This window comes from Catharus ustulatus, chromosome 29 (genome assembly GCF_009819885.2).
Source record: "Catharus ustulatus isolate bCatUst1 chromosome 29, bCatUst1.pri.v2, whole genome shotgun sequence".
Classification (NCBI taxonomy): Eukaryota; Metazoa; Chordata; class Aves; order Passeriformes; family Turdidae; genus Catharus; species Catharus ustulatus.
In genome coordinates, this window is record NC_046249.1 from 2,740,060 (window position 1) to 2,809,480 (window position 69,421).

The following is a 69,421-nucleotide window of genomic DNA, read 5'->3' on the forward strand; positions in this document are numbered from 1 at the left end:
TGACACCTGGGAGGGGACAGTGCCACCGTGGTGGTGGCCTGGAGGGGACAGTGACTTTGTGGTGATGCTGTGCAAGGGACAGTGACCTTGCAGTGACACCTTGGAGGGGACAGTTCCCCCCTGGTGACACCTTGGAGGGGACTGTGCTCCCCTGCTGACACCCTAGAGGGGACAGTGCTCCGCTTGGTCACACCCTGGAGGTGACAGCGACACCTCGGAGGGGACAGTGCTCCCCTAATGACACCCTGGAGGTGACAGTGCTCCCCTTGGTGACACCCTGGAGGTGACAGTACCCCCCTGGTGACACCCTAGAGGGGACAGTGACACCTTGGTGACACCTCGGAGGGGACAGTGCTCCCCTTGGTGACACCCTGGAGGTGACAGCGACACCTCGGAGGGGACAGTGCTCCCCTTGGTGACACCTCGGAGGGGACAGTGCTCCCCTTGGTGACACCCTGGAGGTGACAGCGACACCTCGGAGGGGACAGTGCTCCCCTTGGTGACACCTCAAAGGGGACAGTGCTCCCCTTGGTGACACCTCGGAGGGACAGTGCTCCCCTGGTGACACCCTGGAGGTGACAGCGACACCTCGGAGGCCACCCCGCAGCTCCGTCCCCACCTCAGGGCGTTCCCCCGTCCCAAGCCCGGCCCGACCTTCGCGGTTTGGGATCCGGAGCGCGGAATTCCCCGGAGCCGTGCGGAGCTCGGGCGGGACAAAGCGCGGTTTGTGCCCGGGAATGAGGAAACGGGGACAGCAGGGGACAGCCGGGACAGCCGGGGACAGCCCCGCAGCCGGTGCCACGTATCCCTGCGGGAGTCACCGCGCTGTGTGTCCCGCCAGGGCCGGGCAGCGCGGTGACACCGCGGGGATCGGGGGGTGACACTGCGGGGCTTGGGATGGTGGCACCGGGGGGGTCGGGGCAATGACACCGGGGGGATCGGAGTGGTGACACCTCGGGGCTCGGAGCAATGACATCGGGGGGCTCGGGGTGGTGACACCGCGGGGATCGGGGTGGTGACACCGGGGGGCTCGGGGTGGTGACATCTGGATGCTCGGGATGGTGACACCGCGGGGGTCGGAGTGGTGGCATCTTGGAGGTCGGGGCGGTGACACCGCGGGCCTCAGGGTGGTGACATGTCGGGGGTCGAGGTGGTGACATCTCAGGGCTTGGGGCGGTGACATCTTCGGGCTCGGGGCGGTGACACCGCGGGGGTCGGGGTGGTGACACTGCAGGGGCTCGGGGTGGTGGCATCTCGGGGCTCGGGGCGGTGACACCGGGGGGCTCGGGGTGGTGACATGTCGAGGGTCGGGGTGGTGACATCTTGGGGGTCGGGGTGGTGACATCTGGGTGCTCGGGGCGGTGACACTTCGGGGCTCAGGGTGGTGACATGTGGGTTCTCGGAGTGGTGACACCTCGGGGCTAGGGGTGGTGACACCTCGGGGGTCGGGGCAATGACACCGGGGGGTTCGGGGTGGTGACACCGCGGGGCTCGGGATGGTGACACCTCGGGGCTTGGGGTGGTGACATCGCGGGGGTCGGGGCGGTGACACCGCGGGGCTCGGAGTAGCGGCATCTCGAGGCTCGGGGTGGTGACACTGTGGGGATCGTGGCGGTGACATCGCGGGGGTCGGGGCAATGACACCGAGGGGATCGGAGTGGTGAAATGTGGGTGCTCGGGGCGGTGACATCTCGGGGATCGGGGTGGTGACGCCGCGGGGATCGGGGTGGTGACATCTCGAGGTTAGGGGTGGTGACATCTTGGGGTCGGGGTGGTGACATGTCAGGGCTCGGGGCGGTGACATCTTGGGGGTCGGGGCAATGACACCGCGGGGGTCGGGGCAATGACACCGGGGGGGTCGGGGGGGTGACATGTGGGTGCTCGGAGCGGTGACACCTCGGGGCTTGGGGTGGTGACACCTCGGGGGTCGGGACAGTGACACCGCGGGGGTCGGGGCGGTGACATCTGGGGGTTCAGAGTGGTGACACCGCGGGGGTCGGCGTGGTGACATCTCGGGGGTCGGGGTGGTGACATCTCGGGGGTCGGGCGGTGACATCTGGGTGCTCGGGGTGATGACATCTCGAGTCTCGGCGTGCTGACACCGAGTCGTGCAGCAGCGAACGGGTTACATCTCCATCCTCCCCTCCGAGGCTCCATCCCCGACCCCCCGAGCCCTCCCCCCCGGGCGGGGACCCCCGGGCTCAGCCCAGGCTCAGCCGGTCCGTCCCGCTCCGCCGGCCGCCAGCCTGCTCCTTCTGGGCTAAAGGTTCCTCCGCGCTTTGTTGATTTTCCCCTCTGCTGGAGATAAATTCGGCTCTGCCCGAGGCTCTGCCCCTCCTTGTTTGCGCTGCTTTGGGGAGGGGTCGCTCCCTCCCTCCTCCCCCCTCCCTCCCGGCCGTGTCCCGGAGCAGGGGGAGGGGTCGGGGTCAAACTCTGCCAAACTTGGGCCGCTCCTCGGCGGGTCGTGCCCTTTGGCACCCCTTGGCACAGCCCCTGCCCGGAAAGGGCACCGAGGGCGCAGGGTGGGGCACCAAACCCCGCTCCCCCCTCCTGCTCTCCACTCCCGAACTTTGTCCCTCCCCTCGAGTCGCTCCCCTCGGATGCGGAGAGCCCCGGCCTAACCCCAGCTAGGAAGGGACTAACCCCAGCTAGGCAAGGACTAACCCCAGCTAAGCAAGGACTAACCAGCTAGACAAGGACTAACCAGCTAAGCAAGGACTAACCAGCTAAACAAGGACTAACCTCAGCTAAGCAAGGACTAACCTCAGCTAAGCAAGGACTAACCAGCTAGACAAGGACTAACCAGCTAAACAAGGACTAACCCCAGCTAAACAAGGACTAACCAGCTAAACAAGGATTAACCCCAGCTAAGCAAGGACTAACCAGCTAAACAAGGATTAACTCCAGCTAAGCAAGGACTAACCAGCTAAGCAAGGACTAACCCAAGCTAAACAAGGATTAACCCCAGCTAAACACGGACTAACCCAAGCTAAACAAGGACTGACCCCATCTAAGCACGGACTAACCCCCTACCTGGCTCAGGTGCGCGATTTGGGACTGTCCCCTCCTCGAAGCCACCATGGCAGCCCCGCCGGGAGCTCGGGACGTGAGGGACCTCACCTTCAGCCTCTGGGATTACGGAGTGTTCGCTCTGATGCTGCTCATCTCCACGGCCATCGGGCTCTTCCACGGGCTGGCCAAAGGCGGCCAAAAAACCTCGGAGGATTTTTTCACGGGTGGCCGGCGCATGTCGGCGCTGCCGGTGGGGTTGTCGCTGTCGGCGAGTTTCATGTCGGCGATCCAGGTGCTGGGGGTGCCGGCCGAGGCGTTCCGCTACGGAGCCAAATTCCTCTGGATGTGCCTGGCTCAGATCATCAACAGCGCGCTCACGGCGTATTTCTTCCTGCCCGTCTTTTACCGCCTGGGGCTCACCAGCACCTACGAGGTGGGCACGGAGGGGACGCGGAGGGGACGCGGAGGGGACACGGGTGGTGGCGGGTCCCCTCGAGGTGCTGAGAGTGGCCGCCAGCAGCTTCAGGGTTAACTCGGAGGGGTGAGGCCGCTCCAGCCCTGCGGGGTGCGGAGCCGGCTTCTCCTTCCCCGGGGTGCTGGGGGTCGGTGATTCGTTGTCGCTTCTTTCCCCGGGGTTTTGGGGGTCACTGTGTCCCTCCCAATCTCGTGGGACCCCGATCCTCCTTCCCCGGGGTTCTTGGGGGTCACTGTGTCCCTCCCAATCTCGTGGGACCCCGATCGTCCCTTCCCGGGGTTCTGGGGGTCAGTAATTCCTCATCGCTCCTTCCCCCGGGATTTTGGGGGGTCACTGTGTCCCCCTCCAACCTCGTGAGACTCTGCTCCCCCTGCCCCGGGGTTTTGGGGGGTCACTGTGTCGCCACCAACCCCGCAGGACCCCGATCCTCCTTCCCCGGGGTTCTGGGGGTCACTGTGTCCCCTCCAACCCCGCAGGACCCTGATCCTCCCTTCCCGGGGTTCTGGGAGTTCACTGTGTCCCTCCCCCAACTTCTCAGGGGTTTTGGGGCTCAGTGTGTCCCCCCCAACCCAGCAGGACCTCGATCCTCCCTTCCCGGGGTTCTGGGGTCAGTGATTCCTCGTCGCTCCTTTTCCCGGGATTTTGGGGGTCACTGTGTCCCCTCCAACCCCGCAGGACCCCGATCCTCCCTCCCCGGGGGTTCTGGAGATCAGTAATTCCTCGTCGCTCCTTCCCCCGGGGTTTTGGGGGTCACTGTGTCCCCCCAACCCCGCAGGACCCCGATCCTCCCTTCCCCCGGTTCTGGGGTTTCACTGTGTCCCTCCCCCAACTTCTCAGGGGTTTTGGGGGTTCACTGTGTCCCCTCCAACCCCGCAGGACCCCGATCCTTCCTTCCCGGGGTTCTGGAGATCAGTAATTTCTCGTCGCTCCTTTCCCCGGGGTTTTGGAGGGCTCAGTGATTCCTCGTCACCCCACTCCCCCTTCCCCGGGGTTTTGGGAGGTCACTGTGTCCTCTCCAATCTCGTGGAACTCTGCTCCCCCTGCCCCGAGATTCTGGAGATCAGTAATTCCTCGTCGCTCCTTCCCCCGGGGTTTTGGGGGTCACTGTGCCCCCCCAACCCCGCAGGACTCCGATCCTCCCTTGCCGGGATTCTGGGGGTCAGTGATTCCTCGTCATTCCTTCGTCTTGGGGTTCTTGGGGTCACTGTGTCCCCCCAACATCCTGGGACCCCGATCCTCCTTCCCCGGGGTTCAGGGGGTCAGTAATTCCTCGTCATTCCTTCCCCGGGGTTCTGGGGGGTCACTGTGTCCCCTCTAACCTCGTGGGACTCTGCTGCCCCTGTCCCGGGTTTTGGGGTCACTCCCAGCCCCTCACCCCCGTTCAGGGGTCACTCCGGGGTGGCCCCGACGCGCTCCTTGTCCTTGTCCCTGTCCTTGTCGCAGTACCTGGAGCGGCGCTTCAGCCGGAGCGTGCGGCTCTGCGGGACCGTGCAGTACGTGGTGGCCACGGTGCGTGAGGGGGGGGACAGCGCGGGGACAGCGCGGGGACAGCGCGGGGACACTGTGGGGCTCGGGGTGGGGACACCGGGGTGGGGACACTGCGGGGCTCGGGATGGGGACACCGGGGTGGGGACACCGTGGGGCTCAGGGTGGTGACACTGGAGTGGGGACACTGGAGTGGGGACACTGGAATGGGGACACTGGAGTGGTGACACCATGGGGCTCGGGGTGGTGACACGGGAGTGGGGACACCGCAGGGGCTGGGGATGGGGACACTGGAGTGGAGACACTGCGGAGCTCGGGGTGGGGACACGGTGGAGCTAAGGATGGTGACACTGGAGTGGGGACACCATGGGGCTCGGAGTGGGGACACTGGGGTGGGGACACTGGGGAGCTCGGGGTGGTGGCACTGGGGGAGCTCGGAGTGGTGACACTGGAGTGTTGACGCTGGAGTGGGGACACCGTGGGGCCCGGGGCGGTGACACTGGGGGAGCTCGGAGTGGTGACACTGGAGTGTTGACGCCGGAGTGGGGACACCGTGGGGCCCGGGCCGGTGACACGGGAGTGGGGACACCGCGGGGCTCGGGGTGGTGACACCATGGGGCTCAAGGTGGTGACACTGGAGTGGGGACACCGTGGGGCCCGGGGCGGTGACACGGGAGTGGGGACACTGGAATGGGGACACCATGGGGCTCAGGGCTGGAGTGGGGACACCGTGGGACTCGGGGTGGTGACAATGGGGTGGGGACACTGGAGTGGTGACACCATGGGGCTCGGGGTGGTGACACGGGAGTGGGGACACCGCGGGGCTCGGGATGGGGACACCGGCGTGGGGACATTGGAGTGGTGACACCGCGAGGCTCGTGGTGATGACACTGAGGAGGCTCGGGGTGGGGACATTGGGGTGGGGACACCGCGGGGCTCGGGGTGGTGACACGGGTGGGGACACCATGGGGCTCAAGGTGGGGACACTGGAGTGGGGACACCGCGGTGTTCGGGGCAGTGACACTGGAATGGGGACACTGGGATGGTGACACCACGGGGCTCAGGGAGGTGACACTGGAGCGGGGACACCATGGGGGTCAGGGCGGTGACACTGGAGCGGTGACACTGGAGCGGTGACACCATGGGGGTCAGGGCGGTGACACTGGAGCGGTGACACTGGAGCGGTGACACCATGGGGCTCAGGGCGGTGACACTGGAGTGGTGACACCATGGGGGTCAGGGCGGTGACACTGGAGTGGTGACACCATGGGGCTCGGGGAGGTGACACTGGAGTGGTGACACCATGGGGGTCAGGGCGGTGACACTGGAGTGGTGACACCATGGGGCTCACGGCGGTGACACTGGAGTGGGGACACTGGGATGGTGACACCACGGGGCTCAGGGAGGTGACACTGGAGCGGGGACACCATGGGGCTCAGGGCGGTGACACCGAGCCCCGGGCAGCCGCTCCGTGCCGTGCCCGTGTTTTCCCTGGCTCGGAGCGAGCGGAGCGCGGCGGGAGCGCTGTTTGCTCTGAAAACCGCGCTGTTCTCTGCTCTGTCCCCGCGGTGTCACCTGAGCTGTCCCCGCGGTGCCACCTGAGCTGTCCCCGCGGTGTCACCTGCTCTGTCCCCGCGGTGTCACCTGCCGCGGTGACCCCGCTCTTTCCGCAGATGCTCTACACTGGAATCGTCATCTACGCACCCGCGCTGATCCTAAACCAAGGTGAGGTGGCCCCGAGGGGCTGTCCCGGTCCCTGTCCCCACCCAGGTGACAATCCCTCCCCTCTCAGCACCTTCGCTCTCCTCCAGTGACCGGGCTGGACATTTGGGCCTCGCTGCTGTCCACGGGGGTCATCTGCACCTTCTACACCACCATAGTGAGCGGGGGGCGGGGGGGCGGGGGGGGTGTCCCGGGAGTGTCCCTGAGGTGTCCTGGGGTGTTCCAGGGGTGTCCCGGGGGTGTCCCGGGGCTCTGGGGGTGTCCCGAGGGCTCTGGGGGTGTCTCGGGAGTGTCCAAGGGTGTCCTGGGGGTGTCCCGGGGGTGTCCCGGGGGCTCTGGAGGTGTCCGAGGGTGTTCCGGCGGTGTCTCAGAGGGTCCCAGGGTTGTCGCAGGGGTGTCCCGAGGTGTCCTGGGTGGTCCAGGGGTGTCCCGAGGTGTCCTGGGTGGTCCAGGGGTGTCCCGAGGCTGTCCTGGGGTGTCTTGGCGCTGTCCCGGAGTGTCCCAGTTCTGTCCCGGGCTGTCCCGGCTCCGACCCGGGCTGTCCCGGAGTGTCCCGGTTCTATCCCGGCTCTGTCCCGGCTGTCCCGGGCTGTCCCGGGTGTATCCCGGGTGTATCCCGGCTCTGTCTCGGCTATCCCGGCTCTGTCCCGGTTGTCCCGGCTCTGTCCCGTCTCTCTCCCGGTTGTCCCGGGTGTATCCCAGCTCTGTCCCGGCTCTGTCCCGACTGTCCCAGCTCTGTCCCGGTGCTATTCTGTCTCTGTCCCGGCTCTATCCCGTCTCTGTCCCGTCTCTCCGGGCTGTCCCGGCTCTGTCCCGGCTCTGTCCCGTCTCTCTCCCGTCTCTGTCCCGTCTCTCTCCCGTCTCTCCCGGGCTGTCCCGTCTCTGTCCCGGCTCTGTCCCGGCTCTGTCCCGGCTGTCCCGTCTCTATCCCGTCTCTGTCCCGGCTCTATCCCAGCTCTCTCCCGTCTCTGTCCCGTCTCTCCGGGCTGTCCCGGCTATCCCAGCTCTGGCCCAGCTCTGTCCCGGTGCTATCCTGTCTCTGTCCCGGCTCTATCCCGGCTGTCCCGGCTATCCCGTCTCTATCCCGTCTCTGTCCCGTCTCTGTCCCGTCTCTCCCGGGCTGTCCCGGCTCTGTCCCAGCTCTGTCCCGGGCTGTCCCGTCTCTGTCCCGTCTCTGTCCCGTCTCTCCGGGCTGTCCCGGCTCAGCCCGCTGGTTCCGCAGGGCGGGATGAAGGCTGTCATCTGGACCGACGTGTTCCAGGTGTTCGTGATGCTCGCGGGTTTTGTCGCTGTCGCGGTGCGCGGGGCGCTGCTGCTCGGGGGTCCCGCCAGGGTGCTGAGCATCGCGGCCAACGGCTCCAGGATCAACTTCGCCGAGTGAGACCCCCCCCAAAACCCCGCGGGACCCCTCTGGGCTGCCCCGGGGCGTGGGGGGTCACTGAGTCCCCCAAACCATGGGGTGTACCTCCTTGTCACCCCCTGGCCTGGGGGTTTTGGGGTCACTGCCATCCCCTCACCCCTGGATCTGTGGGGTCATTTCCATCCCCTGATGTGGGTTTTGGGGTCACTCCAAGCCTCTATCCTGAGTTTTGGGGTCACTCCCAGCCCTTCCCCCCAAGAGCTGTGGGGTCACTGCCATCCCCTCTCACGCCCTGTCTGGGTTTTGGGGTCACTCCCTGACCCCCTCCCCGGGTTTTGGGGTGACTCCCTGAACCCCTGTTGAGTTTTTGGATGTCCCTCAGTTTTGACCCCGGTACCAGTACACGCTGTGGGGTCACTCCCATCCCCTCTCACCCCCTCCCCGGGTTTTGGGGTGACTCCCATCCCCCCTCTTGTTTTTTGGGGTGACTCCCTGACCCTCTGTCTGGGTTTTGGGGTGACTCCCATTCCCTCTCACCCCCTCCCCCGGGATTTGGGGTCAGTCCCATCCCCCCTGCCCCCCTGTTTGGGTTTTGGGGTGACCCCTCCCCGTTTTTGGGTGTCCCCAGCTTTGACCCCGACCCCCGGCGCCGGTACACGCTCTGGACCTTCGTGCTGGGGGGGTCTCTGCTCTGGCTCTCCATGTACGGTGTGAACCAGGCGCAGGTGCAGCGCTACGTGGCCTGCAGGAGCGAGAGGGAGGCCAAGCTGTGAGCGGGGATCTGCTGGGAACGGGATCAGATGGGATCTGCTGGGGGTGGGATCTGCTGGGGATGGGATCTGCTGGGAATGGGATCTGCTGGGGCTGGGATCTGCTGGGGATGGGATCTGCTGGGGATGGGATCAGATGGGACCTGCTGGGAATGGGACCTGCTGGGATCTGCTGGGATCGGGATCTGCTGGGATCAACTGGGGTTGGGATCTGCTGGGATCTGGGATCTGCTGGGGCCGGGATATGCTGGGAATGGGATCTGCTGGGGATGGGATCAGATGGGATCTGCTTGGATCTGCTGGGACCTACTGGGGCTGGGATCTGCTGGGATCAGATGGGGCTGGGATCTGCTGGGAATGGGATCAGCTGGGACCAGGATCTGCTGGGATCCGCTGGGAACGGGATCTGCTGGGAATGGGATAGGTTGGGACTGGGATCCACTGGGGCCGGGATCAGATGGGTCTGGGGATCTGCTGGGACCGGGATCTGCTGGGGCTGGGATCTGCTGGGAGTGGGATCTGCTGGGAATGGGATCAACTGAGCCTGGGATCTGCTGGGGCTGGGATCTACTGGGAATGGGATCTGCTGGGAGCGGGATCTGCTGGGAATGGGATCAACTGAGCCTGGGATCTGCTGGGGCTGGGATCTGCTGGGGCTGGGGATAGGATGGGACTGGGATCTGCTGGGACTGGGATCTGCTGGGACCCTGGGGCTGGGAACAACTGGGCCCCGGGATCTGATGGGCCCGGGATCTGCTGGGATCTGCTGGGGCTGGGATCTGCTGGGGCCAGGATCAGATGTGACCCTGGGGCTGGGATCAGATGGGACCAGGATCAGATGAGGCTGGGATCTGCTGGGCCTGGGATCAGATGGGGCCGTGATCTGCTGGGAACAGGATCAGATGGGGTCGGGATCAGATGTGACCCTGGGACTGGGATCAGATGGGTCTGGGGGTCAGAGGGGTCTGGGGATTGACAGGATCTGGGGATTGACAGGATCTGGGGATCCACTGGGACTGGGTCAGATGGGCCCGGGGATCCACTGGGTCTGGGATCAGAGGGGTCGGGGATCAGAGGGGTCTGGATCTGGGGATTGGGTGGATCCAGGGGTTGGATGGATTCTGGGGATTTATTTGGTCTGGGAATCAGCTGGGTGTGGGGATCCACAGTGTCTGGGGATCGGGTGGACCCCGGGGATCTGCTGGATCCCGCTCTGGGGGCTCCCAGGGATCAGGGGAGTGCTGGGAGTGGCTGCAGTGTCCTGCCAGGACCCGGCACCCCGTTAGGGACCCTGAATTCCTCTGAATTCCCCTGAAAGGACCTTTCACCCTTCTAGTCACCCTGAATTCCCCTGCAAGGACCTGGCACCTCTTTAATGACCCTGAATTCCCCTGACATCTCTGCCAGGACCTTTCACCCTTTTAGGGACCCTGAATTCCCCTGCAAGGACCTGGCACCCCTTTAGTGACCCTGAATTCCCCTGACACCTCTGCCAGGACCTTTCACCCTTTTAGGGACTCTGAATTCCCCTGAATTCCCCTGCAAGGACCCAACACTCATCCCCTACACGGACTGAGCCCCCCCTTTAGAGACCCTGTCAGGACCTCTCACGCCCTACCAGGACCTGGTACCCTTTTAGCGACCCTGAATTCCCCTGCAAGGACCTGACACCCCTTTAGTGACCCTGAATTCCCCCGAATTCCCCTGACATCTCTACCAGGACCTTTCACCCCTTTATGGACCCTGATTGCCCCCGAATTCCCCTGCAAGGACCCAACACAGCCCCTACACAGACTGAACCGCCCTTTAGGGACCCTGCCAGGACCTGGCCGGTCTCCAGTGCCCTGGCAGGACCTGTGGCCCCCCGCAGGGCGCTGCTGGTCAATCAAGCGGGGCTCGTGTGCATCGTGGCCAGCGCTGTGGCCTGCGGGCTCGTCATGTTCGCGCTCTATCGCCACTGTGACCCGCTGCTGGCCGGGGCCATCGCCGCGCCCGACCAGGTCCGGCCCCGCGCTCCTGTGACCTTCCAGGACCTGTTGGGGTCACAGGGGGTTTGGGGTTCTGTGCCCTTCCAGGATCTTTCGGGGTCACAGCTGGGGTTTGGGGTTCTGTTCCCTTCCAGGATATCCCAAATTAGGGGGGTCACAGGGGTTTTGGGGTCCCCCGGGGTCCTGTTCCCTTCCAGGACCTGCTGGGTCACAGGGAGTTTTGGGGTCCTGTCCCCTTCCAGGATCTTTCGGGGTCACAGGGGGTTTAGGGTCCCTCGGGGTTCTGTTCCCTTCCAGGATCTTTCGGGGTCACATGGGTTTTGGGGTTCTGTGCCCTTCCAGGACCTCCCTGGCAGAGGGGTCACTGCTGGGGTTGGGGTCCCTCTGGGGTTCTGTTCCCTTCCAGGACCTGCCGGGGTGTCACAGGGAGTTTGGGGTTCTGTGCCCTTCCAGGACCTGTTGGAGTCACAGGGGATTTGGGGTTCTGTTCGCTTCCAGGACCTCCCTGGCAGAGGGGTCACAGGGGTTTTGGGGTCTCTCGGGGTCCTGTTCCCTTCCAGGACCTGCCGGGGGTCACAGGGGGTTTGGGGTTCTGTTCCCTTCCAGGACCTGTTGGAGTCACAGGGGGTTTAGGGGTTCTGTTCCCTTCCAGGACCTGCCGGGGGTCACAGGGGGTTTGGGGTTCTGTTCCCTTCCAGGACCTGTTGGAATCACAGGGGGTTTAGGGGTTCTGTTCCCTTCCAGGACCTGCCGGGGATCACAGGGAGTTTGGGGTTCTGTGTCCTTCCAGGACCTACCGAGGTCACAGGGGTTTGGGGGTTCTGTTCCCTTCCAGGACCTGCCGGGGTCACACGGGTTTTGGGGTCCTTTGGGGTTCTGTTCCCTTCCAGGATCTTTCAGGGTCTCAGGGGGTTTGGGGTTCTGTGCCCTTCTAGGACCTGTTGGAGTCACAGGGGTTTTGGGGTCTTGTTCCCTTCCAGGACCTGCCGGGGTCACAGGGGGTTTTGGGGTTCTGTGACCTTCCAGGACCTGCTGGGGTCACTGCTGGGGTTGGGGTCCCTCGGGTCCTGTTCCCTTCCAGGACCCCCTGAGGCAGCGCGATGAGAATTTCGGGGTTCCCAGGAGGTTTTTGGGGTCGCATAGAGTCCTGTTCCCTTCCAGGACCCCCTGAGGCAGTGGGACGGGAGTTTGGGGGTTCCCAGGTGGTTTTTGGGGTCCCCCCGGGGGTCGCACCCCCTTTACCCCCCTCCCCTCCCCTCCCCCCAGTACATGCCCTACCTGGTCCTGGACATCTTCGAGAGCGCCCCGGGCGTGCCGGGGCTGTTCCTGGCCTGCGCCTACAGCGGCACCCTCAGGTGAGGGGGGGTCTGGGGGGTCTGGGGGGTTTAGGGGGTCTGGGGGCTTTGGGGGATTTGGGTTAATTTGGGGGATTTGGGGTCAGGGTTAATTTGGGGGTTTGGGTTCCTGGCCTGCGCCTACAGCGGCACCCTCAGGTGAGGGGGGGTCTGAGGGGTCTGAGGGGTCTGGGGGGTTTGGGGGATTTGGGGCTTTGGGGATTTGGGGGGGATTTGGGGTCAGGGTTAATTTGGAGGTTTGGGTTCCTGGCCTGTGCCTACAGTGGCACCCTCAGGTGAGGAGGGGTCTGAACCCCGGGTTTGGGGGGTCTGGGGGGTTTGAGGGGTCTGGGGGCTTTGGGGGATTTGGGTTAATTTGGGGGATTTGGGGGATTTGGGGGGTTTGGGTGCCAGGGCTGTTCCTGGCCTGTGCCTACAGCAGCACCCTTGGGTGAGGGGGGGTCTGAGGGGTCTGAACCCTGCGATTTGGGGGATTTGGGGGTTCTAAGGGGTCTGAGGGGTTTGTGGGATTTGGGGGGTCAGGGTTAATTTGGAGGTTTGGGTTCCTGGCCTGCGGTTACAGCGGCACCCTCAGGTGAGGAGGGGTCTGAACCCCGGGATTTTGGGGGTTTGGGGGTCTGGGGGGTCTGGGGGGTCTGGGGGGTTTGGGGGATTAAAAAAAATTAAAAATCGGGGATTATGGGGACTTGGGAGGTTTGAGAGTTCGGGGGATTTGGGGGATTTGGGGGGTTTAGAAAATTTTAAAATCTGGGGAGTTTAGGAAGTTTGAGGGATTTGGGGAAGGGATTTGGGGAAGGGATTTGGGGAAGGGATTTGGGGAAGGGATTTGGGGAGGGGATTTGGAGGGGGGATTTGAGGAGGGGATTTGGGGGATTTGAGGAGGGAATTTGGGGAGGGGATTTGGAGGGGTTTGGGGGATTTGGGGAGGGGATTTAGGGGATTCGGAGAGGGGGTTTGGGGAGGGGATTTGGGGGATTTGAGGAAGGGATTTGAGGAGGGGATTTGGGGCATTTGGGGGATTTGGGGAGGGGATTTGGGGGTGATTTGGGAGTTTGGGAGGGATTTGGGGGGATTTGGGGGGGTTGGGGGTTTTGGGGGGGATTTGGGGAGGGGGATTTGTGAGATTTGGGAGGGGGTTTGGGGAGGAGATTTGGGAAAGGGATTTGGGGGATTTGAGGAGGGAATTTGGGGAGGGGATTTGGGGGATTTGGGGGGGGGGATTTGGGGAGGGGATTTGGGGCATTTGGGGGGGGATTTGGGGGGGATTTGGAGGGGGGGATTTGGGGAGGGGATTTGGGGGATTTGGGGAAGGGATTTGGGGGACTTGTGGGGGGATTTGGGGGATTTTGGGGATTTGGGGTGGTGCTGTTGTGCAGCACAGCTGGGAGCGGCACCCTGGGGGCGGATTTAGGGCCGGGGGATTTTGTCAGGAAGGTTTTGGGGTGGGGGTGGATTTTGGGGGGAGGGTTTTGGGGTGGGGATGGATTTTGGGGTCTGGGGGTGACGGGACCCCCCCCCCCGTGCCCAGCACGGCCTCGACCTCCATCAACGCCATGGCCGCGGTGACCGTGGAGGATCTGGTGAGGCCGCGGCTGCCCGCGCTCAGCCCGCGGAGGCTGGCGCTGATCGGCAAGGGGCTCTGTGAGTGTCACCCCTGGGGACACCTGGGGGACAACACAGGGGCTCTGTGAGTGTCACCGCGGGGATGTGTGAGTGTCACCCGGTGATGTGTGAGTGTCACCGCGGGGACACCCGGGGGACACACGGGGGCTCTGTGAGTGTCACCCCTGGGGACACCCCTGGGGACAACACAGGGGCTCTGTGAGTGTCACCCCTGGGGACACCCCTGGGGACAACACAGGGGCTCTGTGAGTGTCACAGCGGGGATGTGTGAGTGTCACCCCTGGGGACAACACAGGGGCTCTGTGAGTGTCACAGCGGGGACACCCAGGGGACACCCTGGGGACACCCGGGGGACACCCAGGGGACACCACAGAGACCCCCCAGGGACCCCCAGGGATGTGTGAGTGTCACCCCTGGGGCTCTGTGAGTGTCACCCGGGGATGTGTGAGTGTCACCCCTGGGGACAACACAGGGGCTCTGTGAGTGTCACAGCGGGGACACCCGGGGGACACACGGGGGACACCCAGGGGACACCACAGAGACACCCCAGGGGCTGAGTGTCACACCTGGGACAACACAGGGGACACCCAGGGGACACCAGGGGCTCTGTGAGTGTCACAGCGGGGATGTGTGAGTGTCACCCCCGGGGCTCTGTGAGTGTCACAGCGGGGATGTGTGAGTGTCACAGCGGGGACACCCGGAGGACACCATGGGGACACACAGGGGACACCCCAGAGACTCCCCAGGGACCCCCAGGGACCCCCAGGGATGTGTGACCCTACAGGGGCTGTGTGAGTGTCACAGCGGGGACACCCAGGAGACACCCCCGGGGCTGTGTGAGTGTCACCCGGGGATGTGTGAGTGTCACCCCAGGGACCCCCCGGGGCTGTGTGAGTGTCACCCCCGAGGACACCACAGGGACCTGGGACCCCACAGGGATGTCACCTCCTCCTGGGATGTGTGAGGCTGTGCCGTGCCATGCCATGCCATGCCATGCCATGCCATAAACCCCATAAATCCCATAAATCCCATTGATCCCACCCCAATCCCAATCCCAATCCCAAACCCAGTCCCATTTAATCCATTGATCCCATTGATCCAATTAATCCCAATCCCATCAATCCCATTCCATCCCATCCCGTCCTGTCCCATCCCATCTTAATCCAATTCCATCAATCCCATGCCATCAATCCCATCCCATAAATCTCACCAATCCCATCAATCCCATCCCATCCCATCCTAATCCAATTCCACTGATCTCATCAATCCCCTCCCATAAATCCCATCAATCCCATCCCACCAATCCCATTTCAATCCCATCAATCCCATCAATCCAAACCCAATCCCATCAATCCCATCAATCCCATCAATCCAATCCCACCAATCCCATAAATCCCATCCCAATCCCATCAATCCCATAAATCCCATATCAATCCCATCCCAATCCCGTATCAATCCCATATCAATCCCATATCAATCCCATATCAATCCCATCCCAATCCCGTATCAATCCCATATCAATCCCATCCCAATCCCATATCAATCCCTTATCAATCCCATATCAATCCCATATCAATCCCATATCAATCCCATATCAATCCCATATCAATCCCATATCAATCCCATATCAATCCCATACCAATCCCATATCAATCCCAATCCCATATCAATCCCATATCAATCCCATACCAATCCCATATCAATCCCAATCCCATATCAATCCCATATCAATCCCATATCAATCCCATATCAATCCCATATCAATCCCATATCAATCCCATCCCAATCCCATATCAATCCCATCCCAATCCCATCAATCCCATATCAATCCCACATCCCCAGCTCTCACCTACGGCACCTCGTGCATCACCGTGGCCGCTCTGTCCTCGCTGCTGGGAGGGGGCGTCCTGCAGGTGAGAGCCCCCCAAAAAAACCCCAAATCCCCTCCCTAACCTTCGATCCCCCGCAAAAAAAAACCCCAAATCCCCTCCTCAACCTTCTATCATCCCCAAAAAAACCCCAAATCCCCTCCCCAAGCTTCGATCCCCCCGCAAAAACACCCCAAATCCCCTCCCTAACCTTCTGCACCCCAAAAAACCCCAAATCCCCTACTCAACCTCCTACCATCCCAAAAAACCCCAAATCTCCTCCCCGCTGTCATTGCACACCTGAGTGGGGACACAATGGGGACACACTGGGGACACAGAGGGGACACGGCCACGCTCTGGTGGCACCCGGAGAGCTCTCGGGCAGGGGGGGTTGGGGCAGCGCCAGGCGCTCCCTGGAGCTCTCCCGGACCCCAAAATCCTCCCAAAATACCCAAAACCCCCAAACCCACCCACACTGTCAGTGCCCATCGGAGCGGGGACACACTGGGGACACAGAGGGGACAGGGCCATGCTCTGGTGGCACCTGGAGAGCCCTTGAGGTTGGGGCAGTGCCAGGCACACTCTGGAGCTCGGCCAGACCCCAAAAACCTCCCCCAAAAAAACCCAAAAATCCCAAACCCCCTAAACCCCCCTGCTGTTGCTGCTCACCCGAGTGAGGACACACTGGGGACACAGAGGGGACACGGCCACGCTCTGGTGGCACCTGGAGAGCTCTCGGGAGGGGGGGTTGGAGCAGTGCCAGGCACCCCCTGGAGCTCTCCCAGACCCCAAAAACCTCCTAAAAAAACCCCAAAAAATCCCCAAACCCCTCCCAATATCAGTGCCCATTGATTCAGGGTCACATTGGGGATACAGAGGGGACACAGAGGGGACACGGCCACTCTCTGGTGGCACCTGGAGAGCTCTCGGGGAGGGGGGGTTGGAGCAGAGCCAGGTGCCCCCTGGAGCTCTCACAGACCCCAAAACACACCCCCCAAAAAAACCAAAAAACCCCAAACCCCGCCCCACTGTCAGTGCCCATCGAAGCAGGGACACATTGGGGACACGTTGGGGACACAAAGGGGACACGGCCACGCTCTGGTGACACCCAGAGAGCCCTTGAGGAGCGGGGATTGGGGCAGTGCCAGGCGCGCCCTGGAGCTCCCCAAGACCCCAAAAACGTCCCAAAAAACCCCAAAGCCCCAAGCCCCCTAAACCCCTCCCCACTGTCATTGCCCACCTGAGTGGGGACACACTGGGGACACAAAGGGGACACGGCCATGCTCTGGTGACACCAGGAGAGCTCTTAAGGAAGGGTTGTTGGGGCAGTGCCAGGCACCCCCTGGAGCTCGGCCAGACCCTAAAACCACTCCATAAAAAACCCGAAAACCCCAAAACCCCCTAAACCCCTCCTGCTGTCGCTGCTCACCCAAGCAGGGACACATTGGGGACACACTGGGGACACGCTGGGGACACGGCCACGCTCTGGTGACACCAGGACAGCCCTTCAGGAGCGGGGGTTGGGGCAGTGCCAGGCACACCCTGGAGCTCCCCCAGACCCCAAAAACCTCCCCATAAAAACCCCAAAACCCCAAATCCCCTAAACCCCTCCCCAATATCAGTGCCCATTGAAGCGGGGACACATTGGGGACACAGAGGTGACAGGGCCACGCTCTGGTGGCACCTGGAGAGCCCTTGAGGTTGGGGCAGTGCCAGGCACCCCCTGGAGCTCGGCCAGACCCCAAAAACCTCCTTAAAAAACCCCAAAAAACCCCCAAACCCTTCCCAATATCAGTGCCCATTGATTCAGGGTCACATTGGGGACACAGAGGGGACGTAGAGGGGACACAGAGGGGACACGGCCACTCTCTGGTGGCACCTGGAGAGCTCTCGGGGAGGGGAGGTTGGGGCAGAGCCAGGTGCCCCCTGGAGCGCTCCCTGACCCCAAAACCCGCCCCAAAAAAATCCCAAAAAACCCCAAACCCCGTCACACTGTCACTGCCCACCTGAGCGGGGACACAGAGGGGACACAGAGGGGACACGGCCACGCTCTGGTGACACCCGGAGAGCTCTCAGGGAGGGGGGATTGGGGCAGTGCCAGGCGCGCCCTGGAGCTCTCCCAGACCCCAAAAACCTCCCCAAAAAACCCCAAACTACGTCACACTGTCACTGCCCATCGGAACGGGGACACATTTGGGACACAGAGGGGACACGGCCACGCTCTGGTGGCACCCGGAGAGCTCTCGGGGAGGGGACGTTGGGGCAGTGCCAGGCACCCCCTGGAGCTCCCCCAGACCCCAAAGCCGCCCCATAAAAACCCCAAACCGCAGGGCTCGTTCACGGTGATGGGGGTGATCAGCGGGCCCCTGCTCGGAGCCTTCGTGCTGGGAATGTTCGTGCCCTGCTGCGGCAGCGCCGTGAGGCTCGGGGGGTTGGGGTGGGGTGTGGGGTGTGGGGGATTTGGGATTGGGGTTTTTGAGAATTGGGGTGTGGGGATTGGGTTTAGGGTGTGGGGGATTGGGATGTGGGGGATTTGGGGGATTTGGGGTTTGGGGTCGAGGATGTGGGATTGGAGATGTGGGGGATTGGGTTTGGGGGGTTTGGGGTGTGGGTTTTGGGATTTGGGGTGGGGGAGGTTGAGGATTTGGGGTTTGGGGTTTTCGAGGATTGGGGTTTGGGTGTGGGGTGAGGGGATTGGGGAATTTGGGGTTGAGGGTGTGGGGTTTGGGGTGTGGGGATTGGAGGTTTGAGGGGTTTGGGTTTGGGGGATTGGGGTGTGGGGTGTGGGGTTTTCAGGGTTTGGGGTGTGGGGGTGTGGAGATTTGGGGTTTGGGGATTTGGGGTTTGGGATTTGGGGCGTGGGGTATTTGGAGTTTGGGGTGTGGGGTTTGGGGGATTTGGGGTTTTCAGGGATTGGGGTTTGGGGGAGTTGGGGTTTGGGGGAGTTGGGGTTTGGGGATTTGGGGTGTGGGGGATTTGGGGTTTGGGTGATTTGGGGTTTTTGAGGATTGCGGTGTGGGGTTTGGGATTTGGGGTTTGGGTTTGGGGGATTTCAGGGTTTGGGGTTTGGGGTTTTTGGGGATTGGAGTGTGGGGTTTGGGGATTTGGGGTGTGAGGGCCTGGGGTGTGGGGTATTGGGGTTTGGGGGGATTTGGGGTTTGGGTTTTGGGGATTTGGGGGATTTGGAGTGTGGGGGATTTGGGGTCTGGGGTGTGGAGAATTGGGGTGTGGGGTTTGGGGTTTGGGTTTGGGGTTTGGGGTGTGGGGGATTGGGATTGGGGGATTTGGGGTGTGGGGGATTTGGGGTTTGGGTTTTGGGGTTTGGGGGATTTGGGGTTTGGGGGATTTGGGATTTGGGGGATTTGGGGTTTGGGGTTTCGAGTTCGGGGTTTGGGGTGTGGGGGATTTGGAGTTTGGGATGTGGGGTGAGGGGATTGGGAGATTTGGGGTTTGGGGTTTTCAACAATTGGGGTGTGGGGTTTGGGATTTGGGGTTTGGGATGTGGGGATTGGTGGTGTGGGGAATTGGGTTTGGAAGATTTGGGGGATTTGGGATTTGGGATGTGGAGTGTGGGGGATTTGGGGATTGGGGTTTGGGGTGTGGGGTTTGGCGTTTGGCATTTGGGATGTGGGGGATTTGGGGTTTGGTGTGTGGAGAATTGGGGTGTGGGGGATTTGTGGTTTGGGGTTTGGGATTGGGGGTTTGGGGGTTTGGGGATTTGGGATTTGGGTTTGGGGTGTGGGGATTTAGGATTTGAGGGGTGTGGGGGATTTGGGGGTTTCTGCCATTCAGCACAGCCATATTTGGGATATTTGGGATTTTTGGGACGGTCTCCCCAGACGCCCCAGGCCGTGCTGACCCCTCTGTCCCATCCCTGTCCCATCCCTGTCCCATCCCTGTCCCTGTCCCTGTCCCATCCCATCCCTGTCCCATCCCTGTCCCTGTCCCATCCCTGTCCCATCCCTGTCCCATCCCTGTCCCCGTCCCTGTCCCCATCCCTGTCCCTGTCCCATCCCTGTCCCATCCCTGTCCCATCCCTGTCCCCGTCCCTGTCCCCATCCCTGTCCCTGTCCCATCCCTGTCCCTGTCCCTGTCACAGGCCGTGCTGGGCGGTCTGGCCGTGGGCCTGGCGCTGTCCCTGTGGGTGGCCGTTGGTGCCACCCTGTACCCGCCCAGCGCGGCCACCATGGGGGTGCTGCCAACCTCGGGGACAATGTGTCCGCCCCGCAACGCCACCAATGTCACCAACGTCACCAATGTCACCAACGGCACCGCCCTGCCCGCGCCACCGCCGGACCTGCTGCGGTGAGCGGGGAGGGGACAGCGCGGGGGTGGCACTGTCCCCTGGGGTGGCACGGAACTGTCACTGTCCCCTGGGGTGGCACAGACTTGTCACTGTCCCCTGGGGTGGCACAGCCCTGTCACTGTCCCCTGGGGTGGCACAGAGCTGTCACTGTCCCCTGTGACATCACGTCCCTGTCCCTACTGGCTGTGATGTCACACCCCTGTCCCTGTCCCTGTCTCTGTCCCTGTCACTGTCACTGTCCCCTGTGACATCATGTCCCTGTCCCTACTGGCTGTGATGTCACACCCCTGTCCCTGTCCCTGTCCCCTGTCCCTGTCACTGTCCCCTGTGACATCACATTATTGTCCCTGCTGTCTGTGATGTCACCTTGCTGTCCCTGTCCCTTGTGATGTCACACCCCTGTCCGTGCTGGCTGTGACATCACACCAATGTCCCTGTCCCTTATGATGTCACACTGCTTCCCTTGTCCCTTATGACATCACAGCCTGTCCCTGTTAGTTGTGACATCATCCTGCTGTCACTGTCCCCTGTGACATCACACCCCTGTCCCTGCTGGCTGTGACGTCACACCACTGTCCCTGTCCCCTGTGACATCACATTATTGTCCCTGTTGGCTGTGACGTCACTGCACTGTCCCTATCCCTGTGACGTCACCGCTGTCCCCGTTCCTGTGTCGTCACCACTGTCCCCATCCCTGTGACATCACTTTGTCCCCATCCCTGTGACATCACTTTGTCCCCATTCCCTGTGACATCACCCCGCTGTCCCCATCCCTGTGACATCACCCAAGTGTCACCATCCCTGTGACATCACCGCTGTCCCTGTTCCTGTGATGTCACCTTGCTGTCCCCATCCCTGTGAAGTCACCCTGTCCCCATTCTCTGTGACGTCACCCACTGTCCCCATCCCTGTGACATCACCCTGTCCCCATCCCTGTGAAGTCACCCTGTCCCCATCCCTGGGATGTCACCCCGTCTCATTCCCTGTGATGTCACTGCTGTCCCCATCCCTGTGACGTCACCCCATTGTCCCCTCCCAGCCCGGCCATCCTGGCTGAGTTCTACTCCATGTCCTACCTGTACTACGGCGCCTTGGGGACACTGGGGACCGTGGGGACAGGGGCCCTGCTCAGCCTCCTGCCAGGTGAGCAAGGGGTGGCCGTGTCACCCGCGGTGTCACTGCGCCCTGTCACCCCCTGTCACCCCTCCCTGTCACCCTGTCCTTGTCACCGTGTCCCCTCCCGGCAGGGCCAGCCCGGCAGAGCCACCGTCCCCAGGGTGTGCTGTGGTGTGACATCATCAAGGCCACACCCTCGGGTGTCCCCAAGGGTGACAACAGCCCCGAGGACGAGCCCCCGGACAAGGCTGGAGCCACCCAGGCGCTGCTGGAGAGGCCGGACGGGGAGGGGACACCCCCGTGTGACACCCCCAGGGGTGGCACTGTCACCGAGAGCGACGTGTAGGGGACAGCGGGGTGGGGACATGGGGACAGTGGGGTGGGGGACACGGGGACAGCGGGGTGGGGACACGGTGCTGGCACAAATAAAGGAGCTGCTGATCCTGGACAGAGCCTGGCCTTGAGGGGACAGGGGGTGACAGGGACAGGGTGACAGGGAGGGGACACGGCTGCTGTCCCTCAGGTGACATGGCTGGAATGGTGGGGAGGTCACGGACAGGTGTGGGGGGAGAATTTGGGAATCAAGACCACTCAGGTGACAATGGCCACAGTCAGGTAACAATGGCCACACCCAGTTGACAATGGCCACATTGAGGTGACAATGGCCACACCCTGGTAACAATGGCCACAGTCAGGCAACAATGGCCACACCCAGGTGACAATGGCCACAGTCAGGTGACAATGGCCACAGTCAGGTGACAATGGCCACACCCAAGTGACAATAGTCACAGTCAGGTCACAATAGCCACAGTCAGGTGGCAATGGCCACATTCAGGTGATAGTGGTCACAGTCAGGCGATAATGGCCACATTCAGGTGACAATGGCCACACCCAGGTGACAAGGGCCAGACCCAGGCGACAATGGCCACATTCAGGCGACAATGGCCACACTCGAGTGACAATGGCCACACTCAGGTGGCAATGGCCACAGTCAGGTGACAATGGCCACATTCAGGTGACAATGGCCCCAGTCAGGTGACAATGCGGCTCCCGCAGGTGACAAAGGGCCACACCCCTTTAAGCCCCGCCCACCCGTCTGACAGCGACCCCGCCCACCCCTCAGGAGCCCCTCAGGGCGCCGCCATCTTTGAACCGGGCAGATCCTCTGCCAGCCGCGGCCATTGTGCCAATTCCCCGCGGATTTTTTCCGCCAGCGCCGCCCTGATCGGCGATCTCCGCCCGTTTCGCCGTTCCCTCCGCTCCCCCCGCTCCCTCCTCCGCCTCTCCCGCAAAGCAGCAGCAAAACCGTGACAAGCTGTGCCCTCAACAAACATGGCGGCGGCGGCGCCCCGCCCGCTCCCGCCATTGCTGCGGCGGCGCGCGGTGATGACGCAAGAGGCGCGCGACGGCCGGGGCGGCGGGGCCCGGTAGGAGCGGGGCCGGTTCGGGCCCGGTTCGGGGCTGAGGGACCGGGACGGACCCGGGCCGGGACTGAGGGGACAGGGAGGGACAGGAGGGAGCGGGGGAGCCCGGGGGGGGACGGGGCGGGGAGGTCTGGGGGGGGAGCGCCAGGCCCCAGTGTCGCTTTTTGTCCCCATCAGGTGAGGGCCCTGCCCGGAGCCCGCGCCTTGGGCAGGCTCGGAGGTGGGGAAAGGGGTTTGGGAAGGGTTAAAGTGTGGGGAAAGGGGTTTGGGGAGGGTTAAAGTGTGGGGAAAGGGGTTTGGGGAGGGTTAAAGTGTGGGGAAGGGGGTTTGGGAAGGGTTAAAGTGTGGGGGAAGGGGTTTTGGGAAGGGTCAAAGTGTGGGGAAAGGGATTTGGAATGGGTTAAAGTGTGGGGGAAGGGGTTTGGGAAGGGTTAAAGTGGTAAAATGGATTTTAGGAAGGGTTAAAGTGTGGGGAAAGGGATTTGGGAAGGGTTAAAGTGTGGGGAAAGGGGTTTGGGAAGGGTTAAAGTGTGGGGGAAGGGGTTTGGGAAGGGTTAAAGTGGTAAAATGGATTTTAGGAAGGGTTAAATTGTACGGAAAGGGGTTTGGGAAGGGTTAAAGTGTGGGGAAAAGATTTTGAGGAGGGTCAAAGTGTGGGGAAAGGGTTTTAGGAAAGGTCAAAGTGCAGAAAAAAGGGTTTTGGGAAGGGTCAAAGTGTAGGAAAAGGGATTTAGGAAGGGTCAAAGTGGGAAAATTGATTTTAGGAAGGGTCAAAGTGCAGAAAAATGGATTTTAGGAAGGGTTAAAGTGTGGGGAAAGGATTTTGGGAAGGGTCAAAGTGTAAGAAAAGGGATTTTAGGAAAGGTCAAAGTGTTGGAAAAGGGATTTAGGAAGGGTCAAAGTGGGAAAATGGATTTTAGCAAGGGTCAGAATGAGAAAAAGGGTTTTAGTAAGGGTCAAAGTGCAGAAAAAGGGAGTTTGGGAATGGTCAGACTGGGAAAAGGAATTTTAGGAATGGTTAAAGTGTGGGAAAAGGGATTTTAGGAAGGACCAGAGTGCAATAAAAGAGATTTTTGGGCCGTTCTGAGGATGTTCCAGGCAGGAGAAAAGATTTCATCCATCCCAGGCTGGGAAAACCTCGGGAATGGAGCAGCCCTGCCGCGCCCTTTTTAATTTCATTCATCATTCTCTGCCATTAAAATCAAAGATTCAACCCCAGAGCTCCCAAAGCTGTGATTTCCTCGGTGTTTGATTGATTTTAAAACTTCTGTTTTCCCTGGATTTGACTTTTCCCACCCTGGATAACAATCCCAGCCCATTTTTGGGGCTGTTTATCCAAATTAAAGGAGTTTCTCACCTCGCTGTGGATCCCCCTGGATCAGGGTTTGGTTTTTAAATTTCTTTTTTATTTCCAGGTGCCTTTTCCATGGGTTGGGAGGCTGGAATTTGACCTGGAGGGAACAGATTCCTTTGGGATCAGCCAGGATCTGGAAACTGAGGAAATCTGGGAAATTTATCCCAGGTTTATCCCGATCTGAGGTTGGGATGAATCAGGGGGGATGATCTCAAATTTTCCCCCCATCCAGTGCTCAGTTTTGGGGACTTTTCCCCCCTCCCAAATCCTCAAAATCTGCGAAAGGGGCTGGAAAATTCCTGGGGGAGCTGGGAAAGGAAACCTTGGAAAAATTTGGAATCCCCATCCAAGGATGCAAACTCCAAATTCTGGGGGGAAGAGGTTGGAGAATTCCTGAGGAAAACTGGGAAAGGGATGGAGAGTTCCTGAGGGAAGAGGGTGGAGAATTCCTGAGGGAAGAGAGTGGAGAATTCCTGAGGAAAATTGGGAAGGGGTTGGAGAATTCCTGAGGGAAGAGAGTGGAGAATTCCTGAGGAAGATTGGGAAAGGGATGGAGAATTTCTGAGGGAAGAGGCTGGAGAATTCCTGAGGAAAATTGGGAAGGGGTTGGAGAATTCCTGAGGAAAATTGGGAAGGGCCTGGAGAATTCCTGAGGAAAATTTGGGAAGGGCTGGAGAATTCCTGAGGGAAGAAGGTGGAGAATTCCTGAGGAAAATTGGGAAAGGGATGGAGAATTCCTGAGGAAAACTGGGGAAGGGTTGGAGAATTCCTGAGGGAAGAGGGTGGAGAATTCCTGAGGAAAATTGGGAAAGGGATGGAGAATTCCTGAGGAAAACTGGGAAGAGGTTGGAGAATTTTCCTGGGAAAGGGACTGGAGAATTTTGCTGGAAAGGGGGCTGGAGAATTCCTGAGAAAAACTGGGAAAGGGCTGAGAATTCTTGGGAAAAGGCTGGAGAGTTTTCCTGGGAAAGGGCTGAGAATTCCTGAGGGGAGGCAGGAAAATTAAAAATCAGACAAACCTGGAATCCCCAAACCCCGGCTGAAGCGCCCGCACCTCAAACCTTCCCAACCCACCCCATAAAAACAAAACCAACAAAACCCCAAACCCTACCCACATCCATTTTTAACAAACCCCAAATGTTCCTTGTTTTCCAGAGGATTTGAGGGATGCCCAAGAAATTCCAGGGGGAGAACAGCAAGTCGGCGGCGGCGCGCGCCCGCAGGGCCGAGGCCAAGGCGGCGGCGGAGGCGCGGCGGCAGCAGGAGCTGGAGGATGAGCTCTGGAAGGACGAGGACAAACACGTCCTGAGGAAGGAGCAGAGGAAGGTGGGGGTGCCCAAAATCCTGGGGAGGGGTTGGGAATGAGGAGGGAGAGGTTTGGGAATCCAGCTCTTCATCCATGAGTCTGTCCGTCCACAAATCCATGAGTCCATACGTGGATCCGTTAATGAATCCATCTGTGAATCCATCCATGGATCCATCCATGAATCCATGAGTTCATCCATGGATCCATCCATGAATCCATCCATGAATCCCTCCATGAATCCATGAGTTCATCCATGGATCCATCCATGAATCCATCCATGAATCCATGAGTCCATCCATGAATCCATCCATGAATCCATCCATAGATCCATCCATGAATCCATCCATAGATCCATTCATGAATCCATCCATGAATACCTCCATGAATCCATGAGTTTATCCATGGATCCATCCATGAATCCATCCATGAATCCATCCATGAATCCATGAGTTCATCCATGAATCCATCCATGAATCCATCCATGGATCCATCCATGAATCCATCCATGAATCCATGAGTTCATCCATGGATCCATCCATGAATCCCTCCATGAATCCATGAGTTTGTCCATGGGTCCATCCATGAATCCATCCATGAATCCATGAGTTCATCCATAGATCCATCCATAAATGCGTCCACGAATCGATTCCTCCATCCATGAATCGATTCCTCCATCCATGGATCCATTCCTCTGTCCATGGATCCATCCCTCCATCCACCCATAAATCCATCCATGGGTCCCTGGATCCTCTCTGGGATTGTCTTGGTACTCCAGAGGTGCCATCCCAAGGAATTCCCAGATTCCTGGGCGTGGTTTGGGAATTCAGGATGTGACGTGATCCGTGTCCAGGGGGAGCAGGAGAAGCGGCGCCTGGAGCAGCTGGAGCTGCTGCATCCATGGATCCGTCCATGAATCCATGAGTTCATCCATGAATCCATCCGTGGGTCCATCTGTGGATCCATCCTTGAATCCATGAGTCCATCCTTCCATCTATCCATGAGTATATCCATGAATCCATCCATGGATCCATCCATTAATCCATGGGTGAATCCGTGAGTCCATCCACGAGTCCATCCATGAATCCCTCCATGAATCCATCCATGGGTTCCTCCATCCATCCATGAGTCCATGAATCCATCCAGGAGTCCCTCCATGGATCCATTCATGGATCCATCCATGTATCCATGGATCCGTCCACACATCCGTGGATCCATCGTTCCATCCATCCATTGATCCACTCATGGATCCATGAATCCATGAGTCCATGCATGAATCCATCCATGGATCAATCCATGGATCCCTGCAATGATCCATCCATGAATCCTTGAATCCATCCATGAATCCATCCATGGATCCATGAGTTCATCCATAAATCCATCCATGAGTCCATGCATGAATCCATCCGTGGATCAATCCATGGATCCCTGCAATCATCCATCCATGAATCCATCCATGAATCCCTGAATCCATCCATGGATCCATCCATTAATCCATGAGTGAATCCATGAGTCCATCCATTAATCCCTCCATGAATCCATCCATGGATTCCTCCATCCATCATTGAGTCCATGAATCCATCCAGGAGTCCCTCCATGTATCCATTCATGGATCCCTCCATGAATCCATCCATGAATCCATGAGTCCATCCCATGGAATGTTGAATTGTTGTTGCAGGAGGAGCAGGAGAAGCGGCGCCTGGAGCAGCTGGAGCTGCTCCATCCATGGATCCATCCATTGATCCATGAGTTAATCCATGAATCCATGAGTTCATCCATGAATCTGTCCATGGATCCATCCATGAACCATCCATGAATCCATCCATGAATCCATGAGTTCATCCATGAATCCATCCATGAATCCATCCATGAGTTCATCCATGAATCCATGAATCCATCCATGAATCCATGGAAAGATCTATGGAAGGATCCATGGATGAATGAAGGGATCTATGAATGGATTCATGGATGGATTAATGGATGGACTCATGGATTCCCAGATGAATCCATGGATTTATGGATGGATAGATGGACAGATGGATGGATGGATTCATGCATGGACTCATGGATTCATGTCATGGATGGATTCATGGATGGATTCATGGATTCATGGATGGATTCATGGAGGGATGGACTCATGGATTCATGGATGGATTAGTCCATCCATTAATCCATTCATGGATCCGTCCATGCATCCATCCATGAATCCATGAGTCCATCTGTGGATCCATCCATGAATCCATCCATGAATCCATCCATGAGTCCATCCATGAGTCCATTAATCCATCCATGAATCCATCCATGAGTCCATCCATGAGTCCATGAATCCATCCATGAATCCATCCATGAGTCCATGCATGAGTCCATCCATGAATCCATGGATCCATCCGTGGATCCATCTGTGGATCCATGGAAGGTTCCATGGATGAATGAAGGGATCTATGAATGGATTCATGGATGGATTCATGGAATTATGGATGGATCCATGGAGGGATGGACTCATGGATTCATAGATGAACTCATGGGTTCATGGATGGATTAGTCCATCCATGAATCCATCCATGAATCCATCCATGAATCCGTGAATCCATCCATGAATCCATCCATGAATCCATCCATGGATCCATCCTTGAGTCCATCCATGAATCCATGGATCCATCCGTGGATCCATCCATGAATCCATGAGTCCATGAGTTCATCCATGTATCCATGAGTTGATCCATGAGTCCATGAGTTCATCCATGAATCCATCCATGAATCCGTGAGTCCATGAGTTCATCCATGGATCCATTCATGAGTCCATGAGTCCATTCATGGATCCATCCCTGAATCCATCCATGAATCCAGGAGTCCATCCATGGATCCATCCATGGATCCATCCATGGATCCATCCATGAATCCATCCATGAATCCATGAGTCCATCCATGGATCCATCCTTGAGTCCATCCATGAATCCATGAGTTGATCCATGAGTCCATGAGTCCATCCATGGATCCATCCATGAATCCATCCATGAATCCATGGATCCAACCATGAGTCCATGAGTCCATCCATGGATCCATGAACCCATGGCATGTTGGAATTGTCGTTGCAGGAGGAGCGGGAGAAGCGGCGCCTGGAGCAGCTGGAGCGCCGCAAGGAGCTGCAGCGCCTGCTGGAGGAGGAGGATTCCAAACTGAAGGGGAAGAGCCCCAAGCAGGGAAATCCCGGGAAGGTGACGCGCGCCCAGATCGAGGAGAACGTGCGCCGGGAACAGCAGCAGCAGCAGGACACAGGTCTGGGAATTCTGGGCTGGGCAGAAACTCTGGGAGTGTTTGGGAATTCCCAAAGGTCTTTGGGGATGGGGTTTGGGGTTGGGTTGGATCCCAAAGATCTTTTCCAGTGGGAAAAAATTCCAGGATTTCTGTTCCTGTGCTGGTTGATTTTCCATGTCTGCAATTTTTCCAATCACACATTTCCCATTCCCAATCTCACATTTCCCATTTCCACATTTCCCAATCCCACATTTCCACATTTCCCAATCCCACATTTCCCATTCCCAATCCCACATTTTAATTTCCACATTTCCCAATCCCACATTTCCCATTCCCAATCCCACATTTTAATTTCCACATTTCCCAATCCCACATTTCCCATTTCCACATTTCCCAATCCCACATTTCCCATTCCCACATTTCCCATTCCCAATCCCACATTTCCATTTCCACATTTCCCAATCCCACATTTCCCATTTCCACATTTCCAATCCCACATTTCCACATTTCCCATTCTCACATTTCCCAATCCCACATTTCCCATTCCCAATCCCACATTTCCCATTCCCACATTTCCAATCCCACATTTCCCAATCCCTTTCCCACATTTCTCAATCCCAATCCCACATTTCCCTTTCCCTATCCCACATTTCCCCTTCCACAGAAAAACCTGATTTTTTTTTTTAATTTAGGAAAATCAGATTTTTTTTTAGAGGAAAAATTGGGGTTTTTTGGGAAAAACAGATTTTTAGAGGGAAAATTGAGGTTTTTAGAGGAAAATTTGATTTTTTAGGGGGAAAAAACTGTGATTTTTTTGGAAACATCAAGTTTTTTAGCATGATTATTGACTTTTTTTGGAAACTTGGGTTTTTTAGTGTACTCATTGAGTTTTTAGAGGAGAAATTGACTTTTCCAGAGCAAAAATTGATTTTTTTTTGAGGAAAAACTGATTTTTTTTTGAAAACCTGAGTCTTTTGGCATACTCATTGAGATTTTTAGAGGAAAAATTGAATTTTTGGGGGAAAACCTGAGTTTTTAGAGGAAAAAAATGAATTTTTTTTGAAAACCTGAGGTTTTTAGAGGAAAAATTGACATTTTTATGGGAAAAATTGATTTTTTAGCGGGGAAAAGCTGTGGTTTTTTTGGGAAATTCCAAGTTTTTCAGCGTGATCGAGTTTTTTAGAGGAAAAATTGACTTTTCCAGAGCAAAAATTGATTTTTTGGGGGGAAAAAGCTGTGAATTTTTTGGGGAACCCCGAGTTTTTCAGTGTGCTCATTGCATTTTTTAGAGGAAAAATTGATTTTTTTGGGAAAACCTGAGTTTTTAGAGGAAAAATTGATTTTTTTTTGGGAAAACCTGATTTTTTAGGGGAAAAATTGACTTTTCCAGAGAAAAAATTGATATTTTAGGGGGGAAAAGCTGTGATTTTTTTTGGGAAACCCTGAGTTTTTCAGCGTGCTCACTGAGTATTTTAGAGGAAAAATTGATTTTTTTTGTGGGAAAACTCAAGTTTTTTAGAGGAAAAATTGAATTTTTTAGGGGAAAAATTGACTTCTCTAGAGGAAAAATTGATTTTTTTGGGAAAACCCGAGTTTTTTAGGGGAAAAATTGACTTTTGCAGAGAAAAAATTGATATTTTAGGGGGGAAAAGCTGTGATTTTTTTTTGGGAAACCCTGAGTTTTTCAGCGTGCTCACTGAGTATTTTAGAGGAAAAATTGAATTTTTGGGGGAAACCCCGAGTTTTTTAGCATGCTCATTGAGCTTTTTAGAGGAAAAATTGATTTTTTTTTGAAAACCTGAGTTTTTTAGAGGAAAAATTGATTTTTTTTTTGGGAAAACCTGAGCTTTTTAGAGGAAAAATTGATTTTTTTTTTGAAAACCTGAGTTTTTAGAGGAAAAATTGAGTTTTCTAGGGGAAATTTTGACTTTTCCAGAGGAAAAATTGATTTTTTAGGGGGGAAAAGCTGTGATTTTTTTGGGAAACCCTGAGTTTTCCAACGTGCTCACTGAGTTTCCCCCTGGCCTGGTCCCCAGCAGCAGAGAAGGACAAATCCCACCTGGAGCTGCCCCTGGAGGAGAACCTGAACCGGCGGCTGCCCGAGGAGGGCGCGGTGGAGGCGCGGAGCATCGAGGAGGCCATCGCTGCCCTCAGGTGGGGGAGCCCCTAAAACATCCTAAAATAGCCCTGGGACCTCTGAAATATCCTAAAAACAGCTCTGGGACTCCTGAAATAGCACTGGGTGATCCCTAAAACAGCCCTGGGTGATCCCTGAAATATCCTGGAAACAGCTCTGGGATCCCTAAAATATCCTAAAAACAGCTCTGGGATCCCTAAAACATCCTAAAATAGCCCTGGGACCCCTGAAATGTCCTAAAAACAGCTCTGGGATCCCTGAAATGTCCTAAAAACAGCCCTGGGTGATCCCTGAAATATCCTGAAACAGCCCTGGGTGATCCCTAAAACAGCCCAAAAACAACCCTAGGACCCCTAAAACAGCTCTGGGTGATCCCTGAAATATCCTGAAACAGTCCTGGAACCCCTGAAATATCCTAAAAACAGCTCTGGGATCCCTGAAATATCCAAAAAAACAGCCCTGGGACCCCTGAAACAGCACTGGGACCCCTAAATATCCTAAAAACAGCCCTGAGTGATCCCTAAAAACAGCCCTGGGACTCCTGAAACAGCCTAAAAACAGCCCTGGGTGATCCCTAAAACAGCCCTGGGACCCCTAAAATATCCTAAAAACAGTCCTGGGACCCTCTGAAACATTCTAAAACACCCCTGGGACCCCCTAAAACATCCTGAAACAGCTCTGGGACCCCTGAAACAGCTCTGGGACCCCTAACCCCTAACTGGGATTCCTGAAATATCCTAAAACAGCCCTGGGTGATCCCTAAAATACCCTAAAACAGACCTAGGACCCCTAAAACAGCCCTGGGTGACCCCTAAAAACAGCCCTGGGATCCCTGAAATATCCTGAAACAGCCCTGGGACCCCTGAAACAGCCCTGGGTTATCCCTAAATATCCTAAAAACAGCCCTGGGTGATCCCTAAAATATCCTACAACAGTTTTGGGACCCCTGAAACAGCCCTGGGTGCTCCCTAAAACATCCTAAAGCATCCCTGGGACCCCTAAAACAGCCCCGGGACCCCTAAAATATCCTAAAAACACCCTGTCCATCCCTGTCCCATGTCCCCACCCCCTGATCAATGTCCCTCCCAGTGTCCCCAGCGTGTCGCAGCCCCTGGAGTGCCACCCCGAGCGCAGTGTCCGTCCCTGTCCCGTGTCCCCTGTCCCATGTCCATCCCTGTCCCGTGTCCCCTGTCCCATGTCCGTGTCCCCACCCCCTCTGACATTGTCCCCATGTCCCCAGCGTGTCGCAGCCCCTGGAGCGCCACCCCGAGCGCACTGTCCATCCCTGTCCCGTGTCCCCACCCCCTCTCACATTGTCCCCTCCGTGTCCCCAGCGTGTCGCAGCCCCTGGAGCACCACCCCAAGCGCATTGTCCATGTCCCCACACCCCGAGCGCACTGTCCATCCCTGTCCCGTGTCCATCCCTGTCCTGTGTCCATCCCTGTCCCGTGTCCATCCCTGTCCTGTGTCCATCCCTGTCCTGTGTCCATCCCTGTCCCCACACCCTGAGGGCCATGTCCATCCCTGTCCCGTGTCCCCACCCCCTCTGACATTGTCCCCGTGTCCCCAGCGTGTCGCAGCCCCTGGAGCGCCACCCCGAGCGCACTGTCCATGTCCCCACACCCTGAGGGCCATGTCCATCCCTGTCCCCACACCCTCAGCTCAATGTCCCTCCCTGTCCCGTGTCCCCACCCCCTGATCAATGTCCCTCCGTGTCCCCAGCGTGTCGCAGCCCCTGGAGCGCCACCCCGAGCGCAGTGTCCATCCCTGTCCTGTGTCCATCCCTGTCCCGTGTCCATCCCTGTCCCGTGTCCATCTCTGTCCCCACACCCTGAGGGCCGTGTCCATCCCTGTCCCCACACCCTCAGCTCAATGTCCCTCCCTGTCCCGTGTCCCCACTCCCTTATCAGTGTCCCTGCCCGTATCCAGCGTGTCCCCACCCCCTCTCACATTGTCCCCCTGTCCCCAGCGTGTCCCCATCCCCTGAGCTCAGTGTCCCTCTGTCCCGTGTCCATCCCTGTCCCGTGTCCATCCCTGTCCCGTGTCCCTACCCCCTCCTCACGGTGTCCCCGTGTCCCCACCCCCTGATCAATGTCCCTCTGTGTCCCCAGCGTGTCGCAGCCCCTGGAGCGCCACCCCGAGCGCCGCCTCCGCGCCGCCTTCGCCGCCTTCGAGGAGCTGGCGCTGCCGCGGCTCAAGCGGGACAATCCCAACATGCGGCTGAGCCAGCTGCGGCAGCTGCTCAAGAAGGAGTGGATGAAATCCCCCGAGAACCCCATGAACCAGCGGCACAAACCCTACAACAGCCACCAATAGGACTCTGGGGGCACGGCCCGCTGTGGTTTTGGGGTTTTTTTTGGGGTTTTTTTGGGGGGTTTTGGGGTCGGACTGATGGTGCCTGGGAGTGCAGCAGGGCCTGGATGGGTCTTGGTGCTCCCTCCTTCCCTCCTTCCCTGCGGGTCTGGAGCTGGGAAATGCTCCTGGAGTGTGGCCCCAAAAGAGATTCCAGGCCTGGATGTCCCTTGGGTGGTGCTGGTCTTGTGTTCTGTGGGGTGGGAGAACCCTGAGATCCCTTTGGGACATCCCTGAAATCCCTTTGGGACATCCCTGAAATCCCTTTGGGACATCCCTGAGATCCCTTTGGGATAGCCCTGGTCCTGTTTCCTTTGGGATATCCCTGAAATCCCTTTGAGACATCCCTGAGATCCCTTTGGGACATCCCTGAAATCCCTTTGGGACATCCCTGAAATCCCTTTGGGACATCCCTGAAATCCCTTTGGGACATCCCTGAGATCCCTTTGGGATAGCCCTGACATCCCTTTGGGACATCCCTGAAATCCTTGGCCCTGTTTTCTTTGGGATATCCCTGAAATCCCTTTGGGATATCCCTGATATCCCTGGCCCTGTTTCCTTTGGGATATCTTAAAATCCCTCCTCCCATTTCCTTTGGGATATCCTGAAATCCCTGGTCCTATTTCCTGTGGGATAGCCCTGAAATCCCTTTGGGATATCCCTGAAATCCCTGTTTCCATTTCCTTTGGGGTTGGGATATCCCTGCTCCCATTTCCTTTGGGATATCCCTGAAATTTCTTTGGGATAGCCCTGAACTCCCTGTTCCCATTTCCTTTGGGATAGCCCTGAAATCCCTCTGGGATGTCCCTGAAATTCCTGGTCCTGTTTCCTTTGGGATGTCCTGAAATCCCTTTGGGATAGCTCTGGTCCTGTTTCCTTTGGGATATCCCTGAAATCCCTGGTCTTGTGTTCTTTGGGATTAGGATATCCCTGAAATCCCTACTCCTGTTTCCTTTGGGATATCCTGAAATTTTCCTCTGGGGTTGGGGCCATTCCCTTTGGGATTGGGATTTCCCTGCTCCCATTTCCTTTGGGATTGGGATATCCCTGAAATCCCTGGTCCTGTTTCCTTTGGGATATCCCTGAAATCCCTTTGGGATATCCTGAACTCCCTGGTCTTGTGTTCTTTGGGATTGGGATATCCCTGAAATTTCTGGTCCCATTTCCTTTGGGATTGGGATATCCCTGCCCCCTTTTCCTCTGGGATTGGGGCCATTCCCTTTGGGATTGGGGCTGTCCCTGAAATCCCTGGTGCCATTTCCTTTGGGATTTGGATATCCCTGAAATCCCTGGTCCTGTGTCCTTTGGGATTAGGATTTCCCTGCTCCCATTTCCTTTGGGATTAGGATTTCCCTGCTCCCATTTCCTATAGGATTGGGATATCCCTGAAATTTCTGGTCCGATTTCCTTTGGGATATCCCTGAAATCTTTGGCCCTATTTCCTTTGGGACTGGAATATCCCTGGTCCCATTTCCTTTGGGATTTGGATATCCCTGAAATTCCTGCTCCCATTCCCTTTGGGATTAGGATTTCCCTGCTCCCATTTCCTATAGGATTGGGATTTCCCTGCTCCCATTCCCTTTGGGATTAGGATTTCCCTGCTCCCATTTCCATTGGGATTGGGATTTCCCTGCTCCCATTTCCTTTGGGATTAGGATTTCCCTGCTCCCATTCCCTTTGGGATTGGGATTTCCCTGCTCCCATTCCCTTTGGGATTAGGATTTCCCTGCTCCCATTTCCTTTGGGATTAGGATTTCCCTGCTCCCATTTCCTTTGGGATTAGGATTTCCCTGCTCCCATTCCCTTTGGGATTGGGATTTCCCTGCTCCCATTTCCATTGGGATTGGGATTTCCCTGCTCCCATTCCCTTTGGGATTGGGATTTTCCTGCTCCCATTCCCTTTGGGATTGGGATTTTCCTGCTCCCATTTCCATTGGGATTGGGATTTCCCTGCTCCCATTCCCTTTGGGATTGGGATTTCCCTGCTCCCATTCCCTTTGGGATTGGCCCAGAAGAGTTGGGAATGAGGGAAATTCCCTCTGGGAGGAGTGGGATGGGGGCACAGCAGTGCCAGGCAGCTCCAGGTGACATTCCCTGGAAAAAAAAAAAAAAAAGCAACTCCCAGGCTGTCCCTGTCACCCCCTCCCTGGAATTCTGGAGGGTGTCCCCAAAATTCCAAAAAAACAAATTCCAAACCTCTGGATTTTGGGAGCAGGAGGGTTGGGAAGAGGGAAAATCCCTGAGGAAGGGATGGGAAAAGCTCCCCCTTCCCTGATTCCTGATTTTCCTGCTGTCCCTTGTCCCAAACCCACCTGGGGAAGGGGAAATTCCTCCTTTTTCCCTCCCCTGATCCCATGGGAATGCTGGAATCCTCAGGAATTCCAATCCTGGCTTTTCCCTTCCCCCCCTCCTCTCATCCTTTGGGATTGAAATTCCTTCCCAGGAATGGGAAATCCCAAAAATCCCCCTGGGATTCACCCAGGCTCTTCCTTCTCCCTCTTTTTGGGGCTGCCCTCCCTGTTCCCAAATCCCAGAATTCCCAAGCCCAGCCAGGGAGGAATGACCCCCCCTCCCCTCCCCCTTTCTGTGAGTTTGGTGTGTTTGAATCCAATTAAAAATTTAAAAAAACCCAAAAAAACCCAAAAAAACCCAACCCAAACCTGATTAAATTGGGAAGGGATAATTTGGGGATTCTTTCCATGAAAATGTGGGAGATCCTGCTGGGATTGGGGTGGATTCCTGCTGGAATTGGGGTGGATTCCTGCTGGAATTGGGGTGGATTCCTGCTGGAATTGGGATGGGATTCCTGCTGGGATTGGGGTTTTTTTCCCCCCTTTGGGTTGTTCCTGAGGGGGATCCCCCATCCCTGGAGTGAGGAACCCACGGGATTTGTGCCCCAAATCCTGGGAGCTCCCCTTCCTCAATTCCCCATTCCCAATCCCACTCCCCATTTCAGTTCTCGTTCACATTATCCCCATTATTCCCATTATCCCCATTATTCCCATTATTCCCATTATTCCCATTTCCCAGTATTCTCATTCCCATTCTTTCCATCCCCATTCCCAATCCCATTCCCCATTCCCATTACTCCCGTTATTCCCATTATTCCCATTCCCATTTCCCATTTTTTCCATTCCCGTTTTTCCCATTCCCATTATTCCCATTCCCAGTTTCCCGCCCCCATCCCCATTATTCCCATTCTTTCCATCCCCATTCCCAATCCCATTGTCATTATTTCCTTTCCTATCCCCATTCCCATCCCAGTTCCCCAATCCCACTCCCCATTCCCATTATTCCCATTATTCCCATTCCCAATTTTCCCAATCCCATTCCCATATTCCCATTTCCAATCCCATTATTCCCATTATTCCCATTTCCCATTATTCTCATTCCCATTCTTTCCATCCCCATTCCCAATCCCATTCCCCATTTCAGTTCCCATCCCCATTATTCCCATTTTTCCCATTTCCCCCATTTTTTCCCCATTATTCCCAATCCCATTCCCATTATTCCCTTTTCCCATTCCCTTTTTTCCCAATCCCATTCCCATCATTCCCATTCCCATCATTCCCATTATTCCCATTATTCCCATTATTCCCATTATTCCCATTATTCCCATTTTTCCCAATCCCATTCCCATTTTCCATTTCCCATTTTTCCCATTCCCATTTTCCCCATTCCAAATTTTCCCATTCCCATTATTCCCATTATTCCCACTCCCCATTCCCATTATTCCCATTATCCCCATCCCCATTATTCCCATTTTTCCCATTTTCACCGTTCCCATTATTCCAAATCCCATTCCCATTATTCCCAATCCCACTATTCCCATTTTTCCCATCATTCCCAATCCCATTCCCATCGTTCCCATTATTTCCATTATCCCCATTCCCATTGTTCCCATCTCCATTATTCCCAATCCCACTCCCATTATTCCCATTCCCATTGTTCCCATTATTCCCATTATTCCCATTATTCCCAATCCCATTCCCCATTCTCATTATTCCCATGATTTCCATGATTCCATTATTCCCATTCCCCAATCCCATTCCCATTATTCCCATGATTCCTATTCCCATAATTCCCATTATTCCCAATCCCATTCCCATTATTCCCATCATTCCCATCATTCCCATTATTCCCATTATTCCCATTATTCCCATTCCCCATTCCCATCATTCCCATTATCCCCATCCCCATTATTCCCATTTTTCCCATTTTCCCCATTATTCCCATTATTCCCGCTCCCATTATTCCCATCATTCCCAATCCCATTCCCATTGTTCCCATTATTCCCATCCCCATTATTCCCAATCCCATTCCCCATTCTCATTATTCCCATGATTCCTATTCCCATCATTCCCATCATTCCCATCATTCCCATCATTCCCATTATTCCCATCATTCCCATTATTCCCATTATTCCCATTCCCCATTCCCATTATTCCCATTCCCAATCCCGTTCCCGTTACTCCCATTATCTCAATTCCCATTATTCCCATTTCCCATTATTCCCACTCCCCATTCCCATTATTCCCATTATTCCCATTATTCCCATTATTCCCATTCCATTATTCCCATTCCCAATCCCATTCCAAATCAATTCCCATTATTCCCATTATTCTCACTCCCCATTCCCCATTCCCGTTATTCCCATTCCCATTATTCCCATTATTCCCATTGTCCCCATCCCCATTATTCCCATTTTTCCCATTATTCCCACTCCCAATTCCCATTATTCCCATTATCTCCATTCCCATTATCCCCATTCCCATTATTCCCATTTTCCCCACCATTCCCATCATTCCCATCCCCATTCCCGCCGTTCCCTCCCCAGTTCATCCCCGCGGGGTCTGGGGGTGTTGAGTGACCCCTCCCCTTTTAGGGAATTTGGGGTGGGGGAGGGGATCCCCCTTTTCCCACGGGAATTTGGGGGAATCCCGCAGTGCGGGGGTGGGGGAGGGGCCCCCTTGTCCCTGCTGTCCCCTCCCCCCAACAAAGCGGCTCGAGAGGGGGGAGGGGCGGAAAGGGAGGGGGAGGGGCAGAGAAGGGAGGGGGAGGGGCAGAGAAGGGAGGGGATTCCCCGCCCCTCCCCCCTCGGGGATTCCCCTCCCCCCTTTCTGCATCTGCGGGGGGTGGGGGAGGGGCATTGCCATGGCAACGAGAGGGGGAGGGGGGGTGCGGGGGCGGCGGTCACGTGGGGCTGGCACAGGGACACCCCCTCCCCCAAAATCGGGAATCCCCCCCAAAAAATCGGGAATTACCCCCCAAAAATCGGGAATTCCCCCCAAAATCGAGCATGCTCCCCCAAAATTTGGCATGCCCCCTACAACCCCCCGAGTGCCACCCCCACTGTGTCCCCGTGTCCCCCAAAACCCCCCCAGTGCCACCCCTCGTGTCCCCCTAATGCCCCAGTGTCACCCTCTGTGTCCCCCAAAACCCCCCCAATGCCATCCCCGTGTGCCCCCAATCCCCCCAGTGCCGTCCCTGTGTCCCCCCAAAATCCCCCCCAGTGCCACCCCCAGTGCCACCCCCCTCCCGGTGTACCCCCTCAGTGCCACCCCCTGTGTCCCCGTGTCCCCCCAATCCTCCCCAGTGCCACCCCCTTGTCCCCCTCCAATCCCCCAATGACACCCGCCCCGTGTCACCCGTGTCCCCCCAACCCCTCCTGTGCCACCCACCGGTGTGCCCCGTGTCCCCACAACCCGTCTAATGCCATCCCCCCCGTCCCCCCAACCCCCCAGTGCCACCTCTGTGTCCCCACAACCCACCCCGTGTGCCCCCAAACCTTCCCAATGCCACCCCCGTGTTGTCCCCCGTGTCCCCCAAACCCCCAGTACCACCCTCTGTGCCCCGTGTCCCCTCAAATCCTCCGGTGCCACCCCCTCGTGTCCCCCCAGATCCCCCAGTGCCACCACCCTTGTCCCCGTGTCCTCCCAAATCCCCCAGTGCCACCCCCTATGTCACTCCAAACCCCCTCAGTGCCACCCCCTGTGTCCCTGTGTCCCCCCAAACACCCCCAATGCCATCCTCATGTCCCCCCAAAATCCCCCCAGTGCCACCCTTACTGCCATCCCCCCGCGTCCCCCGTGTCCCCCCAAACCCCTCAGTGCCACCCCCGCAGTGTGCCCTGTGTCCCCCTAACCCCCCAGTGCCACCCCCAGTGCCACCCCCGTTTCCCCCCAGTCCCCCCAAACCCCCCCAGTGCCACCCCCTGTGCCACCTCCTGTGTCCCTCGTGTCCCCCCAACCCTCCCAAACCCCCCCAGTGCCAACCCCAGTGCCACCCCTGTGTCCCCCTGTCCCCCCAAACCCCTCAGTGCCATCCTCGTGTCCCCCATGTCCCCAAACCCCCCCAGTGCCACCCCCCGTGTCCCCAACCCCTCGTGCCGTGACCGCGCACCGGGAGGGGCTGCGGGAAGCGGGGGGGACACCCCCAGCGCCCCCTCCCCACCGGGGCACCCCCGAGGTGACACCGAGAGCTTTGAGGGGACACCGAGAGTTTGGGGTGACACCGAAAGTTTGGGGGTGACACCGGGGGCTTTAGGGTGACACCGAGAGCTTTGGGGTGACACCGAGAGCTTTGGGGTGACACCGGGGGCTTTGGGGTGACACCGGGAGCTTTGGGGGGTGTCCGAGCCCACCCCGGTGTCACCGGGGGGTCCCCATGGGGTGGGGGGACCCTCGGGTGGGCGATCAAGGGACCCCATGGGAATCCGTCCCGGGAGCATCGGGAAACACCGGGAAATACCGGGAGATACCGGGAAACACCGGGAAATACCGGGAAAAGCTCCGGGAAATACCAGGAAACACCAGGAAATACCGGGAAATACCGGGAAATACCGGGAAACACCGGGAAATACCAGGAAATATCGGGAAATACCGGGAAATACCGGGAAATATCGGGAAATACCGGGAAACACCGGGAAATACCGGGAAATATCGGGAAATACCGGGAAACATCGGGAAATACCGGGGAGCACCGTGAAAAACCGGGAAAAACAGAGAAATACCGGGAAATACCGGGGAGCACCGTGAAAAACCGGGAAACACCGGGGAACACCGGGAAATACCGGGAAACACCGGGAGGCCCTTGGAAACACGGGGAAACACCGGGGAGCACCGGGAAACACCGGGAAATACCGGGAAACACAGAGAAATACCGGGAAATACCGGGGAGCACCGGGAAGCGCCGGGAAAAGCCCCGGGAGACACCGGGAGAAGCCCCGGGAACCACCGGGAAGCACCGGGAAAAGCTCCGGTAAATGCCCCGGGAAGCACTGGGAATCACCGGGAGCATCCCCGGGAATCCCCGTGACAAACCCCGGGAATCCCCGTGACAAACCCCGGGAATCCCCGTGACAAACCCCGGGCAGCCCCGGCGCGGCTGCGCGCCCGGAGCGGCTCCGCCAACGGCGCCGCAATCACCGCCCGCAGCCCCCGCGGCCGCCCCCGCGCTCCGGGGAAACCGAGGCACGGCCGGAGCGGCGGGGGGGGCTCGGCCGCAGCACCGGGCTCGGTACCGGCCCCGGTTGTGGCACCGGAACCCGCCGGGATCCCACCGGGCCATGGTTAACGGCGGCAGCGCCCGAGGGAGGCGGAGGCCGGGGGTTGGAGGCAGGTGGGTGAATTTGGGGAGGGGTCCGCGAGGGTGGGGACACCCCCCCACCGTGAGATCTGGGGAACCCCGGGAATCCCCCGCGATCCCGGGAATCCCGCGGTTCGGGAAGGGGAGGGGGCTCCACACGGGGGGGTTCCGGGGGTCTCCGGGGCCTGCTCAGCCTCCCCCCGGTGCGGCGGGGGGGTGGCGCGGTGACAAGCGGAGCCGCCGGCGGTGACAATGAGGACGCGCTGGCGGTGACATCGCCCGGCTAAAAATAATCCCGGCGGCCTCAAGGTCACTGCCCTGCCGGAGGGGGGGGGACACGCGGGGGCGTGGGGCGGGGAAGCCCCCGGACCCCCCCTCCTTCCCCCCCGCGCGCCGCCGTTGTCGCCGTTGTCGCCAGTGTCGCCTCCGCCGAGCCCGGAGCCGGCAGCGCCCGCAGCCCCCGCGCCCCCCGGTGCGGTCCCGGTGGCAAGTGAGAGGGCGGGGGGGGGTGACAGCGGCGGGGGGGGACATTGCGGGGGTGGCAGTGGAGGGGGGGACACCAGGGAGTGGCAGCAGCAAGGGGGGACACCCCCTGGGTGACAGCGGCGGGGGGGACGCCAGGGGGTGGCAGCAGCAAGGGGGGACATCCCGGGGGTGACAGTGGCGGGGGGGACACCTCGGGGTGACAGCAGCAAGGGTCGGACACCAGGGGGTGGCAGTGGAGGGGGGGACACCCCGAGGGTGGCAGCAGCAAGGGGGGACACCCGGGGGTGGCAGTGGAAGGGGGGGACACCCGGGGGTGGCAGTGGAGGGGACACCCCGCGCGTGGGGGTGTGGGGACAGCGGGGACTCCCTCCCTGAGGGTGTGGGGACTGCGGGGATGTCCTGGGTGTGGGGACAGGGAGGGGACAGTGAGGGTGTCTTGTGTGGGGGTGTGGGGACAATGGGGATGTCCTGTGGGAGGGAGCGGGTGTGGGGACAGCGGGGATTCCCTTCTTGAGGGGTGTGGGGGCAATGGCGGTGTCCTGTCTGGGGGTGTGGTGACAGTGGGGACGCCGTCTCTGCGGGGTTTGTGGTGTGGCGACATTGGGGACTCCGTCCCTGCGGGTGTGGGGACAATGGGGATGTCCTGTCTAAGGCGAGGGGACAGCTATGGGGACACTGGGGACGCCATCCCTGCGGTGTTTCTGGTGTGGGGACATCTTTGCGGTGTGGGGACAATGGGGATTCCCTCCTTGTGAGTGTGGGGACATTGTGGATGTCCTCCCCGCGGTGTTCATGGTGTGGGGACATCCCTGCGGTGTGGGGACATCCCTGCGGTGTGGGGACATCACCCAGTGGGGTTCGACTGCTCGGGCCACCCCCAGCTGACAGGGACAGGGACTTTGGGGGTGCCCATCCTTGGGGACAACGTGGCCGCTGTCACCCAGGGCTTGGTGGCACTCGGGGCTCCCCCCGATTTTGGCCACCAACTGCTGAGGTGACCCCGGTGCCACAGCGAGGGTGGCACTGATGGCACAGGGCGGTGACACCGATGGCCCAGCGGGGTGACACCCGGCTCAGCACCCCAAAAAACCGGGGGGGGCCCCGCTTTTGTCACCCCCGCGTGGCCCTCGTGGCCTCCGTGTCCCTGCGGGGACCCACGGGTGCCACCCCCTTCTTGGCGACCTTCCCGGTGACCTTGGGGACCCCTCCCCAAACCACGGGGACCCCCGCCCTGCCCTGCAGCGGGGCCCTGTGCCCGATTTGGGGGCTCCCCCCTCTCCGAGCGCTTTGTGGCCGTGCCGGGGGTGGCGGCCACCACCGTGTCACCCCTTGGTGGCCCCGGGCAGGGGGTCGGGGGTGGCCCGGCGTGGCCAGCCAGGCGGAGCGGCTTTGTCCTCTGGCTGAGCCGAGCGCGTGGGGGAGGCGCAGGGAGAACCCGGCACAGCGGCGGCTTTGTCTGGGGACTCCGGCGCGGTGGCGACCAAAGGGGGGGGTGTGGCGAGCACAGACCCCCCCCCACTGCACACCCCCGGACCCCCCTGGACCCCCCTGGACCCCCCAAGCAGGTAGGGCGGGGGTCTGCGCGTCCCCTCCCCAGGCGGGCGGGATGGAGATTGGGGTCCCCCGGCGGGTTTGTGGGGGGTGATGGTGGCTGTCGCTGCCACCCTTGGGGACATCGGGGGTGTGGCCGTGTCCCCGCATCCAGCGGGTGTCCCCGTGGGGCTCTGCGGAGGGATTTTCTCGGGGAGACCCCGGCATCAGGCGGGGATTCCCCGGCGCAGCGGCGGGGCCGGGGAGTTTCGGGTGTCCCCGCGTGTCCCCGCGTGTCCCCTCGGCTGTGCCACCTCCCGTGACGGTGGGGGACACGCGGACACCCCACGGGTGGCGCCGGGCCCGATGCTGCTCGGGGAAATCCCCCCAAGAGCTCCGGGCGCTGCCCCCACCCCGCTGTGCCTCGGGGTGACACGGGGGTGACACGGGGGGACACGGGGGTGACACGGGGTGTGACACGGTGTGTCACACGGGGATAATCGCGGGTGTTGTCACCCTGGGGGGGGATCCCCCCATGACACGGCTGCGCTGATCCATCCCGCTGCATTTTTGGGGTTCTGCGCCCCCCCAAACCCACCCCGACCCCCCTGTCCTGCTCTGGGGGGGTGACAGTGGCAGTGCCACTCCCGGCCCGCCCCTCGCCCGCGGCGATTGCGGGGGCCGGGGGCTCCTGCTGGCACCGCCAGCTGCTCCCAGCCTGGGACATATGGCCAGGGCTCGGCGGGGCGGGAGGAACCGGGGCCACCGCGGCCGAATTTTGGGCACGGAGAGGGGGGGGGACAGGGAGGGTCTGACGCATTTGGTGACCCCCGGGCCACCCCCGAGCGGGGTCACCTCGCTGTCCCCACAGCCCTGAGCGCTCTCAGGGTGTCCGAACCCCGCTGTCCCCGCTGTCCCCAAATTCCTGCCCCACCCTGAGGGGTGATGCCCGGGCAGGAATTAGCGAGCGGGAATAAATAAATCACCCCAGGGCCGCTATTTTTAGCCGCGCCCTCCCCTCCTCCGCAGTTGCTCCGAGGTGGCGCCGGGGGGAACGCAGGGTCCCCTTGTCACCCCCCTGCCACCTCATTGTCACCCCCCCCTGCCACCCCATTGTCACCCCCCGGCCGTGTCACTGCTGTCGCGGCCGGTGTCACCGCCACCCCGAGCGTGGTGACATCCCCGGGTGCTGTCGCCATGGGGGGGGTGGCAGAGCCAGCCGTGGGACGCAGCAGGGACACGGGTGGCCGTGGCTCAAGGACACGCGGTGACAGTGGAGCTGGTGTGTCCCCATCGCGTGGGGACAATGGGGATGGGCAGGAGCTCCCTGGGCCCTTGGGGACAGGGGTGGGGACAGGGACAGGGGATGGGGACAGGGGACAGGAACAGGGGATGGGGACAGGGGACAGGGACAGGAACGGAATGGGCATGGGGACAGGGACAAGGGACAAGGAACAAGGGACAAGGGATGGGGATGAGGGACGGGGACAGGGGATCGGGACAGGAACAGGAACAGGGACAGGGTATGGGGACAGGGAATAGGGGACAAGGACAGGGACAGGGGACAGGTACAGGGATAGGAACAGGGAACAGGGACAGGGACAGGGACAGGGTATGGGGACAGGGAATAGGGGACAGGACAGGGACAGGGAAAAGGACGGGGACAGGGTCAGGGGATGGGGACAGGAACGGGATGGGCATGGGGACAGGGACAAGGGACAAGGAACATGGGATGGGGACGGCAGACGGGGACAGGGACAGGAACAGGAGCAGGATATGGGGACAGGGAACAAGGGACAGGGACAAGGGATGGGGACAGGAACGGGATGGGCATGGGGACAAGGACAGGGACAGGAAAAGGGAACAGAGGATGGGACAGGGACAGGGACAGGGGACAGGGGACAGGGACAGGGAATGGGGACAGGGTGGCACAGGGATGGATGGGGACAGGGACAATGGACAGGGATGGGGACGGGGACAGTGGCAGGAACAGGAACAGGGGATGGGCATGGGGACAGGGACAAGGGACAAAAGACAAGGGACAGGAACAGAGGATGGGGACAAGGATGGTGACAGAGGCAAGGAACAGGGAGCAGGGACAGGGAACAGGGACAGGGGATGGGGGCAAGAAAAGGGAACAGGGGATGGGAATGGGGACAAGGACAAGGACAGGGAACAGGAACAGGGACAGGGCCAGGGGCCAGGGGCAGGGACAGGGACAGGGGACAGGGGACACGAGGCCTCCCCGTCCGGGCGGGTCCCTCCCCGAGGATGCTCCCAGGGAGGGGGAGGTGGCAGCGCCGCCATCCCGAGCAGTGAAGCCACCACGGAGCGATGCTCCATGAAATATTCACTGTCCCCAACCCGGGCTGGCCTCACCGCCCCCAGCTGAGGTGACAAAAACTTTTCGGGGCCGGGCACAGCCTCGGGGGTTGGGCAGGAGATGTTTCCCCTCCATCCCTGCCCGCTGCGGTTTTTTCTCCCCTCCAGCCGAGCGTTAAAAGCGAGCGGGGCCCATTTTCCTGCGGTAAATTTGGCAGAATGGAGAGAAAATGATCCGGGCCTGGAGGGGAGCCAGGAACCGGCTGAGCGCCGGGAGAGCCGCGGTGGGAACCGGCAACGAGCCGGGAACGGAGCTGCGGGCACCGGGAACCGGCAACGAGCCGGGAGAGGGAGCGGGAGCGGCCCCGCCGCGGAACCGGGCACCGGGAACCGGGAAACGGGAAACGGGAAACGGGAACCGGGGGGCACAGGGGGGCACAGGGGGGCACTGGTGGCTGTCCCGTGGTGGTGGCAGTGGTGGCACCAGTGGCTGTCCCCGTACTGGTGGCACTGGTGGCGCTGGTGACTGTCCCTGTGCTGGTGGCACTGGTGGCTGTCCCTGTAGTGGTGGCAGTGGTGGCACTTGTGACTGTTCTCATGGTGGCACTGGTGGCTGTCCCAGTGCTGGTGGCGCTGGTGGCACCAGTGGCTGTGGTGGCTGTCCCCATGGTGGTACTGGTGGCACTGGTGGCTGTCCCTGTAGTGGTGGCACTGGTGGCACTGGTGGCAGTGGTAACTGTCCCCGTGGTGGCACCAGTGGCTGTCCCCATGCTGGTGGCACTGGTGGCACTGGTGACTATCTCTGTTCTGGTAGCACTGGTGGCTTCTCCTCATGGTGGTGGCACTGGTGGCTGTCCCTGTGCTGGTGGCAGTGGTGGCTGTTCTCATGGTGGCACTGGTGGCTGTCCCTCTAGTGGTGGCACTGGTGGCTGTTCCTCTAGTGGTGGCAGTGGTGACAGTGGTAGCTGTCCCATGGTGGCACCAGTGGCTGTCCCGTGCTGGTGGCACGGGTGGCTGTCCCCGTGCTGGTTGCAGTGGTGGCAGTGGTGGCTGTCCCCATGGTGGCACTGGTGGCTGTCCCTGTGGTGGTGGCACTGGTGGCACTGGTGGCACTATCTCTGTTCAGGTAACCCTGGTGGCTTCTCCTCGTGCTGGTGGCACTGGTGGCTGTCCCTGTGATGACACTGGTGGCTGTCCATGTGTGAGGGGTTTGGGATGAGGTTGGGGATGAGGTTTTGGGGTCTGGGGGGTTGTGGGTCTGGGGATGGGGTCTGGGATGTGGTTTTGGGGTTTGGGGGTCTGGGGGGTTTTGGGATGCTGGGCAAGGAGAGATTTGTGGGGCAGCTCCTCCTGCAAGGAGGGTGATGCAGCGGGGTTTTAGTGCAGCGAGGTTTTATAGGGTATAACCCCTCCTCCAGCAGGGTTTTATAGGATGTAACCTCTCCTGCTCTGGGGTTTTATAGGGTATAACCCCTCCTGCAGTGGGATTGGTGCAATGGGGCACCTCGTGCAGTGGGGTTTTGGCACGGTGCAGTCCCTAATGCAGTGGGGTTTTATTTGATGTAACCCCTCGTGCAATGGGGTTTTTGTGTGATGTAACCCGTAATGCAATGAGGTTTTTGTACTGTGCAACCCCTCGTGCCATGGGGTTTTTAGTGTGATGCAGCCCCTCATGGAATTGGGTTTTTAGTGTGGTGCAGCTCCTCGTGGAATGGGGTTTCCCTGTGATGTAACCCCTCGTGTTATTGGGTTTTATTTGATGTAACCCCTCCTGCAATGGGGTTTCATTTGCTGTAACCCCTCGTGCAGTGGGGTTTTGTGGCAGTGCAGTCCCTCATGCTATGGGATTTTTAGTGAGGTGCAGCCCCTCGTGCCATGGGGTTTTTTAATGGTGCAATGCTTCATGTAACAGGGTTTTCATGTGACAAAACCCTTCGTGCTGTGGGGTTTTTGTATGATATAACCCCTCATGCTATGGGGTTTTTGAACAGTGTAACCCCTCGTGCAATGGGGTTGGTGCCATAGGGCCCCTCATGCAATGGGGTTTTGTGTGATGCAGCTCCTCATGCAATGAGATTTTTAGTGAGGTGCAACTCCTCGTGCAGTGGGATTTTTGTATGATGTAACCCCTCGTGCAGTGGGGTTTTTATGTGACTTAGCCCCTCGTGCAATGAGGTTTTTGTACAGTGTAACTCCTCATGCAGTGGGGTTTTTAGTGGGACACAGCCCCTCGTGCAACGAGATTTTGTGTGATGCAGCCCTACATGCAATGGGGTTTTTGTATGATATAGCCCCTCATGCAGTGGGGTGTTTAGTGGGACACAACCCCTCATGCGATGGGGTTTTGGTACGGTGCAGCCCCTCATGCAAAGGGGTTTTTGTGGGATGTAACCCCTCGTGCAATGGGGTTGGTGCAAGAGGACCCCTCGTGCAGTGGGGTTTTTATATGGTGCAACTCTTCATGTAACGGGGTTTTAATGTGATAAACCCCTCATGCCGTGGGGTTTTGTATGATGTAACCCCTCGTGCTGTGGGGTTTTCGAGCAGTGTAACCCCTCAGGAAATGGGGTTGGTGCCATAGGGCCGCTCGTGCCATGGGGTCTTTATGTGATGCAACCCCTTGTGCTATGGGGTTTTTATATGGTGCAGCCCCTCATGGAATTGGTGTTTTTAGTGTGATGCAGCTCTTTGTGCTATGGGATTTTTTGTACAGTGTAACCCCTAGTGCCATGGGGTTTTTTTTGTACAGTGCAGCCCTTCATGCAAGGGGGTTTTGTATGACATAACCCCTTGTGCAGTGGGGTTTTCGTACAGTGCAGCCTCTCATGCAATGGGGTTGGTGCAACAGAACCCCTCATGCAGTAGGGTTTTTGTAGGGTGCAGCTCCTCCTGCCATGGGGTTTTGCTGCAGTGCAGTCCCTCATGCTATGGGATTTTTAGTGAGGTGCAGCACCCTGTGGAGCGGGGTTATTGGTGCAATAGGGCTGCTCGTGCAGTGGGGTTTTGTGTGGTGGAACCCCTCATGGAATTGGGGTTTTTATGTGAGGTGCAGCCCCTCGCGCTATGGGATTTTTGTATGACATAACCCCTCATGCTATTGGGGTTTTTAACAGTGTCACCCCTCATGCAATGGGATTTTTGTATGATATAACTCCTCATGGAATTGGGTTTTTAGTGTGGTGCAACCCCTCATGCTGTGGGGTTTTTGTAGGGTGCAGCCCCTCGTGGAACAGGGCTGTTGGTACAATGGGGTCCCCCTGTGCAATGGGATATTCATGTGACACAACCTCTGGTGCAGTGGGGTTTTTTTATGGAGCAGCCCCTTATGGAAAGGGGTTTTCATGTGACAGAACCCCTTGTGCCATCGAGTTTTTATGTGATCTAGACCCTCATGCAATGGGGTTTTTAGTGTGCTCCAGCTCCTTGTTCTATGGGATTTTTTGTACAGTGTAACCCCTGGTGCAGTGGGGTTTCTGTATAGTGCAACCCTTCATGTAAGGGGTTTTCATGTGACAAAACCCCTTGTGCTATGGGGTTTTTGTACAGTGCAGCCTGTCATGCAATGGGGTTGGTGCAACAGGACCCCTCATGCTGTGGGGTTTTTGTAGGGTGCAGCTCCTCGTGCAGTGGGGTTTTGCTGCAGTGCAGTCCCTCATGCAATGGGATTTTTAGTGAGGTGCAACCCCTTGTGGAACGGGGTTGGTGCAATAGGGCCACTCATGCTGTGGGGTTTTTGTGTGATGTAACCCCTTGTGCAATGGGGTGTTTAGTGGGACACAACCCCTCATGCAGTGGGGTTTTGGTACGGTGCAGTCCCTCATGCAAAGGGGTTTTTGTGGGATGCAACCCCTCCTGCAATGGGGTTGGTGCAACGGGGCCCCTCGTGCCATGGGGTTTTTTTATGGTGCAGCCCTTCACGTAACGGGGTTTTAATGTGACAAAACCCCTCGTGCTGTGGGGTTTTGTGTGATGTAACCCCTTGTGCAGTGGGGTTTTATTTGGTGTAACCCCTCATGCTATGGGGTTTTTTTATGGTGCAGCCCTCCATGTAACGGGGTTTTAATGTGACAAAACCCCTTGTACCATGGGGTTTTGTGTGATGTAACCCCTCGTGCAGTGGGATTTTTGTTCAGTGCAGCTCCTCCTGCAATGGGGTTGGTGCAATAGGACCCCTTGTGCAGTGGGGTTTTTATGTGATTTAGCCCCTCATGCAATGGAGTTTTTTGTACAGTGCAGCCCTTCATGTGTCAGGGTTTTCATGTGACAAAACCCCTTGTGCTGTGGGGTTTTTGTACAGTGTAACCCCTTGTGCAATTGGGACACAGCCCCTCATGCAGTGGGGTTTTTGTGGGATGTAACCCCGCGTGCAGTGGGGTTGGTGCAGTAGAGCCCCTCAGGCAGTGGGGTTTTTGTAGGGTGCAGCCCCTCATTGAATAGAGTTGGTGCAATAGGACTGCTACTGCAATGGGGTTTTTCATGTGATGCAGTCCCTCATGCAAAGGGGTATTTGTGGGATGCAACCCCACGTGCAATGGGGTTGGTGCCACAGGGCCCCTCGTGCTGTGGGGTTTTTTCATGGTGCAGCCCTCCATGTAACGGGGTTTTAATGTGACAAAACCCCTCGTGCTGTGGGGTTTTAGTGAGGTGCAGCTCCTCCTGCAATGGGGTTGTTGGTGCAGTATCACAATCCTTTGCTAATGGGGTTTTTGTGGTGCAACCCCTCGTGCAGTGGGATTTGTGTGGGATGCAGCTCCGTGTGCAGTGGCATTTTTGTGTGATGCAGACCCTACTGCAATGGGGTTTTTGTAGGATGCAGCCCCCCTTGCAATGGGGTTGGTGCCACAGGGCCCCTTGTGCAGTGGGATTTTTGTGTCACACAGCCCCTCGTGCCATGGGGACACTGATGTGTCACCGCCCCTCATGCCACGGGGACACTGGTGTGACACAGTCCCACATTCAAATGGGACACTGGTGTCACCACCCCTTGTACCCCCCAAGCTGGGGGGGCTCTGGGGGTCCCAGCCCTGTCACAGGGGGGTTTTGGGGACCCCCTGACCCCCCGTGTCCCCCTGGCCAGGTGTGGAGGGAACCCCACGGCCCCCGGACCCCCGGGCCGGTCCCGGACCCCGCCCCGGCCCCGCAGCCCCTGACGGCCCCAGGACCCCCCCGGGCGGCCCCGGGGACCCCCAGCAGGTACGGGGGGGATGTGGGGGGAGCTGGGGGGGATGTGGGGGGAACTGGGGGTGCTTTTAGGGTATCCTGGAGGTGTTTTGGGGCATCCTGGAGTGTTTTGGGGCGCCCTGGAGGTGTTTTAGGGCGCCCTGGGAGTGTTTTGGGGTGTCCTGAGGTTGTTTTGGGGTGCCCTGGTGTTGTTTTGGGTGCCCTGGGGTTGTTTTAGGGTGCCCTGGTGTTGTTTTAGAGCACCCTGGCGTTATTTTGGGGTGCCTTGGCGTTGTTTTAGGGTGCCTTAGGGTGCTTTGGGGCGCCGTGGGGGTGTTTTGGGGTGCCCTGGGGGTGCTTTGAGATACCCTGGGGGTGTTTTGGGGCGCTCTGGGGTGCCCTGGAGGTGTTTTGGGGTGCCTTGAAGATGATTTGGGGAACCCTAGGGGTGTTTTGGGGTGCCCTGAAAGTGCTTTGGGGTACTCTGGAGTGTTTTGGGGTGCCCTGGGAGTGCTTTGATGTATCCTGGGAGTGTTTTGGGGTGCCCTGGGGGTCTTTTGGGGTGCCCTGAAAGTGCTTTGGGGTATCCTGGGGATGTTTTGGGTGCCCAGGGGTTGTTTTGCATGCCCTGAGGTTGTTTTAGGGTACCCTGGGGTTATTTTGGGGTGCCCTGGGGGTCTTTTGGGGTGCCCTGGGGGTCTTTTGGGGTGCCCTGAAAGTGCTTTGGGGTATCCTGGGGGTGTTTCAGGGTACCATGGGGGTGCTTTGAGATGCCCTGGGGTTGTTTTGGTGTGCCCTAAGGGTGTTTTAGGGCACCCTGGGTTTGTTTCAGGGCGCCCTGGGGGTGTTTTAGGGCACCCTGGGGGTACTTTGAGATGGCCTGGGGGTGCTTTGGGTGCCCTGGGGATGTTTTGAGGTGCCCTGGGATTATTTTAGGGCACCCTGGGGTTGTTTTGGGCCCCCTGGGGACGATGTTGACAGCCTGTCCCGGGGGGGGCCATGGGGGGGCGATGAATTTTGGGGTGCAGCGAGCCCGGAGGGTGGGTAGGGGGTCCCGGGGGTGCCGAGCGCTGCGATGGGGAGGGGGCGCTTTGGGGAGGGGGTCCCGGGGGTGCCGAGCGCTGCGATGGGGAGGGGGCGCTTTTGGGGAGGGGGTCCCGGGGGTGCCGAGCGCTGAGATGGGGAGGGGGCGCTTTTGGGGAGGGGGTCCCGGGGGTGCCGAGCGCTGCGATGGGGAGGGGGCGCTTTTGGGGAGGGGGGCGGTGAAAGCCCGGAGGGGGCGTGGCCAACACGAGTGGGCGTGGCCAAAGGCGTGGCGCGGGGGCTCGTCACACGGGCGGACCAATCAGATCGCTGATCTATCCAAGCCACGCCCCCAGCCACGCCCCCTCACGCCGGTGCCGCCGCCGCGCGCTCCCGGGACCGGCTCGGACTGCGGCGGCACCGGCGGCGGGACAGGCCCGGGACAGGCCCGGGACAGGCCCGGGGCACCGCAGGTACCGGGCACGGCGGCACCGGGGCCGGGGGGAGCCGCGGCGGAGCCACCGGGGCACGGCGGGAACGCGCGGCTGCGGTTCCGGTTCGGGAGAGGGAACGGGGATGTCCCGCGGCTGCGGGAGGGGACAGGGAGGGGACAGGGGTGGGACAGGGGTGGGACAGGGATGGGACGGGGACAGGGATGGGGACAGGGACAGGGGGTGGTGGCACGCGGGGGTGGCCGCGTCCTGGTGGCCGTGTCCGCAGAGGGGGGCGGGACCGGTTCCGTGGGCAGGACACGGACACGGGCAGGGACAGGGACAGGGACAGGGACAGGGACAGGGACAGGGACAGGGACAGGGACACGGACACGGACACGGGCAGGGACAGGGACAGGGACAGGGACAGGGACACGGGCAGGGGCAGGGACAGGGACACGGACACGGGTAGGGACAGAGACAGGGACAGGGACATGGACAGGGACACGGGCAGGGACACGGACACGGACATGGGCAGGACGTGTCGCTGTGGTCACGCTGTGTCCCCATCACGGGCAGCACACGGCCACGTCCCCCGCGAGCGCCACGTGTCCCCCCTCGTGGGTGGGACACGGACCTGTGGTCACAGCGTGTCCCCACGGACAGGACACGTCCCCTGTGGGCAGGACATGTCCCCTCTGGTCACAGTGTGTCCCCACGGACAGGACATGTCCCCTGTGAGCGGGACAGGTTCACCACAGGCAGGACATGTCCCTGTGATCACGTCATGTCCTCCACGAGCAGGACACGTCCCCTGTGGGCAGGACCTGTCCCTGTGATCACAGCGTGTCCCCCACGGGCACGACGTGTCCGCCACGAGCAGGACAGGTCTCTGTGGTCACAGCGTGACCCCACGGGCAGGACTCGTCCCTGTGGTCACGTCATGTCCCCTGCGGGCACGACGTGTCCCCCACGGGCAGGACATATCCCCACGGACAGGGCATGTCCCCTGTGGTCACAGCGTGTCCCCCACGGGCAGGACATGTCCCTGTGGTCACATCGTGTCCCCTACGGGCACGATGTGTCCGCTACGGACAGGACATGTCCCTTGTGGTCAAGACATGTCCCCTGTGGTCACAGCATGTCCCCTACGGGCACGATGTGTCCCCACGGGCAGGACAGTTCCCTGTGGTCACATCATGTCCCCCCCGAGCAGGACATGTCCCCTGTGGTCACAACGTGACCCCACGGGCACGACATGTCCCTTGTGGACAGGACATGGCCCTGTGGTCACATCATGTCCCCTGTGGTCAAGACTTGTCCCCTGTGGTCACAGCGTGTCCCCCACGGGCAGGTCACATCCCCTGTGGGCAGAACAGATCCTTATGGACAGGACATGTCCCCTGTGGTCACAACGTGTCCCGCACGGGCAGGACATGTCCCTTGTGGACAGGACATGTCCCCTGTGGTCACAACGTGTCCCCCACGGGCAGGACATGTCCCTTGTGGGCTGGACACGTCCCCACCACCATCGAGGCCACCCCATCTCCCCATGTCCCCTCCGTGCCACCCACCGCGTCCCCCTCGTGTCCCCTGTCGCGCAGGTCGCCCCCGCGCCGCCGAGCCATGCGGGATCGCCCGGTGCCGTCGCCAGCCGAGCCATGAGCAGCTGTCGCCACAATGGGGGGGTGACACGGCCCCGGGGCCACCCGGGCTCCTCCAGCCACGGCCAAACCCAGCCCTGCGCCAGCCCGCGCCTCCAGGTGCTCGTGTCGCGACAGGAGCATCCCGCAGCGACAGAAACCGCTCGCGTGGCCACCAGAACGGCTCGGGAGGCGAGCGAGGAGCGGGCGGGCGAGCGGAGGAAAAATCAGAATATCGGCTACAAGCTGGGCCACCGGCGAGCGCTGTTCGAGAAGCGCAAACGCCTGAGCGACTACGCGCTGATTTTTGGCATGTTCGGCATCGTGGTGATGGTGACGGAGACGGAGCTGTCCTGGGGGGTCTACACCAAGGTTTGGGGGGTCGCGGGGAGGGATTTTGGGGGGTTCAAAGGGAGGGTTTGGGGTTTTAAGGCGGGTTTGTGTTGTAGGAATCGTCGTATTCGTTCGCGTTGAAGTGTCTGATCAGCCTGTCCACGCTGGTGCTGCTGGGGCTCATCGTGATGTATCACGCCAGGGAGATTCAGGTGAGATGGGAAAAAATTAAAATATTAAAAAAACAACCCCTCTGTTACTAAAAATAAATTTTAAAAATTGATTTTATGCTAAAAAAGTTATTTTTAAAGTGGTAGGGTGGTGGTTGGTGTGGTCGGTGAAAACGGCGGGAGAAAAGTTCTGAAAGTATAATAAATAAATCAAAATTTTAAAAATTCAAAACAATAAGAATTTTAAGAATTTAAAGACAGAAAAATTTTAAAAATTAAAAGACATAAAAATTTTAAAAATTGAAAGACATAAAACTTTTAAAAATTAAAAGACATAAAAATTTTAAAAATTGGAAAGCAATAAAAACTTTCACACAATCTCGCCAAATTTAATCAATTAAGAAAAAAACCCTCAAATTAAGAAACCAAAGTAAAACCCTACTGCAGAACTCCAATTAAGAAACCGAATTCCAACCTGGCTGCAAACTCACAACATTTAATCAATTAACCAAAAAATCTGAAATTAAGAAAGCAAAACCCTACTGCAAACCCACCTCATTTAATCAATTAACCAAAAAAACTCCAATTAAGAAACCAAATTCCCATCCCACTGCAAACCAACCACAAACTCAACACATTTAATCAATAAAAAAACCCAATTCCAGTTAAGAATTATAAAATAAAAACCGTACTGCAAACCCTCCTCAATTAATCAATTAACCAAAAAAACTCCAGTTTAGAAACCAAATTAAAACCCTACTGCAAACCCATCTCATTTAATCAATTAACCAAAGCCTCCAATTAAGAACCCAAATTAAAACCACCATTTTTTATCAATGAAAACCAACCCAACTCCAATTATGAAAATGAATTCCTACCTTACCACCATTTTTCAATTAACCAAATTTAATTAACCCAAAAACCTCCAGTTAAGAAACCAAATTTGAACTCTACTGCAAACCAATCAATTAAATTAATCAATTAAATTGATTGACCCTCCAGTTAAGATCCAGAATTCCCAGTGCATCAAAACTCTGCCACAATTAATCAATTAAATCAATTAACCCTCCAATTAAGACCCGAATTCCTGCGGCACCACAAACCCTGCTGCAATTAATCAATTAAAAACCAATCAAACTCCAGTTAAGAAACCAAATATAATCCGTACCGCGAACACACCGCAATTAATACCGCAATTAATTAATTAACAAAAAAAATCTCAAATTAAGAAACCAAAGTCCAACCCTGCTGCCATCAATCAATTAACCAAATAACCAACTCCAATTAAGAAACCAGAGTCAAACCCTACTGCAAACCCAACACTTTTAATCAACGAAAAACCCAACCAACTCCAGTTAAGAACCCAAATTCGAACTCTACCGAGAACAAACCTCAATAAATCAATTAACCAAAAGACCTCAAATTAAGAAACCAAATTCCCACCCCACTGCCATTAATCAATTAACCAAAAAAACTTCAATTAAGAAACCAAATTAAAACGCGACTTCAGAACTCCAGTTAAGAAACTGAACTCCTGCCCCACTGTTAACCAACCACAAACTCAACACATTTAATCAATTAACCAAAAAACCAACACCAATTAAGAACACAAAGTCAAATTCTACCGCAAACCCAACACTTTTAATCAATCAAAGAAAAACCAACTGCAGTTAAGAACCCAAATTCAAACCCTGTCACAGAACTCCAATTAAGAAACCGAGTTCCCGCCTTGCCGCAAACCAACCACAAACTCAATGCATTTAATCAACCAATTAAGAACCCAAAGTCAAACCCTACCGCAAACCCAATGCAATTAATTAATTAACCAAAAAACCAACTCCAGTTAAGATCCCAAAGTCAATCCCTACTGCAAACTCAACACTTTTAATCAACAAAATCCCCAAGAACTCCAATTAAGAACCCAAATTTGAGCTCTACTGCAAACACACCTCAATTAATCAATTAATAAAAAACAAAATCTCAAATTAAGAAGCCAAAGTCAAACCCTACTGCCATTAATCAATTAACCAAATAACCAACTCCAATTAAGAACCCAAGTCAAACCCTACTGCAAACCCAACGCTTTTAATCAACGAAAAACTCAACCAACTCCAGTTAAGAACCCAAATTCGAACCCTACAGTGAACACACCTCAATAAATCAATTGACCAAAAGACCTCAAATTAAGAAACCAAATTCCCACCCCACTGCCATTAATCAATTAACCAAAAAAACTCCAATTAAGAAACCAAATTAAAACGCGACTTCAGAACTCCAGTTAAGAAACTGAACTCCCGCCCCACTGCTAACCAACCACAAACTCAACACATTTAATCAATTAACCAAAAAAACAACACCAATTAAGGACCCAAAGTCAAACCCTACTGCAAACCCAACACTTTTAATCAATCAGAGAAAAACCAACTGCAGTTAAGAACCCAAATTCAAATCCTACCACTGAACTTCAATTAAGAAACCGAGTTCCCACCTTGCTGCAAACCAACCACAAACTCAATGCATTTAATCAACCAATTTAGAACCCAAAGTCAAACCCTACCGCAAACCCAACACTTCTAATCAATCAAAGAAAACCCAACCAACTCCAGTTAAGAACCCAAATTCGAACCCTACCACAAACATAATGCATTTAATCAATGAACCAAAAAAATCTCAAATTAAGAAACCAAAGTCCAACCCTACTGCCATCAATCAATTAACCAAATAACCAACTCCAATTAAGAAACCAGAGTCAAACCCTACCGCAAACCCAACGCTTTTAATCAATAAAAACTCAACAACTCCAGTTAAGAACCCAACTTCAAACCCTACCCCAAACACACCACAATTAGCAAAATAAATTAATTAATATCCCAAATTCCCTCAGCTTTTCATGGTGGACAACGGTGCCGACGACTGGCGCATCGCCATGACCTCGGAGCGCGTGTTCCTGATCGCGCTGGAGCTGCTGGTGTGCGCCATCCACCCCATCCCCGGGCAGTACCTGTTCACCTGGACCGCCCGCTTGGCCTTCACCTACGCGGCGTCGGTGGCCCACGCCGACGTGGACATCGTGCTGTCCATCCCCATGTTCCTGCGGCTCTACCTGCTGGGCAGGGTGATGCTGCTGCACAGCAAGCTCTTCACGGACGCGTCGTCGCGCAGCATCGGCGCCCTGAACAAGATCAACTTCAACACGCGCTTCGTCATGAAGACGCTCATGACCATCTGTCCCGGCACCGTGCTGCTGGTGTTCAGCATCTCATCGTGGATCGTGGCGGCGTGGACGGTGCGGGTGTGCGAGAGGTGAGGGGGTGGGCTGGGGGTTGGGGCTTGTGGAATGGGGTTTGGAGGTCGTGGAATGGGGTTTGGGGGCCGTGGAATGGGGCTTGGAGGTTGTGAGATGGGATTTGAGGGATCATGAAGTGGGGTTTGGGTTGGTTGGAGATCGTGAAATGGGGTTTGGGAGTCATGAAATGGGTTTGGGGTTGTTCGGGATCATGGGATGGGGGTTGGGGGCCGTGGAATGGGGTTTGGGGGTCATGGACTGGGATTTGAGTTGGTTGGTGGTCATGGAATGGGGTTTGGGGTTGTGAAATTGGGTTTAGGATGGTTGGGTCGTGGAATGGGGTTTGGGGATTGTGGAATGGAGTTTGAGGGGGTCATGGAATGGGGTTTGGAGGTTGTGGGATGGGGTTTGGGATGGTTGGAGATTGTGAAATGGGGTTTGGAGGTCATGGAATGGGGTTTGGGGGAATTGGGGGCTCATGAAATGGGGTTTGGAGGTCATGGAATGGGGTTTGGGGTGGTTGGAGATCGTGAAATGGGGTTTGGGGGTTGTGGAATGGGGTTTAGGATGGTTGGGGGTCGTTGAGTGGGATTTGGGGGGGTCATGGAATGGGGTTTGGAGGTCATGGAATGGGGTTTGGGGGCGTTGGAGATTATGGAATGGGGTTTGGGGTTGTGGAATGGGGTGTAGGGAGTCGTGGAATGGGAATTGGGGTGGTTGGGGATTCATCATGTCAGGTTTGGGGATGTTTGGGTGATCATGAAATGGGATTTGGGGGTCATGGGATGGGGTTTGGGGTGTTAGGAGTTTGTGAAATGGGATTTGGGGTGGTTGAGGGTCGTGGAATGGGGTTTGGGTTGGTTGGAGATCATAAAATGGGGTTTGGGGGTCATGGAATGGGGTTTGTGGAATGGGGTTCGGGGGAATTTGGGGTCATGAAATTGGGTTTGGTGGATTTGGAGATCGTGGAATGGGGTTGGAGGGATCATGAAATGGGGTTTGGGGGATCGTGGAATGGGGTTTAGGATGGTTGGGGGTTGTTGAATGGGATTTGGGGGGTCATGGAATGGGGTTTGGGGGTCGTGAAATGGATTTGGGGTGGTTGTGGGATGGGGTTTGGGATGGTTGAAGATTGTGAAATGGGGTTTGGAGGTCATAGAATGGGGTTTGGGGGGATTTGGGGGTCGTGGAATGGGATTTGAGTTGGTTGGGGGTCATGGAATGGGTGTTGGGGTTGTTTGGGGTCGTGGAATGGGATTTGGGGGTTGTGGAATGGGGTTTAGGATGGTTGGGGGTCGTTGAGTGGGATTTGGGGGGGTCATGGAATGGGGTTTGGAGGTCATGGAATGGGGTTTGGGGGCGTTGGAGATCATAAAATGGAGTTTGGGGTGTCATGGAATGGGGTTTGGGGGTCATGGAATGGGGTTTGTGGAATGGGGTTCGGGGGAATCTGGTGTCATGAAATTGGGTTTGGTGGATTTGGGGATCGTGGAATGGGGTTTGAGGGATCATTAAATGGGGTTTGGGGGTTGTGGAATGGGGTTTAGGATGGTTGGGGGTCGTTGAATGAGATTTGGGGGGTCATGGAATGGGGTTTGGAGGTCGTGAAATGGGTTTGGAGGGATTGGGGGTCATGGAATGGGTTTTGGGGTGGTTGGGGGAGTCGTGAAATGGGGTTTGAGGGTTGTGGAATGGAGTTTGAGGTGGTTGGAGATCGTGAAATGGGCTTTGGGGGTCATGGAATGGGGTTTGTGGGGTTTGGGGATCGTGAAATGGGATTTGGGTTGGTTGGGGGTCATGGAATAGGGGTTGGGGTGGTTGGGGGTTATGGAATGGGGTTTAAGGGTCGTGGAATAGGGTTGGGTTGGTTGGGGATTCATCAAGTCAGGTTTGGGGATGTTTGGGTGATCATGAAATGGGGTTTGGGGTTGTGGAATGGGGGTTGGGGTGGTTGGGGGTCATGGAATGGGATTTGGGGGATCATGAAATGGGGTTTGGGATGTTTGGGGGTTTGTTGAACAGGATTTGGGGACACCTGGGGGCCCTACAGACGGGACCAAAACTGGGGGCCCTGCAGGGGGGTCTGAGGAGCTGGAGCTGCCACCAAGGGGACCAAAGATTGGGGGGTCCCGAGAGGGGACAAAGATTGGGGGGTCCCGAGAGGGGACAAAGATTGGGGATCCCCAGAGCGGTCCGAGGCTGTGACATCCCCCCCATCCCCGCCCCCCGCGCTCGGGGCTGCTCCCCGGGAGTGTCCTGGAATGTCCCCAGGGGTGTCAGGATGTCCCCGGGGTACCAGGATGTCCCCATGGGATTCTGGAATGTCCCCGAGGGATGCCAGGATGTCCCCGGCTGTGCCAGGATGTCCCCAGGGGTGCCAAGAAGTCCCCAGGGGTGCCAAGAAGTCCCCGGGCGTTGCCGATGTCCCCGCGATGTCCCCGCGATGTCCCCACGGGGTGTCCTCGATGTCCCCGCGATGTCCCCGCCCCGTCCCCGTCCCTGCTGGCCCCCAGCCCCGCCGGGGGTCGCGCATTAACCGCTCTCCTTTTCCCTCCCTGCCCGCTCTGCTGCTCGCAGGGACAAACTGTGAGTGACCGCGGGGACCCCCCGAGTGACCGCGGGGACCCCCCGAGTGACCGCGGGGACCCCTCCCCCCCACCCCCGGCTGCTGCTCCCCCGAACCCCCAGAATTTAGGATTAGCTGCGGGGGGGGGACAGGGAAAGGGGCTGGGACCCCTTTTCCTCTTGGAACCTCAGCTGCTCCCTGTCCCCTCCCTCCTGCCCCCGAGCTTGGGGACATCCCTGGTGGCTTTGGGGGGGACTTTCAGAGAGACCCCATAAGGAGTTGAAAATCTCCAATGGGATTTTTTTGGGGTTTTTTTTGTTTTTTCCCTGGTTTTTGTCCGTTCTGCGAATCCTTGGGAAATGTCCCCGTGGCTGTCACCTCCCCGCTGTCCCCACCCTGTCCCCACCCTGTCCCCGCCGCGTCCCTCGGGACCGGGTGAGGTTCCAAGCCCGAACAGGGTTGGGAAGCAGCAATCCTAAATTCCTTGAGACCCCCCTACCCCACCCCGGCTTGTTCCTCTGACCCCTTTTCCCATTTTCCCTTTCCCAGCCCCATTTCTCGTGTCTCATTTCCTTTTCCCCAATCCTATTTCCCTTTCCCAACCCCATTTCCCCTTTTCTGACCCCATTTCCCTTTCCCACCCTCATTTTCCCCTTCCCAACCCCATTCCCCCTTTCCCAATCCCATTTCCCGTGTCCCATTTCCTTTTCCCCAATCCCATTTCCCTTCCCCAACCCCATTTTCTTTTCCCCAACCCCATTTCCCTTTTCCAATCCCATTTCCCTTTCTGATTCCATTTCTTTTTCCCCATCCCATTTCCCTTTCACCACCCCATTTCCCCTTTCCCAATCCCATTTCCCTTCCCCAACCCCATTTTCTTTTCCCCAACCCCATTTCCTTTTCCCCAATCCCATTTCCCCTTTCTGGCCCCATTTCCCTTTCCCAATCCCATTTCCCTTTCCTAACCCCATTTCCCGTGTCCCATTTCCTTTTCCCCAATCCCATTTCCCATCTCCCATCCCCTTTTCCCTTTTCCAATCCCATTTCCCTTTCTGATCCCATTTCTTTTTCCCACCCCATTTCCCTTTCACCACCCCATTCCCCTTTCCCAACCCCATTTCCCCTTTTCTGACCCCATTTCTTGTGTCCTATTTCCCTTTCCCAATCCCATTTCTCTTTCCCCATTTCCCTTTCTCCAGCCCCATTTCCCTTTCCCAACCCCATTTCCCCTTTTCTCATCCCATTTCCCTTTCTGACCCCATTTCCCTTTCCCAATCCCATTTCTCTTTCCCCATTCCCCTTTCCCAATCCCATTTCTCTTTCCCCATTCCCCTTTCCCAATCCCATTTCTCTTTCCCCATTTCCCTTTCCCAGTCCCATTTCCCATCTCCCACCCCCTTTTCCCTTTTCTTACCCCATTTCTCATGTTCCATTTCCCTTTCCCAGTCACATTTCCCTTTCCCAATCCCATTTCCCCTTTCTGACCCCATTTCCCTTTCCCAACCCCATTTCCCGTGTCCCATTTCCTTTTCCCAATCCCATTTCCCTTTCCCAACTCCATTTTTCTTTCTGACCTCATTTCCCCTTTTCTAACCCCATTTCCCTTTCCCAATCCCATTTCCCCTTTTCTAACCCCATTTCCCTTTCCCAGTCCCATTTCCCTTTCCCAATCCCATTTCCCCTTTCTGACCCCATTTCCCTTTCCCAGTCCCATTTCCCTTTCCCAATCCCATTTCCTCTTTCACTCCCAATCCCATTTCCCTTTCCCAACCCCATTTCCCTTTCCCCATTCCCCCTTTCCCAATCCCATTTCCCTTTCTCCAGCCCCATTTCCCTTTCCCAACCCCATTTTCCCTTGTCTTACCCCATTTCTCGTGTCCCATTTCCCATTCCCCCTTTCCCAATCCCATTTCCCTTTCCCCATTTCCCTTTCCCAACCCCATTTCCCCTTTTCTGATCCCATTTCTTGTGCCCTATTTCCCTTTCCCAATCCCATTCCCCTTTCCCAGTCCCATTTCCCTTTCCCCATTTCCCTTATCCCAGCCCCATTTCCCTGCACGTCCCCGTCCCCCTGCCCGGCTTGGTCGCTGCTCTGTGTCCCCTGGCTGGCCTTGTCCCCTCCCCATCGGGGACAGGGGGTGGTGGCACCGCCGTGTTTGGGACATCGGGATCTCTCAATGTCCCCCTCGCCCTCCCAGTGTCACCCACGGTGTCCTTTGGGGGTGACATCAGTGTCCTGTAGTTTGGGGACAACGGTGTCACCTCCGTGCTTGTCCCCAACCCCAATCCCATTCCTGAGGTGACACAGACTGGCCATGGGACATCCCCATGGTGTCCCCAAAGCCATCTTGGGGACAATGCTCTGAATCCACGGTGTCACCACAAGGGTGGGTTCAATGACAGTGATGACATCGGTGTCCTGCACGTTTGGGGACAGCGGTGCCACCTCTGTCCCTGTCCCCAACCCCATTCCTGAGGTGACACAGCCTGGCAATGCTTGGTGTCCCCATGGTGTCCCCAATGCCATCTTGGGGACAATGCTCTGAATCCATGGTGGCACTGTAGGAGTGGATTCCATAAGCATGGTGACCTTGGTGTCCTGTACGTTTGGGGACAGCGGTGCCACCTCTGTGCCTGTCCCCAATGCCATTCCTGAGGGGACACGGCCTGGCAATGCTTGGTGTCCCCATGGTGTCCCCAAAGCCATCTTGGGGACAATGCTCTGAATCCAGTGTGAGGGTGGATTCAACGAGCGAGGTGACACTGATGTCCTGCACACTTGGGCACAGCGATGTCACCTCTGTGCTTGTCCCCAACTCCATTCCCAAGGGGACACAGCCCGGCCATGGGACATCCCATGGTGTCCCCAAAGCCATCTTGGGGACAACGCCCCGAATCCCCCGCGACTGGCACAGAATGGGGGGGTTGGGCTCAACCATTGGTGCCATCGGTGCCATCGGTGCTGTGGTGTCACTGTGTCACCAGTGCCACCCCCGCAGGTACCACGACAAGCAGGAGGTCACCAGTAACTTCCTGGGGGCCATGTGGCTGATCTCCATCACCTTCCTGTCCATCGGCTACGGGGACATGGTGCCACACACGTACTGCGGCAAGGGCGTGTGCCTGTTGACCGGCATCATGGTGAGGGGACACTGAGGGGACAGTGAGGGGACAATGGGGACACTGAGGGGACACAGAGGGGACAACAGGACATGGTGCCACACACGTACTGCGGCAAGGGCGTGTGCCTACTCACAGGGATCATGGTGAGGGGACACTGGGGGGACAATGGGGACACTGAGGGGACAATGGGACACTGAGGACAATGGGGACACTGAGGGGACAATGGGGACAATGGAGACACTATGGGGACACTGAGGGGACACCGTGGGGACACATCAGTGTGGGGACACCGGGGAGGGGACACTTCATGGGGACACCACGAGGGGGCGTCGTTGTGGGGACAACAAAACATTTAGGTTATTTTTAATTTGGATTTATCAAAAATGTTAAAGAGAGAATGGAACCAAAGCTGTCCCCTCTGTCCCTCTGTCCCTGTCCACTCTGTCCCTCTGTCCCTGTCCCTGTCCCCAGGGCGCGGGCTGCACGGCTCTGGTGGTGGCCGTGGTGGCGCGGAAGCTGGAGCTGACCAAAGCCGAGAAGCACGTGCACAACTTCATGATGGACACGCAGCTCACCAAGAGGGTGAGCCCCAAATGGGGGAAATTCTGTGAAAATGGGGAAAATTTCCATGAAAACCAGAAAAAATCCCGTTAAAATTCATTAAAATGAGCGAAAACCCCCATTAAAACTGGGGGAAATCCCATTAAAACTGGGGAAAATCCCATTAAAACCCGTTAAAACTGAGAAAAAACCATTTAAAACTAGGGAAAATCCCATTAAAACTGGGGAAAATCCCATTAAAACCCGTTAAAACTGAGAAAAAACCATTTAAAACTAGGGAAAATCCCATAAAACTGGGGGAAAATCCCATAAAAACTGGGGAAAATCCCATGAAACCCCATTAAAAAATGGGAAAAACCCCATAAAAAATGAAATAACCCCACTGCAGGTGAAGAATGCTGCGGTCAACGTTCTCCGCGAGATGTGGCTCATCTACAAACACACCAAACATGGGAAACACCGGGAAAATCCCCATAAAAACTGGGGAAAAATCCCATTAAAACCTCATAAAACCCTATTGAAAACCCATAAAAACCCCATAAGACCCCATAAACCCCATTAAAATCCTATAAAAACCCCATTGCAGGTGAAGAACGTCGCTGCCAACGTTCTCCATGAGACGTGGCTGATCTACAAACACACCAAACGTGGGGAAACACCCCACAAAACCTGAGAAAAATCCAATTTAAATCCCATAAAAACTAGGAAAAATCCCATAGAATCCCATAAAAACACCATAAACACCCATAAAACCCCATTAAAATCCTATAAAAACCCCATTGCAGGTGAAGAACGCCACGGCCAGTGTTCTGAGGGAGACGTGGCTGATCTACAAACACACCAAACCTAGGAAACACCCCACAAAAACTGGGAAAAATCCCATTAAAATCTGGGAAAACCCCATTAAAATCCCATTAAAACCCCGTAAAACCCCCATAAAACCCGGGAGAAATCCCATAAAACCCAGGACAAACCCCATAAAATCCAATTGCTGGTGGAGAACGCCGCTGCCAACGTTCCTCACAAGACATGGCTGATCTGCAAACATACCAAACCCGGGAAAAATCCCACAAAAACTGGGAAAAATCCCATTAAAACTGGGAAAAAATGGGAACAACCCCATAAAACCTAGGACAAACCCCATAAACTCCAGAAATGCTCCCATTGCAGGTGAAGAACACTGCGGCCAATGTTCTCCATGAGACGTGGCTCATCTACAAACACACCAAACACGGGAAAATACACAGGGAAAAACCCATTAAAACTGGGGAAAAATCCCATTAAAACCTGGAAAAATCCCATTAAAATCCCATAAAAACTGGGGAAAAATCCCATAAAAACCCCATAAGACCCCACACAAACCCCATGAAAACCAGAAATGATCCCATACCAGGTGAAGAACGCCTTGGCCAACGTTCTGAGGGAGACGTGGCTCATCTACAAACACACAAAACACGGGGAAACACTGGGAAAAACCCCATTAAAATCCCATTAAAACCCCAGAAAACCCCATAAAACCCCATAAAAATCCCATAAGACCCCATACAAGCCCCATAAAAACCAGAAATGACCCAATTGCAGGTGAAGAACATGGCCAACGTTGTCGGCAAGACGTAGCTCATCTACAAGCACACCAAACCTGGGAAAAAAAACCCATTAAAATCTGGAAAAATCCATAAAAACCCCATAAAAACTGGGGGGAAATGCCATAAAAATCCCATAAATCACGATAAAACCCCATACAAACCCCATTAAACCCCATTGCAGGTGAAAAATGTGCTGAGGGAGATGTGGCTCATCTACAAACACACCAAACCTGGGAAAAACCCCACAAAAACTGGGAAAAACCCTATTAAAACTGGGAAATAAATGGGAAAAACCCCATAAAAACCCCATAAACACCGGGTAAAACCCCACAAAAACTGGGGAAAAATCCCATAAAACCCCATAAAGAGTGAAATAATCCTACTGCAGGTGAAGAATGACACGGCCAATGTTCTCCACGAGATGTGGCTCATCTACAAACACACCAAACCTGGGAAAAACCCTGCAAAAACTGGGAAAAATCCCATAAAAACTGGGAGAAAATCCCATAAAAACCCCATAAACACCTAAAAAACCCCATTAAAATCCTATAAAAACCCCATTGCAGGTGAAGAACGCCGCTGCCAACGTTCTCCGTGAGACGTGGCTGATCTACAAGCACACCAAACGTGGGGAAAACACTGGGAAAAACTCCATTAAAATCCCATAAAACCCAGGAAAAACCCTATAAAAACCCCATAAAAACTGGAGAAAACCCCATAAACCCCATTAAAATCCTATAAAAACCCCATTGCAGGTGAAGAACGCCGCGGCCAACGTTCTCCCTGAGACGTGACTCATCTACAAGCACACCGAACCTGGGGGAAAACCCCATTAAAATTGGGGAAAATTCCCATTAAAACCCCATAAAATCCCACAAAAACTGGGGAAAAATCCCATAAAAACCCCATAAAAATCCCACAAAACCCCATAAACCCCAAAATCACTCCAATTCCAGGTGAAGAACGCCACTGCCAATGTTCTCCGTGAGACGTGGCTGATCTACAAGCACACCAAACGTGGGAAAACGCCCCAAAAAAACTGGGAAAAATCCAATTTAAATCCCATAAAACTCTATAAAAACCCCATAAAACCCCATAAGACCCCATACAAACCCCATAAAAAACAGAAAAACCTCATTCCAAGTGAAGAACGCCATGGCCAGTGTTCTCCACGAGTGGTGGCTCATCTACAAACACACCAAACTGGGAAAACACTGGGAAAAACCCCATTAAAATCTGGAAAAACCCCATTAAAACTGGGAAATATATGGGAAAAACCCCATAAAAACCCCATAAAAACCCCATAAAAACTGGAGAAAACCCCATAAGACCCCATAAACCCCATTAAAATCCTATAAAACCCCACTGCAGGTGAAGAACACCGTGGCCAACGTTCTCCGTGAGACGTGGCTGATCTACAAACACACCAAACGTGGGGAAAACACTGGGAAAAACTCCATTAAAATCCCATAAAACCCAGGAAAAACCCTATAAAAACCCCATAAAAACTGGAGAAAACCCCATAAACCCCATTAAAATCCTATAAAAACCCCATTGCAGGTGAAGAACGCCGCGGCCAACGTTCTCCGTGAGACGTGGCTGATCTACAAACACACCAAACACGGGGGAAAACCCCATTAAAATTGGGGAAAATTCCCATTAAAACCCCATAAAATCCCATAAAAACTGGGGAAAAATCCCATAAAACCCCATAAAAAACCCATAAACCCCAGAAATGATCCCATTGCAGGTGAAGAACGCCGCGGCCAATGTTCTCCGCGAGATGTGACTCATCTACAAACACACCAAACCTGGGAAACACCCCACAAAAACTGGGAGAAATCCCATAAAAACTGGGGGAAAATCCCATAAAAACCCCATAAAACTCCATTAAAACCCCATAAAACCCTATAAAAACCCCATAAAACCCAGAAATGATCCCATTGCAGGTGAAGAACGCCGCAGCCAACGTTCCTCACAAGACGTGGCCCATCTACAAACACACGAAATCCAGGGAAATACACAGGGAAAAACCCCATTAAAACTGGGAAAAATCCCATAAAAACTGGGGAAAAATCCCATAAAAATCCCATAAACACCTATAAAACCCCATTAAAATCCTATAAAATCCCCATTCCAGGTGAAGAACGCCGCGGCCAACGTTCTCCGCGAGACGTGGCTGATCTACAAGCACACGCGGCTGGTGAAGAAGCCGGAGCGCGCCAAGGTGCGCACCCACCAGCGTAAGTTCCTCCAAGCCATCCATCAGTAAGTGCCAGCGCTTCTGCTGTCCCTTGTCACCCCCTCCCTGTCCCCAAAGCGCCGCTGTCCCCTCCCCGCCGTGGTGGCCGCTGTGTTTGTCACCGTGCTGGGTGTGGCGCGGGTGGGTGTGGCTCTGGGGGTGTGGCTCGGGTGGGTGTGGCGGGTGCTGGGTGTTTGGTGCCTGATGTGGGTCCTTGTCCCCATCCTTTGTCCCCTGTCCTTGTCCTCTGTCCTTGTCACCTGCTCTTGTCCCCATCCCCTGTCCTTGTCCCCATCTCTTGTCCCCATTCTTGTCCCCTGTTCTTGTTCCTTGTCCCCATTTCCTGTTCTTGTCCCCATCCCCTTTCCTTGTCCCCTGTTCTTGTCCCCATTCCTTGTCCCTGTCCCCTGTTCTTGTTCCTTGTCCCCATTCTTGTCCCCTTTTCTGGTTCCTTGTCCCCGTCCTTTGTCACCTGCCCTTGTCTCCATCCCCCGCTCTTGTCCCCATTCCTTGTCCTTGTCCCCTGTCCTTGTCCCCATCTCCTGTCACTTGTTCCTTGTCCCCATCCCCTGTCCTTGTCCCCTGTTCTTGTCCCCATCCCCTGTCCTTGTCCCCATTCCTTGTCCCCTTTTCTGGTTCCTTGTCCCCGTCCTTTGTCACCTGCTCTTGTCATCTGCTCTTGTCCCCATCCCTTGTCCCCTGTTCTTGTCCTTTGTCCCCATTCCTTGTCCCCTGTCCTTGTCCCCTGTTCTTATTCCTTGTCCCCATCGTTTGTCACCTACCCTTGTCCCCATTCCCTGTCCTTGTCCCCTGTTCTTGTTCCTTGCCCTCGTCCTTTGTCACCTCATCTTGTCCCCATCCCTTGTCCCCTGTCCTTGTCCCCATCTCTTGTCACTTGTTCCTTGTCCCCTGTTCTTGTTCTTTGTCCCCATTCCTTGGCCTTGTCCCCTGTCCTTGTCCCCCTCCCTGTCCCCTCTCCCATCCCTGTCCCCTCCCTGTCCCCTCCCTGTCCCCGTTGTCCCCCCGGGGTGTCCCTGCTGTCCCCATCCCCTCTGTCACTGTCACCGTGTCCCTCATCCTTGGGGGACACCAGAACCGGGGAGTGTCCCCTGTCCCCTCCCGCTCGGGGGTGGGACCGGCTGGGACAGGGGCGATTGTGGGGTCGCGATTTTGGGTGATTTTGGGTTATTTTGGGGTGATTTTGGGGCGATTTTGGGGTTGATTTTGGTGTTCCTTTTGGGGTGATTTTGGGCTCATTTTGAGGCAATTTTGGGGTGGTTTGGGGGCGATTTTGAGGTGATTTTTGGGCTCAATTTGGGGCGATTTGGGGGAGATTTGGGGGTGATTATGGGGTGATTATGGGGCGATTTGGGGGTTGATATTGGAATGATTTTGGTGTCCCTTTTGGGATGATTTTGGGCTCATTTTGAGGCGATTTTCGGATGATTTGGGTTGATTTTCGGGTGATTTTGGACTCATTTTGGGCTCATTTGGGGTTGATTTTCGTGTCCCTTTTGGGGTTATTTAGGGGTTGATTTTGAGGCGACTTTGGGGTGAATTTGTGCCGATTTTGGGGTGATTTTGGGGCGATTTTGGGGTGATTTTGGGGGCGATTTTGGGCTCATTTGGGGTTGATTTTGGTGTCCCTTTTGGGGTTGTTTTGGGCTCTTTTTGAGACGATTTTACGGCGATTTGAGGGTGATTTCGGGGTGATTGGGAGCTGAATTCGGGGTGATTTTGGACTCATTTTGAGGTGATTTTGGGGTGATTTTGGGCCCATCTGGGATTGATTTTGGTGTGCCTTTTGGGGTTATTTAGGGGTTGATTTTGGGGCGATTTGGGGGTGATTATGGGGTGATTTTGGGGTGATTTGGGGGTTGATATTGGGGTGATTCTGGTGTCCCTTTTTGGGCGATTTTGGGCTATTTTGGGGTGATTTTGGGTGATTTGAGCTCATTTTGAGGTGGTTTTCGGGTGGTTTGGGTTGATTTTCGGGTGATTTTGGACTCATTTTGAACTCATTTTGGGGTGATTTTGGGCTCGTTTGGGGTTGATTTTGGTGTCCCTTTTGGGGTTATTTAGGGGTTGATTTTGGGGCGATTTGGGGGTGATTATGGGGTGATTTTGGGGTTGATTTTGGTGTCCCTTTTGGGGTGATTTTGAGCTCATTTTGAAGTGATTTTCGGGTGGTTTTGGGGGTGATCATGTAGGTGATTATGGGGTGATTTTGGGCTCATTTTGAGGTGCTTTTCGGGTGATTTGGGTTGATTTTCGGGTGATTTTGGACTCATTTTGTGTGATTTTGGGGTGATTTGGGGCTGATCTGGGATTGATTTTGGTGTCCCTTTAGGGGTTATTTAGGGGTTGATTTTGGGGCGATTTGGGGGTGATTATGGGGTGATTTTGGGTGTGATTTTGAGGCGATTTTGAGCTCATTTTGAGGTGATTCGGGAGTGATTTTGGACTC

General features: G+C 56.6%; 3 protein-coding genes across 9 annotated transcripts in view; all 3 read left to right on the forward strand.

Annotated features, from left to right (window-relative positions):
- The first annotated feature begins 2,143 nt into the window (after positions 1-2,143).
- On the forward strand, positions 2,144-21,436 carry SLC5A5 (solute carrier family 5 member 5). The gene is made up of 15 exons (XM_033082204.1): positions 2,144-2,266; positions 3,043-3,445; positions 4,931-4,996; positions 6,646-6,697; positions 6,784-6,851; positions 7,917-8,071; positions 8,683-8,823; positions 10,695-10,824; positions 12,079-12,167; positions 13,696-13,808; positions 15,633-15,703; positions 17,989-18,075; positions 19,758-19,963; positions 21,004-21,107; positions 21,212-21,436. The coding sequence occupies exons 2-15, from the start codon at positions 3,080-3,082 to the stop codon at positions 21,424-21,426; spliced, it is 1,863 nt and encodes a 620-aa protein (XP_032938095.1). The 5' UTR covers positions 2,144-2,266; positions 3,043-3,079; the 3' UTR covers positions 21,427-21,436.
- A 1,006-nt stretch (positions 21,437-22,442) lies between these two features.
- CCDC124 (coiled-coil domain containing 124) lies at positions 22,443-33,201 on the forward strand. Of its 4 annotated transcripts, none has more exons than XM_033082530.1 (5): positions 22,443-22,507; positions 25,014-25,184; positions 28,257-28,437; positions 30,453-30,570; positions 32,665-33,201. In XM_033082530.1, the coding sequence occupies exons 2-5, from the start codon at positions 25,026-25,028 to the stop codon at positions 32,867-32,869; spliced, it is 663 nt and encodes a 220-aa protein (XP_032938421.1). In that variant the 5' UTR covers positions 22,443-22,507; positions 25,014-25,025; the 3' UTR covers positions 32,870-33,201. The 4 variants fall into 4 exon arrangements, with proteins under 4 accessions (XP_032938421.1, XP_032938422.1, XP_032938420.1 ...); XM_033082531.1 differs by lacking the exon at positions 22,443-22,507 and adding an exon at positions 23,130-24,026; XM_033082529.1 differs by lacking the exon at positions 22,443-22,507 and adding an exon at positions 23,131-24,043.
- An 18,253-nt stretch (positions 33,202-51,454) lies between these two features.
- Positions 51,455-69,421, forward strand: part of LOC117008559 (small conductance calcium-activated potassium channel protein 1-like) — a 22,396-nt gene continuing 4,429 nt past the window's right edge. Inside the window, exons 1-8 of one of the 4 annotated variants that reach the window (XM_033082522.2) lie at positions 51,455-51,486; positions 53,049-53,459; positions 53,537-53,632; positions 56,475-56,893; positions 59,454-59,462; positions 62,442-62,583; positions 63,037-63,147; positions 66,853-66,980. In XM_033082522.2, coding sequence (XP_032938413.1) covers positions 53,106-53,459; positions 53,537-53,632; positions 56,475-56,893; positions 59,454-59,462; positions 62,442-62,583; positions 63,037-63,147; positions 66,853-66,980 — 1,259 coding nt within the window. In that variant the 5' untranslated portion in view covers positions 51,455-51,486; positions 53,049-53,105. Of the gene's footprint in view, positions 51,487-52,577; positions 53,460-53,536; positions 53,633-56,474; positions 56,894-59,453; positions 59,463-62,441; positions 62,584-63,036; positions 63,148-66,852; positions 66,981-69,421 lie in introns of those variants that run through there. The other 3 variants (XM_033082520.2, XM_033082524.2, XM_033082521.2) reach the window with 3 other exon arrangements.

Bases quoted from the DNA above. Each gene is read 5' to 3' on its own strand.
- SLC5A5 (XM_033082204.1), top strand. From the start codon at position 3,080: ATGGCAGCCCCGCCGGGAGCTCGGGACGTGAGGGACCTCACCTTCAGC. The intron at 3,446-4,930 runs GTGGGCACGGAG...TCCTTGTCGCAG, and splicing joins GGCTCACCAGCACCTACGAG to TACCTGGAGCGGCGCTTCAG. The intron at 21,108-21,211 runs GTGAGCAAGGGG...CCCTCCCGGCAG, and splicing joins CCTGCTCAGCCTCCTGCCAG to GGCCAGCCCGGCAGAGCCAC.
- CCDC124 (XM_033082530.1), top strand. From the start codon at position 25,026: ATGCCCAAGAAATTCCAGGGGGAGAACAGCAAGTCGGCGGCGGCGCGC. The intron at 25,185-28,256 runs GTGGGGGTGCCC...TTGTCGTTGCAG, and splicing joins TGAGGAAGGAGCAGAGGAAG to GAGGAGCGGGAGAAGCGGCG. The intron at 28,438-30,452 runs GTCTGGGAATTC...CCTGGTCCCCAG, and splicing joins GCAGCAGCAGCAGGACACAG to CAGCAGAGAAGGACAAATCC.